Raw genomic sequence first — 69,703 nt, forward strand, 5'->3', positions numbered from 1 at the left:
CCTTTGTGTCTTGGAAGCCTCCCAGGTTCCTGCAGAAGAAGCTGTTTCTGGAGCTAGTGAGCCCTATGACATCATCGACAGCAGTAACTTGAAGAAGAGCAGACATGGAAGAGAAATCTGCTTTTCACTTTATATTTTTGCCTGTCTTTTAAAAGTTACAGCTGTGTGTGCTTTACATATTCAAAATAAATTGTGTGTGCGTGTGTGTAAATTTTAAGCAGCTAATAGGTTCAAGGCAGAAGTGGCTACAAGTTTATGCCCCAGTAGGAATCAGTTCCAGTGCTCTTCATTAATTGCCAGGCAAAATAGCCATAGTAATGTAGTAACTAGAATAAAATTTAAATTAGGTTAGTTATAAACACCCTATCCATTATCGACTCCCAAAGCTGCTTCATCCATGAATATTTAATATGCCACAAAACTATCAGAGATTGCTAATATATCCCATAATATAATATGAAACCAAAAGATTTTTCAAAAAGCTAAACTTGGGAGAGACTCATAGCAAAATGACATGTAATTCTGAGGTCATCACTGAGTATGGTACTTGAGTCTGTCGCCACATGTGAAAAGCATCTGAATATAATCCAAAAAGCTATTGCAGTCATGGGCTGCAGAATAATGCGGTGGCCAAGAGGCTGTAATACTGTGATATAATAAGATATACATATTTGGCCTTTGATCCCAGTTCCTGGCACAGAGTTCCTAAGGCCCTTGTAATTCCCTGAGCAATAGGGGTGCTAGGAGAGTCTTTTGTTCTAATATTTGGTCTTTGACCAAATATGTCAGTTCCTAACATTGAGCTCTAATCCCTTGGAATTTCCTGGGTAACAGGAGCATCTTTTGTTCTAATGAGGTGACCCTTTGGTAGACCCCTGAATGGGGACTCTGACTAGAAGGACCAAGCCATGATTAGAAGTTTGAAACTTTCAGCTCTACCCTCATCTTCCAGAAAATCGAGAGTGGCTAGACATTGAGTTAATAATCAACTATACCTATTTGATGAAGCCTCCACAAAAATCCCTGAACTACAGAGCTCCAAGAACTTCCAGGCTGGTGCACACACAGAAATGCTGAGAGGGAAGCATGCCCCAGAAGCTCTGTAACCCTTCCCACACACCTTTTCCTGTACATCTCTTCTATTTTGTTGTTCATTTGTATCCTTTGGAATATCCTTTATAATAAACTGGTAAATTGAACTAAAGAGCTTTCATGTATTCTGTGAACTGCTCTAATAAATCATCAAACCCAAGGAGGGGATTGTGGGAACCCCCAATAGGGTTCCCAGTAGGTCAGAAGTTCCAGAAGCTTGGACTTGTGATTGGCATCTGAAGTGGGGAGCAGTCTTATGGGATCCTTTAACCTGTGGGATCTCACTGTATCTCCAGGTGAATAATGTCAGAAGTGAATTGAATTGAATTATAGGACACCAAGTTGGTGTCCACTGAAGAATGTATTGGTCAGTCTGGAAGAAAAACCAACATGTTGGCCGGGCGCGGTGGCTCAGCCCTGTAATCCCAGCACTTTGGGAGGCTGAGGCGGGCGGATCACAAGGTCAGGAGATCAAGACCATCCTGGCTAACAAGGTGAAACCCCGTCTCTACTAAAAATACAAAAAATCAGCCAGGCATGGTGGCAGACGCCTGTAGTCCCAGCTACTCGGGAGGCTGAGGCAGGAGAATGGCATGAACCCAGGAGGCAGAGCTTGCAGTGAGCCGAGATCGCGCTACTGCACTCCAACCTGGGCAACAGAGCAAGACTTCCATCTCAAAAAATAATAAAACAAAACAAAATAAAATAAAATAAAAACCAACATGTTTTGGTGACTAGAAGTGTTGAATGTTGAGAATATAGTAGGAGAAAATGGTCAGTTTGGGGGTTTTCTACAAATACACAGAGCCCTTTCGCATTGCGCAGCATCCAATTTGAATCCTGGACCTGCAAACTCATGCCCAGAATATAGTGCCATATCAAGGGCAGCATTTGCATGTTTCTGGCAGGCTGGACGTTCAGTAGCTGCAGGAGTTAGATCAGTGTTGGTGAGTGAAAGCCATGCTGTTGAACACATACAGACCTGCATCCTGCCACCATAGTTACTGCCTTCATAAGTCCATTTTTACCAGCACTAGGGTGGCCTGTGGAGAAGGCTGCTTAGTGTGAACTGGCCTATAGTCACTGTTTACTTGGTTTAGAAGAGGTTTAGAGCCTCTTCTATTGTGGATGCTTTCTAGTGGGCATTAGCATGTAACACAAAGATATTCACAATTTTCCCAATTTCATAAATAAAAAGATTTCCCATTTTCATAAATCCATCCAAGCGCCTCTTCCTCAAATTTCATTGTTCTTCATCTTCTAAACCTCCTCCTTCCAAGCACTTGACCAACCAACCAAGCCATTTGCCACTGTCCATGTATTCACAAATATTCTTCCATTAGGCCATTATTCTTTCTACACAAAATAGATAATCAGGTGGACTACTCAAAGCTTTGCCCATTGGGAAGATTTACAATTTCTACTGTCTTCCAGAACTACTCTTGAGTGCGGCTATAATGCAGCAGCAGTCCATTTTCAGCTCACACCAATGTGTTGAGCAGATACATCCATGAACCAAGGTCATCTTACTTTTCCTCCATTAGCCAATCATAAAGTACCCCTCCTGCCTTAACAGATTAAAGATGGCTGCAAACTATCGGACAATCATCCCATGAGGAGGGCTATCTATTTCCCCTCCCCTTGAATCTGTGCTAGTCTATGACTGTTTTGACAAAAACAGCATGGCAGAAGTGACACCATGCCAGCTCTGGGGCCAGCCTGTAAGAGAACTGGCTGTTCCTCCTTGCTATCCTGGAGTCCTGAATTTCCAAGTAAAAAGTCTATCATGCTGGGCAGACCATGTAGAAAGACCCTGAGATAGCATGAAGACAGAAAAAATGAGCCCAAACTTACAGTGAACCCACCAAGGAGCCAGGCATGTGAGTGAAGCTGTCTCGGACCCTCTAGAGCAGTCCATCTGCCAGCTGAATACTTCCAAGGGATCCCAGCTGATGCAACATGGAATATAAGGAAACCCAGCCAATTTCGTTCCAAATTCTTGGCCCACAACATGTGAGATACAATAAGGTTTGTGTTCATTTAAGCCATTAAATTTGGGGAGACTTTGTTATGCAGCAATAAATAACTAGAACACTCCCATGAGCCACTGGTATGAGCAAGTTGGGAAGTACCAAGGCCACAGCGTGGAGGACATGGGAATCTGGGCCCCCCACTTCAGCACCTTGCATTTACCCTCCAGTTCTGCCCACGACTGATGCAGAATATACGACTTCTCTCTTACAACTGATGATGTTGCAACCACCAGACCTCATCACTTGATTGATTTGACAGGACCCAGCTCATGATGGACAGTTGTAGCCTAATAGCCATTTGATGTCTCATGATCAGGAGCTCTGTCTCTAGTAAGGCCCAAGAGCAGGCTAGGACTTGTTTCCTAATGGGGTTTACTTTCCTGCAGCAGACAGCATAGATTTCATGAAGAACCCCAGGGATCTATGTTGTGATTTTCCTTTCAAGACTTGCCCAAAATGCCACACTGTATCTTTTCCCACCACTGATACCTTTAGTGCCCCAGAGTCTATTGAGTCACATGACCAAAGCACTACCACACGGCTGATATGACAGCTTAGACAGCTGCGGACCCCAGGTCTGCTCTGGGCTTCAGTCAGTCGCTAGTAAACTGTTCCATGTGGTATTCCCATGAGTGTGGAATATGTTTCCTCTAGATCCTAAATAGGACAACCAAGCATTCTCTACCCTGGAGAAGAGGAAGAAGAAGACCAAGATTCACTGCTGGAAGAAGAAACAGCCTATGAGGCTACAGAAACAGGCAGAAAAGAACGTGGAGAAGAAAACTGACAAATACACACAGTTCTCCTCAAGACCTATGGACTCCTGGTCTGAGCCTAATAAAGACTGTTTATTCCAAAAAACACCTCTGTATTATAAATTCTTCTGTGTAATAGTGTGTTACTGTGCATCTCTTTCCAATTCTGCATTACTGGTGTTAAGTGTGAAATGCAATAATGTGTTCTTACTTTAGAGGGATGTCCTGGCACAAAGTCTAAAAACTTCAAAGATGTGGAGGATGCTGAATCTTCACAGGGTGTATTTCCCACTCTCTGGAGTGCATTTGTCTTACCAGTGCTGCCAATATGCTTGCCCTCATGGCTCATTCTGTTTGGTTAATAAGATATTGTTGATACAGTGGAACGATGTCATGTTTTGTGGAATGTCCAGAAGGTCCACGTCCAGTGGTGTGCTGCATGCAGCTAGCTCATACTGCCTCATGGAGCCAACTGTTAAATTTTCAGAAATTGTGCAAACCAGTTGTTAAACATGACTATTATTTTAAAATAAGTTATTTTAAGGCATAGGTAACAAATCCCTAAGCTCTTCATTTTCTAGGTATTTAACTATCTTACCATATTTTCTATACTCTTCTGGTTATTTATATCTGTTATGTCTATATAATAAAGATACTAAATAATGTTGTCTGTATAATAAAAATATTCTGGATTGGTGATGAGCAACAATGACCATCTTTCGTTTGAGTCTCATGGCCATGAGACCAACCCCATGCACTGCTCTGAGACCTGCCAGCCACTCCCATTCCTGGGGTGCGGTCCTCCTGGTTCGGAAGTGATTTTCCATTAGGCTATCTTTTAATTTAAACATGAACTCTGCTGTGCCCATCACTGTCTGTGTGCAGTCACAGGTAGAGGGAGAGCCTTCAGATGGCACCCTCAGCACTTCCCAACCCTTTCCCTCCCTCTAGGCCAGAAGCTGGTGGTCGTACAATGCGAGAGCATCAACATTTCTGGCAAGTTCTACAGAAACAAGTTGAAGTACCTGGGCTTTCTCCGCAAGCGGATGAACACCTTCTCGAGGCCCTGCCATTTCTCGGCCCTAGCCGCATCTTCTGGTGGATGGTGCAAGGCCCACTGCCCCACAAGACTCACCAAGGCCAGGCCGCCCTCAACCACCTCAAGGTGTCTGACGGCATTCCACCGCCCCATGACAAGAAAAAGCTTTGGTGGTTCCTGCTGCCCTCAAGCTTGTGTGTCTGAAGCCTACAAGAAAATTTGTCCTCCTGGACACCGAGCTCATGAAGTTAGCTGGAAGTACCAGGCAGTGACAGCCACCCTGAAGAAGAGGAAGGAGAAGGCCAAGATCCACTACCAGAAGAAGAAACAGCTTATGAGGCTACAGAAATAGGTGGAAAAGAACATGAAAAAGAAAACTGACAAATACACACAGGTCTCCTCAAGACCCATGGACTTCTGGTCTGAGCCTAATAAAGACTGTTTGTTTATTCCTCAAAAACAAAAAACAAAAACCCTCGTATTATAAATTATTCTGTGTAATGGTGTGTTACCGTACATTTCTCTACAACTCTGCATTTTCAGTAATCTCACATTGACAGTTTAAAATTGGCCATGGTGAGAATATTTACACTGCAGAAATCAGCAAATGATGTAAATCAAGGCTTTTTTGCCTGGACTTGCAGCACATCCATGTCCCATTGGACCCTATTATGACGGGAGAGTTTTAACATGGTACTGAAGCAAAAATGTAAATGTAAATGTACACTTATATCCATACCTGTAAATTCAAACTGCCTTTGGTCTTTCTTCCTGATAGTATTTGAAAAGAACACATTCAGCCAGGCACGGTGGCTCACGTCTGTAATCCCAGCATTTTGGGAGGCTGAGGCAGGCAGATCACGAGGTCAGGAGTTAAAGACCAGTCTGATCAATATGGTGAAACCCTGTCTCTACTAAAAATACAAAAATTAGCCAGGCATGGTGGCGTTCGCCTGTAGTCCCAGCTACTCAGGAGGCTGAGGCAGGAGAATCGCTCGAACCCGGGAGGGGGAGGTTGCAGTGAGCCAAGATCGTGCCATTGCACTCCAGCCTGGGCAACAGTGAGATTCCATCTCAAAAAGAAAAGAAAAGAACACATTATTCACCAGATTAATAGCCATATAACATGGACCTGAAACCGTGCTAATCAGGCACAACAGCTGAAATTACAGCTATTTCTTGGTTGAGTTTGTGCTAGTCTGGTCATCTTTCAAGTTGCATCTGATATTTGTAGTGACCAGACTGGTGAATTAAATGTGAAATATGATAGAAACAAACCCCCGCATCCTTTAAAGGTGGCCTCAATCAGCCATTTCCCTTGAATTGTGATATTGTTCTTGATTCACTGTCTTTGTGGTAAGAGGTGTAGATTCAGGGCTTCCACTTCAATCTGTAGCTCGTACTCCACAGACTAAAGAACTATGTGGGGATTCTGCCAACAGCCAAGCATGTGCATTCCAGTTACAGATTTAGAGACTGCAGAAATGACTACTGGGTAGATCCACGGACCTAGTACATGCCATTTATTAGCTGATCTCATAGGCTCCCTTTCTAATGGAAGAGAAGCATAACGATTCAGTTATATGAAGGTTGGCTAAATGTTCTAAGTACTCTCCAAACCCAGAGCTTTATGATTCTCTGTTACTACAGTGTGCTCCATCTCAGAATAACTAAATAGAAAAGGAGGAAGCTGAGAACCTTAAAAACTGAGGTCCTGAATAGATGAATCATAAGCCTGAGAGGACTATCAGGATGCCCGGGACTCACTGGAGGTGGGAGTAGAGACACTGTCCTTTTTCTTCCTGTTGACAGAAAGAAGCAATGAGTGACCTCTTTTACCTACCACAGTGATGACTATTGTTGGCATATTTCCTATAGATATTCCCCTGCCCCCTTTACCATAATTTGTGGCTAATGAATTGTCTGTGGGCTATGGACCCTAGAGTCTCAGCAGAATTAATGAGCTCTTTCCCTCCGTGGGATCCCTCTCTCTACCACCATACCATGTCAACATTTCTACCTCCAATGCCACTAAAACAGAGGCACACCTCTGCCTAGACTGAGGGGGAAAATTGTTGGCAAAGAACTCAATGGCAAAGAACTCAATGGCAAAGTTGTGACCTTGGCTTCATCCTCCCTGCAGAGATTTGGTGGGCTTTGGTTGGTGCACACCCTCTACAGTTAGCAGATTTGGGTTCAAACATCAGCTCTGGTGCTTACTAACTATACTGCCTTGGGAAAGTTATTTATATTTCTTTGTTTCAACTTCTTCATATTGGAAGGAAGAGAATAATATGTAGAGTTGTGAAGGATAATCAGCAGTGTAGAGTAAATGTTTAATAAACATCTTGGTTGGTGGCAGATGGGGAGAGCCCTAATTTGTAGTGTTTGCCAATGTTCATAGTGTAAATATTCCTGCCATGGCTGTCTGAAGCCACTGATGGTTTAATAACTGTCTCACAAAATTCCTAAAAATTTACTAATCAAGAGATAATCTGAGCCAGCTCCAGCTCATCACACACATGTGTGCTTAGAAAAGTGCCAGATGGTCAGCATTAGCAATCCCTATTGTGACCAGAGATGCAGTTGCCCATTCAAGGATGCCCATTCCTTTTTATTTTTTTGTTTCTTCCTGATGTACAAGTGGAGGCTGGGCACCAATTAAGAGCTCTGTCATGGGGAATTGCTGGTAGCAGAAGAGATTTTTATTTGATTGAAGGTAAGCAGAACCTTTGCTCTTTGGCTGTGAGATATCAGTTTCCACCTATCCTCAACACTGGAGCACCAGATTTGGAGTTAAACGTACTCTAAAATCCTAGTCCTAGCACTTATTGACTAGGTAACCTTCTACAAGTCTCTTGTCCCGTCTGTGACTGTTCACTTTTTGGTAAAATTGAGATAACTTTATCTCTTTGTAGGGTCACTGTGAGAATCAGATGTTCAGGGAGTTATCACCATGCTTTGATGGTAGCTACTAACAGCAAGGGTAGCTCATGGTCACTAGACTATCATAAACCCCTTTCAAAGGACCTCCCAACTCCTTCCCCAGCTCCTAACACAATGCTGGCACTTTGGGGCTCAAGAAAGGAATAAATGCGTAGACCAATGCATGAATATTTCAGAAGGAAAAGGAGTAGGAGAAAAATAATGAGAGTGGAAAAGACAGAGAACAAAGAGGGAAAGGGAAACAAAGAGTCACTAAGAAAGGTGTAATCTAAAGAGATTCAGCGATATAGCAGAGAAAGGAAAGGAATGAAATGCCAAGATAATGACAAAGTTAGAAATGTAGAAAATTAATTAGGATGACACATGATGGATGAATAAGAAACAATTGGCTATTGTTTAAGGTTACATGCAAAGAATTTTATATTACAAAGAAAACAAAGGAGGGGGCGGCAGCCAATGAGCATGAGGTTTCTTTTGGGAGTAATGAAATATTCTGGAAGTAAATGGTGTTGGTTGCACAACTTGTGAATATACTTTAAACCACTAAATTACACACTTCAAAAGGGCAAATTTTATGGTATGTTAAATACATCTCAAAAAATGAAAGCGAAGGCATAATTAAAAATTTAGAGGCTGGGCACGGTGACTCATGCCTGTAATCCCAGCACTTTGGGAGGCCGAGGCAGGCAGATCACCTGAGGTCAGGAGTCTGAGACCAGCCTGGCCAAATGGCGAAACCCCATCTCTACTAAAAATACAAAAATTAGCTAGGCATCGTCTTGAGTGCCTGTAATCCCTGCTACTTGGGAGGCTGAGGCAGGAGAATAGCTTGAGCCCAGGAGGTGGAGGATGCAGTGAGCAGAGATTGTGCCATTGCACTCCAGCCTGGGCTATAAAACGTGACTCTGTCTAAAAAAAAAAAAAAAAATTAGAATGGTGGTGACATCTTGAGGGGTGACAAATTGAGAAAATTGAGAGAGCAGGGAGGGGCACACAGAAGCTTCTAAGATACTTGAAACATTTGCTCAGTTCCTTAACCTAGTTGTTTAAATACGTAACAATATTTGAAAATTAAAAATATATTTTAAGCGAGAAAAGAATAATGGGAGAAAGAGGAAGAAGACAGAGACAACGGCAGAGAGTCCTGGAAAAAAGGGAGATGTGATAGAGCTTAATACAAGATGGGGACCCTGTAAGAGGAAGACACTCCTGCCATCCTCTGAGCTCCATGGCATGTTTGTGGGGTGGCCCACCGTCTCATCTGCTCCCCTCATGGCTTCCTAAGGTCCTGTAAGACCCTGAGTCCTTGTCTCTGACCTGCCAGAGTGGCTTCAGTCTCCCACCCCCAGCCCTCAGCTGACCTTCTATGCCCCAATACATCTCTATTTTAAGGAAAAAGTCCAGTCACCTCCTCTAGGAAGCTTTCCCTGATATACCCAACCAAATTGGTCAGTCATCCTACAGAACCTTTACTCTCATTCACCCCGTACATTGGTGTTACTGGCCTTTAAATTTTGGACTCTCTTTTTGGTGGTGTCTGAAAGACTACAGGATTTAGGGAGAGTGATTCTTGGAGTCTTTCTGATAATGTTCCTGTGAACCCTGGTGATTTTAACATGCTTGTGGCCACTCTTGCCTCCTACTTGTAAGCTACTCATGGCAAGGACGAAGCATGTGGACCAATTTCCACCCCTCCCTGCAAGTCAGTTGGTTCAGAAACTTAGGTTGCTAAAAAGGCCAGGGCAACCAACCTGATCTCTCTATAAGTAGGGATATCTTAAAACAAAACAAAATCTCTCTCATAGATAAAACACTGTCTCTGATAAGCTTACTTGCAAATGAAAAAATACAAAATAAATGGAATGTACAGAGTTCTATAAAATTCATTCAACCAATAGAGCAATAATTGAGCCTACAGAGACAACTTATCAGAAAATTCATTCAATATACCTTACGAGATCATCCAATAAATAAGAGACAACTCTAAACAGCATTCAGAACATAGTGGCACTCAATAAATTTCCCCTGAATGAATGAATTAATGAATTAATGCATATTTTAATCAGCCTCCTTTGCCCTCACCCAGGAAGTCAGAGGCACCAGTGTGAGTATCCATCCGCTGTCCAGTACATTCATGGATTCCTCACTCTCACTAGACAATGTTTGACCAGGAAGAACAGGGAACGAGAAGGAGCTGCTGGATGGTGATGAGCCTTGGAAAGGGAGGCTGGGCGAGCAGAGACAGAAGAGAAACACTCACCTACTGGGACCTCACAAACACCCAGGCTGAGTTTTGATAAGACAGGTTGAATCACACTGGGGTGACAGCCTCATCCCTCCAGGTACAAACAAGAACAGGCCATGGTTAACCAAAGCTCTGCACCAGGCTTCCTCCTTCTGGGCTTCTCTGAACACCCAGGGCTGGAAAGGACTCTCTTCGTGGTTGTCTTCACTTCCTACCTCCTAACCCTAGTGGGCAACACACTCATCATCCTGCTGTCTGTGCTGGACCCCAAGCTCCACTCTCCAATGTACTTTTTCCTCTCCAACCTCTCCTTCTTGGACCTCTGTTTCACCACGAGTTGTGTTCCCCAAATGCTGGTCAACCTCTGGGGTCCAAAGAAGACCATCAGCTTCCTGGGCTGCTCTGTCCAGCTCTTCATCTTCCTGTCCCTGGGGACCACTGAGTGCATCCTCCTGACAGTGATGGCCTTTGACCGATACGTGGCTGTCTGCCAGCCCCTCCACTATGCCACCATCATCCACCCCCGGCTGTGCTGGCAGCTGGCATCTGTGGCCTGGGTCATTGGTCTAGTGGAGTCAGTGGTCCAGACACCATCCACCCTGCGCCTGCCCTTCTGCCCCCATCGGCAGGTGGATGATTTTGTCTGTGAGGTCCCAGCTTTAATTCGACTCTCCTGTGGGGACACCTCCTACAATGAGATCCAGATGGCTGTTGCCAGTGTCTTCATCTTGGTTGTGCCTCTCAGCCTCATCCTTGTCTCTTACGGAGCCATTACCCGGGCAGTGCTGAGGATTAACTCTGCGAAAGGGCGGAGGAAAGCTTTTGGGACCTGCTCCTCCCATCTCACTGTGGTCACCCTCTTCTACAGCTCAGTCATTGCTGTCTACCTCCAGCCCAAAAATCCCTATGCCCAAGAGAGGGGCAAGTTCTTTGGTCTCTTCTATGCAGTGGGCACTCCTTCACTTAACCCTCTCATATACACCCTGAGGAACAAGGAGGTAACCAGGGCATTCAGGAGATTGCTGGAGAAGGAAATGGGGCTCACACAAAGCTGAGGGAGAGCTGCTTAATGTGCTTTAAAAGACAGGAGATTCTATGTGCTTTTATCAGAAAGTTTGAGTTCCCTGCCCCTCTGCCTTCTTCACACCCATTACATTGTGGGAATGGATGAAAGTCACATGTCTGTGTGTGTGCATGTATGTGTACAAGAGACAGCGTCTGAAATGTAGTAAAGGGAGGTATCTTTATGCGAAAAATTATAGGCATCAAGTATATTTTATTTTTTTTCTACTTTAAGTCTTCGCCTCCATAGTCATGTTCCTACCTTCATCACTTCCATTTTTAATTCCCCTCCCTTGCCATATCCCCACTATTCCTTCACCTCCAATTCTAATTCCTACCATATCTTCTTTGCTTCTCCCTCATGTTTTTCCCACTTCACTATATGTCTGCTTTGTATTCTCATTCTATTGTATTCCTCAAATAACAGCAAAAGAGAAGGGGAAGCTGAAGCCCAGGTAAGTTCAGAAACTCACCCAAGAACACACAGTGTCCACAGCATCAGAACTAAAATCCAGGCCCCATAATTTTCAGTCAGGCAACTCTCAAATACACACTGTTGCTTTCACACCATAATCAAATACCCCAGTATTTCAGGCTTGAGCCTTACAAAGGAAACTTAGCTTCTTCAGTCCTATCTCTTCTCTTACAATGCCCACAAATCGCAGGTAAAGGAGCAGCCAAAAAGACTCAAAAATATCTTCATGTTTAGGCTGGCACATTGTGGACCTTGGTGTCATCTACCGGCCAAATATGGTATTGCATGTGACATCCCAGACTTCTGCTCCAGGGTCATCCGAACTGTACTTGGCTCAAAGACATAGATATTGTTATGACACTATAAGCATTTATGTAATTGTTATGTTAACCCAAGTAACACTTAAAGTACAGATGCTCCTTGACTTATGATGATGTTACCTCCCGAAAAACCTATCATATACTGAAAATATTGTAAGTTGAATATGCATTTCATACACCTAACCTACCAAACATCATAGCTTAGCCTAGCCTACCTTAAACATACTCAGAACACTTACATTAGCCTACAGTTCAGCAAAATCCTCAATACAAAGTCTATTTTATAATAAAGTTTTGAATATCTCATGTAATTTACTGAATACTGTACTGAAAGTGAAAAACAGAATGGTTATATTGGTACTCAAAGTACGGTTTCTACTGAATGTATCTCTTTTGCATTATTATAAAGTCAAAAATGGTCAAAGTCAGGAACCCCCTGCAATTTACACATATTGACTTATTTAATCCTTATAACAACACTATGAAGCAGATAATATTATTATCCTTTTTCAGAGGTAAAAACTAAAACACAGAATTTATGTTACCACTTGCAAATGTGCAAGACAGGATTTGAACCCAGGAAAACTGGCTCCAGACTCCTTGCTCTTAACCTTGCCTTTTGGTAAAAATAATGCCTCCCAGGCCCAGGTGAAAAGCTTCAACTTCTCAACAAGCTTTGAGGAAATCATTTCAATCTAAAACTATATCTAAATGATCCCCCAGCCGAAGGGGTTTCACTTCCTTAAAATAAGAGTTTTTCAAATACTTCAAAGCATAAGAAACAACAGAACAATAAAACTTATGGAAAAAGTCGTGTTACAGTTCATTGTGTGTGTGTTTCTGGCTTAGTTCACCCACTAGATTTCAGGCTCTCAGAAGGCAAGGACCAGAATTTTGCATAAAATTGGCACCCAGTTTTATAAATGTGTAAGTGAATGAATGAATGAATGAATGAATCTTACTCTCCAAAGAGAATATATAAAAGGTTCTGGGGTTCCGATCCCACATATGCTGTCTCCCAGCTTTTCCCTGGCAAGGGCAGCAATACCAAATTCCCTTTTGAGTACACGCCGATAAAATAAGAAAAAGGAAAATCTTAGTTTTATTTCTAGTTCCAACATAAAATGATTTTGATTCAACATTTATCCTGGCATCAGCACAGAACAGCAACATTAATTCTATTATAATCCTAATCTTTATCCTAGCCATCCTTGTGTTAATCTTATTGTCTCCTTGACCTCGTTATTAGAGCATATTCTAATCTTAATGTAGAACCCCCATTTTATATTTAATAATCCTAATCAGTCAGGCGCAGTGGCTCACACCTATAATCCCAGCACTTTAGGAGGCCAAGGCGGGCGGATCACGAGGTCAGGAGTTCGAGACCAGCCTGACCAACATGGTGAAACCCCATCTCTACTAAAAACACACAAAAAAACTAGCCGGGCGTGGTGGCGTGCTCCTGTAATCCCAGCTACTTAGGAGGCTAAGGCAGGAGAACCTGGGAGGCGGAGGTTGCAGTGAGCCGAGATCATGCCACTGCACTCCAGCCAGGGCGACACAGTGAGACTCTATCTCAAATAATCATAATCATAATCTCAGCCCTACAGGTAAGGCTAAGCTTAATTCCACTTTTCAAATCACTGTAGTAAGACCTTTTTTTCATGACCCCCTCTATCCGCTTTCTCTTACTGGCACCTAGAAATGTCTACACTTTTCTCCTGTTTATCATCTCCCTACAGCCAGAGGCTGTAATGTTTGTGTATAGTAAAATCGTTTCTAGACTGACTCTAGGGGAAATGCAACAGAGAATTAAATAAAGCAGTCTAAAAGAATATGCTTTGTTGAATAAATGGTTTAACATAGGACTTAGGACTAACATCTCTTATCCTAAATTCATTGTTTCCATGTGACAGTCATCTATTGGATACTCTGTGAGAAAATCCAATATAAAGTTACTCAGTCACAACCCCCACAATGTCCAGTGAAAATAGGGATGGTCAGACACATAGTTCCAGCATACATGACAGTTACACAATTGGAGCAAATAAGAGTATACAGGAATACAGAATTAAAGAATAAAGTGTGTGAGTGCTTGGAGCGGCAGTGATCATGGAAGCCTCTTAGAGGTTTGAACCACAGAAGAGTAAACAAAATAAGAAGTATTTGCTGACTGTGTAGAAATGAGATGATGCAAAGACCCCCTTTTTAGGGGCTTGTGGACTCCCAAGCATGGAAATAAAGCAAAATCCTGAGTTTCTTCAAGGAAAATTCCAGGCACCTAGCTGGCTCTGAGAAATAAGTAGCAACTTGAAAAGCAAGAAGGTAATAGCAGCCTAAGACAATAGCCAAGGACGTTAAGCGTTCTGAATAGGTTTGCTTTCCTCATAGAAACTAAAGATAACCTCTTAACATATGTCTCTGAGTTGTCTCTCAGAAACTCGGAACCCCACCAAATGAATCTGCTGGCATAGACCTCAGAGGACAGGAAAATGACTGAACTTTATAAACATCATTCTTTGTTCTAAGTTTCTTCCTGAGGAGCTTGGAGAAAGTAACACCTCCTAGGCAGTTAACATTTTTCTACTGGACCCCAAAATTTTAAACAAAGGTTCTCTTCCTTAACTAATTGCAAATTTGGGGGTTTTTTTGTTTTTGTTTGAGACAGGCTTTTGCTCTGTTACCTAGGCCAGAATGCAGTTGCAATCGTAGCTCACTGCAGCTCAACCACCCAGGCTCAAGCAATTCTCCTGCCTCAGCCTCTAATTAAAAAAAATTTTGTGTGTGTAGATACAGAGTCTTGTTATGTTTCCCAGGCTGGTCTCAAACTCTTGGCCTTAAGGGATCCTCTCTCCTTGGCCTCCCAAAGCGCTGGGATTACAAGCATGACCCACACCTGGCCAGAAAAATCTTTGAATCTACCTATAACCTGTAAGCCCCTGATTCAAGATATCCCACCCTTTTAGATCAAAACCAATGTGGAGGCTGGGCACGGTGGCTCACGGCTGTAATCCCAGCCCTTTGGGAGACAATGTGGGCGGATCACGAGGTCAGATCAAGACCATCCTGGCTAACACGGTGAAACCCCATCTCTACAAAAAATACAAAAAAAAAAATTAGCCAGGCGTGGTGGTGGGTGCCTATAGTCCTAGCTACTCGGGAGGCTGAGGCAGGAGAATGGCATGATCCTGGAAGGCAGAGCTTGCAGTGAGCCAAGATCACACCACTGCACTCCAGCCTGGGCAACCGAGCAAGACTCCATCTCAAAAAAAAATGCGGAACCCCCATGCACTGATTTCCAATGTTCCTTGTAGCTTCTGCTTTTCTGAAATTTACCCCTGCCTTTTTTTGTTTCCTGTTTTTTGAGACAGGGTATTGCCGTGTTGTCCAGGCTGGAGTGCAGTGGCATAATCATGGCTCAGTGCAGCCTGGACCTCCTGGATTCAAGGGATCCTCTCACCTCAGCCTTCTGAGTGGCTGGGAGTACAGGCATATGCCACCATATTTGGCTAATTTTTTTATTTCTTGTAGAGTTGGGGTCTCACTTTGTTGCCCAGGCTGTTCTTGAACTCCTAGGTTCAAGTGATCTTCCTGCCTCAGCCTCTCAAAGTGCTGGGATTACAGGTGTGAGCCACTGCACACTGCCTTACCCCTGCCTTTAAAAACCCATGTTACAATAGTTAGTCAGACACGAGCAGGGCAGGAAAGGGCCTCCTTCCCCACCAGGAATGTCAGGCAACCATCAGGTGATAGGCGGTTGTTAAGCTGTCTCTCTAAAATAATCACTGGTCACAGCCTGTGCCAGGGAAAAACAGTCTCCCAATAAATAGAAAAACCTGAAACTAAGATCTCAGGAGTTGGGCAAGTGGGCTCATGCATGGGAACTAAGAGGAGAAATGACAGCATTTAACTGGTTTATAACCTTATAGGAACACTCCCTGGTAAGGGAAGAATGCCTCAAGGGAGCATGCGTACTACTCCAGTAAACATACCATGCATGCAGCCCCTCCCAAGCACTAGCAGGCCACTGTACATGCAGACAGCCCACCCCAAGGGAAGATTCAGGGGAGAAGGGACCCTGGAAGCCTGCCAACATATAAAACCCTAAGTCAAGGTCAAAACCACGCACTTGATCTCTCAAGTTGCCTGCTTGGCCCCCTTCCAAGTGGGCTTTACTTTATTTTGTTCCTGCTGTAAAGCTTTTTAATAAACTTTTACTCCTGTTCTAAAATTTGCCTCAGTCTCTTACTCTGCCTTATGCCCCTCAGTCAGATTCTTTCTTCTGAGGAGGCAAAAATTGAGGTTGCTGCAGACCTGTACAGATTCGCAGCTGCTAACATATTTTCATGCCATGTAACTCTGATACATTCTGCCGCTAATACCCTTGCCTGCAAGACATCAGGGAGGCCAGGACTTGAGTGTTTAGCTGCCTGGTCCTCCCTGCGTAGTGTCCTGCAACCGATGCCTTTCTTTCTATTGGTGCAATCCTTGGTGTAAGTATCTGGTTTTATTGCACCAGGTAAGCAGACCCCAGTTTGGTTCTATAACAGAAAAGGCTAAAGACAAAAATAAGCATGGTGTGCATTAAGATAGGGAGATGTGGAGGAAGGAGTTACACCGAGGAGCAAAATGATTAAGGAGGAAGGTAGAGATTATTTCAGAAAGATACAGAAGCTACTGAATTGAATACAACCAGAAAAAAAAAAAAAAAAAAAAAGGATCCCTTACAGATGTTTCAAACCTACATGATTTAGGTCTCCTGAGGGCAGGCACTTAACTATCCATTCTAACACGACATGTGAGTTGGAAGCCTTAAAGGAACATTATTCAAGAACCTCCTCTCTACTAAAAATATGAAGTCTCTAATAAAAATTAAAAAGCCTCTACTAAAAATACAAATAATAATAATAATAGCCAGGGCTGGTGGCAGGTGCCTGTAAACCCCTTGCTTGGGAGGCTGAGGTAGGAGAGCCACTTGAACCCAGGAGGCGGAGGTTTCGGTGAACTGAGATCACGCCACTGCATTCCAGCCTGGGAGTTAGAGTGAGACTCCAACTCAAAAAAATAATAATAAAATAAAATAAACCTCAAACGTCTGAAGGGCTCACTGAATCATGAATAGATGCTTATGTGTAGGGCCTAGCCCTGTCTTATCCTTCTATCTCCCAAGGAAGGGGAAACCTTCTGGCTCCTCCTATGCAGAATTAATTGCTCACCCTTGAAGGGTACTAGTATATGCCACCTCAAACTATCTTTAGCATGTGGATTATTTTGAGCTAACAATTGAAAATTATCAGACTAGGGAATGCTGTAAAACAGGATACAAGTTTTCCTTTTGTAAATAAATTCACATCTGTAAAGGTACAACTCTTACTAATGGAGAAGACATCAGTTTAAATCTACATAACAAACCTTTTCTATCTGTAAAGGTACAACTCTACTAATGGAGAAGACAGTTTAAATCCACATAACAAACCTTACTAAACCACTTTGTTCCATATTTTCCTGGTCACTTTCCCATAACTTGCCGGCCCATCTACCACTCACCCAGAAGCCCCAAACTCCTTTTCCTTTACCAAGCCAAGATGGTATACAGTTGCTAAGAACAACACAATTTGAACTCCATGGATTCACTCACACATGATTTTTTTCAGTAAGTATATTGAAAATTTTTGGAGATTTGTGACAATTTGAAAAAACTCACAGACAAACCACATAGCTTAGAAGCACTGGAAAAATTAATGGGCCAGGTGCTGTGGCACATGCCTGTAATCTCAGAACTTTGGGAGGCCAAGATGGATGCATTGCTTGAGCTCAGGAGTTGGAGACCAGCCTGGGTAACATGGGGAAACCCCATCTCTGCAAAAAAAAAAAAAAAAATTAACTGGGCATGGTGGCACGCACCTGTAGTCCCAGTTACTAGGGAGGCTGAGGTGGGAGGTCTCTTGAGCCCAGGTGGTTGAGGCTGCAGTGAGCTGTGATTGCACCACCTCACTCCAGCCTCAATTAAAAAAATAAATAGGGCTGGGCACAGTGGCTCATGCCTGTAATCCCAGCACTTTGGGAGGCCGAGGCAGGCGGATCACGAGGTCAGGCGATCGAGACCATCCTGGCTAACACGGTGAAACCCCGTCTCTACTTAAAAAATACAAAAAATTAGCCAGGCGTGGTGGCACACACCTGTGATCTCAGCTACTTGGGAGGCTGAGGCAGGAGAATCGCTTAAACTCGGGAGGCGGAGGTTGCAGTGAGCCGAGATGGCGCCACTGCACTCCAGCCTGGGCGACAAAGACTCCATCTCAAATAAATAAATAAATAAAAAGAGAAAAGTATGTCATGTGTAAACCAAAAATAAAATTCTAAGCCCCCTAACTGACAGGAAGTGAGGTAAGACATGCCAGTGATACCCTCCTTCCTCTGGAGTTTAGGGACAACTGACCAGCATTAACATTACAATAGAGATTGTAAGACTGACAAAAGATTCTCTGTAGCAATAAAATAGTCAACTCCAACCTGACTCTGATACAGCATCACATCACAGATAGCAGGCCCTGAAGGAAATCAAAGTATTTTACCCCAAAATATACTTATTTGACATTTTGAAATGACTCTGCAAAGCCATTTCTTGTCATGGGGATTTGCATTTTGTAGAGAATCCCCTTCCCCTTCCAGGTTTTTTTCTGATCCAGGAGGGATTTTACTAATGAGTCTGACATCTTTTAAGGTGCGATAAGAAACATTTACCATCTATTCTTTCTGAGGCCTGGAAGCTTCATCTACATAACAAGAATCTTTGCTTCCACAAACATCTCCCCCAACGCCACCTCCACGCCCCCTTATCTTAACTCAAGCATTTCTTTCTGCTGACTTCAACTCTTTAGGCAGAGCTTAACTTTTTCAACCAATTGGCAATCAGAAAATCTGAATCCCCCTATGACCTGTGAGCTCCCTTGCTTCGAGATGTCCCGCCTTTCTGAGCTGAACCAATGTATACCTTACATGTATTGATTTATGTCTTTGTCAGCAACTTCTGGCTCCCTAAAATGTATGAAACCAAGCTGTAACCCAACCACCTTGGGCACATGTTCTCAGGAACTCCTCAGGCTGTGTCACAGGCCATGGTCACTCATAAATGGCTCAGAATAAACCTCTTCAAATATTTTATAAATTTTACTTTTTTCATCAACATATAAATGTATAAAATATATGTAGATACTACCAAAAAATATACACAAATCTACAAAAAAAACAAAAATTTGGCCAGGCACTTAGGGAGGCTAGGTGGGCAGATTTTTTGAATCCAGGAGTTCATGACCAATCCGAGCAATATGGTAAAACCCCATCTCTACTAAAAATACAATAAATTTGTCCGGCATGGTGGCATGTATCTGCAGTCCCAGCTACCCAGGAGGCTGAGGTAGGAGGATCACCTGAGCCTAGGAGGTTGAGGCTGAAGTGAGCCAAGATCACACCACTGCACTCCAGCCTGGGCAACAGAGTGAGACCATGTCTCAAAAAATAAATAAAACTTATCAAAACTTACGCACACACTTACAGACCACACATAAGCCACTCAAAGTCAAGAGAAAGCTTAACAAAAGATGCAGACTTAAATCATAATGGCATAAAATTAACTGTAGTGTATACTGTTCTACTGTAATTTGATAGCCACCTCTCTTACTATTGCAAAGAGCTCAACTGTTGCAAGTATCTGCCTAAAATGCCAAGTGACACTAATCATCTCTGCATGAGCAGTTCATCTATACAGTAAATTGTGTATAGCAGTAAAGAGTGGTCTCTCAAGATTCTTGCATATATTTCATCATGTCTAGAGCAATACTGTGAACCTTAAATAACACCATAGGACCCATATGAAGTGCCAACAGTGATGCTGGAAGTTCTACCAAGAAGCGAAGTCATGACTCTATAAAAAGTTGAATTGCTTGATATACACCATAGATCAAGGTCTGTTGCTGGGGTTGCTGCCATTTCAGACAGACAATTCATCATGTAAATGATGTAAACTTAAGGCATCAATAAATACGGTATAGTACCCTATATGTATTTTCCTTACAATTTTCTTGATAACATTTCCTTTTCTCTAGCTTACTTTATTATAGGAATACATATATAAGATGTATAGCATACAAAATATGTGTTGATCAACTGTTTACACTACTAGTAAGGCTTTCAGTCAACAGTAAGCTATTAGTAGCTAAGTTTGGAGAGAGTCAACAGTTATGTGCAGATTTTCGTTTGTGTGTGGGGTCAGCAACCCTAAGCCCCAAGTTGTTCAAGGGGCAACTGTATGAGCTCCAAATTCTTTTTTTTTTTTTTTTTTTTGAGTCAGAGTCTCGCTGTCACCCAGGATGGAGTGCAATGGCGCGATCTCTGCTCACTGCAACCTCCGCCTCCCAGGTTCAAGCAATTCTCCTGCCTTACCCTACCGAGTAGCTGGAATTACAGGTGCCTGCCACCACACCCGGCTAATTTTTGTATTTTTAGTAGAGACAGGGTTTCACCATGTTGCCCAGGCTGGTGTCAAACTCTTGACCTGAAGTGATCCCCCAGCTTCAGCCTCCCAGAGTGCTGGCATTACAGGCGTGAGCCACCACGCCCAGCCATGAGCCCAAATTCTAACTGCCCCTTTGCATTGTTCACCACTGGGTACTCCCATGTGTACATGCATGAAGCAAATGTTAATAAACTTCTATTTGTTTTTCTCTCATTAATCTGTCTTATGCCACTCTAATTTACACAGCCGCAGCTGGAGAACCTAAGACAGGAAGAGGAAAAGGATTTTCTTTCCTACACTCCCTACACACACCTGGGGAATGCACTCTGCAGGCCACATGACGTTGCTTCTGCATCTGTCTCCCTAGCTTTGCTGCATCAGTCCCAGTGTCCAGCCCACACAGGCCTCAGTACATGTCCCTATCACAGCTGCTGCTGGTGCTGAACTCACCTTCCAGGAGAGTCTCCAGCATGTCCTTCCACATTCCAGGGAGCCATGTAAGTGGATGCCATACTGGTTAAGTATTTTGAGTAGCATCCCATTTGAGGGAAGCTGTCACTTAACATGAACCCACCATAAGGTGGCTAATGAATAGCACCTTTCTGCCTGCCTTCAAGTGACAGCCTCCCTTAACATGAAGCCTACCTTTTGGTAAGCTTCATGTCAAGTGATAGCTTCCCTCAAGGGCAAAGTCACAGAATCATCTGTTTCAAAAGCCTGAGTGGATAAACAAACTGTTGCCTATCCAGGGTGTCCTAAAACTACCAAGGACTGTGGGAGGAGCAATTGGCAGGACCATCTTCAACACTTCCCATTTTCTGCTGGGGTGAGATCACAGCTGGCCCCCAAGCATCCAGAGGAATCCAGGGCCTGGTAAGAGGCTAGGGTGCTCAGCTCAGAGGGCAAAGAACATGTTAAGGTGAAGTGAACACTGGCTTTGCAGCAGGCAGACCAGATGCAGCAGACTGCTTTTACCAAAGCAGCCTGCAACACACATTTGTCCCATTCCACATGTTCTCTTTACAGTGTGACTTACGCTCATCCCACCAACAGGTGAAGTGTTTCCTCTCCTGAACCTAGGCATGGCCTTGTGACTGCTTGGACCAGTGGAATATCTCAGAAGTGATGCTACATGACTTTCAAGGCTTTGTCAGGGAAAAAAAAAAAATACAGCTTAAACCTGGCTGACTCTCTACAACTGCCTCCACTTGCCTTTGGAACTGACATTAGGTCATGAGGAATACCAGGCCACATGGAAAGGTCATGTGTAGGGGTCTCAGCTGACAGCCAACACCTCCTTTAGATGCTGAGTGAAGGACCTTTTGGACAACAACCCTCAGACTTCAGATCTTCCAGATGCTGTGGAGCAGAGTGAACCCTCCCACTGTACCCTATCTGAATTTCTAGCCCACAAAAACCATGATAGATAATAAATGATTATTGTTGTCTGAAGCCATTTAGGGTAACAGGTTTTGTGGCAATAGATAATAATATATGCAGTTTGAATGCTGGCTTTGCTCCTTAGTTTTGTGACCCCAGAAAATGAACACACAGTCCCCTTGCTTTTAGATTTGTCCTTCACACCAGAGCTAATGGCTGTGAGATGCCCAACACTCCTGGTTGCTCTCTTAAGTGATCTCGTTTATTTGTTTTTCTGCTCACTGGTCATCTTCCCACGTCGAGAAGGTACAACGCTTGAAAGCCATCTTACTCACCATTTTGCCTCAGTCCCAAAAAAAAGCACCTGCCACAGCAACTCACCATCAACACTTGTTGAAGATCACCTAACTAATGTAGCAGCCAAGTGCACACAAAGTGCTCTCTACTGGTAGACAACCAACAGGAGGGCAGGGAGGCAACAGGCTAAGTCAGGGAAAAGCAGGGGACATGGAAGCCTGCAGGCAGTCTACATTCTAGGACATTCCAAAGTTAGAAAGTGATCTGAACCCTACCCAAAGGCAGGTCTGAAAGGCAAAGCCTGCCTCACAGAGCCCAGGGAGCAAGTCCTCCCAGAACTGCCAAGTGGTGGCCTCTCCACCTGGCAACACATCTCCTTTGAGCCCCTTGGGGTACAATTATATATTAATTATATATCATTGTGTGTGTGTATATGTATATATGTGTGTGTGTGTATATATATATATCTCTCATTATAATTATATATAATGTACTAATAATTAGTATTAGTGCTAATCAATGGCACCTTTCACCCTGAAAAGACACTTTCAGAAATGAATACATGAAGTCTCATTGTAGATAAGCATTGACAGATGAACATTTGCAACTGATCTTAATCATCAGGAACATTAACTGTGAACTCAAACAAGTAGTTATCTCAAAATTGTTTTTCTTATTAGTAGGAGGCCTGTATGAAAAATAGTGCTCAGTCATGTTTTAAATTTGGCCAGTAAAAATCTTACAAGTTCTCTTCTAAGTACCTTTTTAATATCCTCAATCTCACTCCTTCCCACCCCTTTGCACTGGGCACTCTGCTAGTCCCACCGTTTGGCTCTCGACTCCCGCACTCCTGCTAGCAGTGTCTGGCTCACCTTTGGCCACAGTAGAACTTTTCACCCTTTGTTTATAATTTACAGCCCACTTAAGTGCAATGCAAGTTTGAGATGATAATTTGGGTCTTTTAGGTTCTACCCAGGGCTGTTCTATAGCTCCTGCTACTGTTGTTTCTTTTTTTTTTCTTTCTTTTTTTTTTTTTTTGAGACAGTCTCACTCTGTCGCCCAGGCTGGAGTGCAGTGGCACAAACTCACTGCAACCTCCATCTCCTGGGTTCAAGCAATTATCTGCCTCAGCCTCCCGAGTAGCTGAGATTACAGGCACCCACTACCACGCCCAGCTAATTTTTGTATTTTTAGTAGAGACAGGGTTTTGCCATCTTGGCCAGGCTGGTCTTGAACTCCTGACCTCGTGATCCACCCACCTCAGCCTCCCAAAGTGCTGGGATTACAGGCGTGAGCCACCACGCCCAGCCTCCTGCTGCTGTTCTGATGCCAACTATTCATTTTCCAAACTGCAGGCTTATCTACTCCATAGACTTCTTCTCTTTTCCTAGCGGATATTTCACTGTGGGAAGAAGAGAGACTCAAATTAAGTCCAACCGGTCCAAGGTGGATAATCACAGTGGAAAGTTTTTCAAGTACTGGTCTAAGATTCAACCAGCCCATGCTTTAGTGGAAGTTCAGAAATTGGCTCTTAACAGGTTAATGAATGACAGGGCCCATCCAACCCTTGCAGCTGTCTTACAAAAATCTGAGAATCACTTTAAAAAGCAGTGCCAAAATAAAAGAAAAGTTGAGCTTCAAAAAAGCACTCTCCAAGATGACACAAAAAATGTTTAAAGTCTCAGGCAAATGTTTTTGCCCTTGTCCATTCAAGATTTTTTTTCATTTTGATAGCAAATTATTTCCAAGATGCTCAGAGTTCCTAAACAAAGATGTTTAAGGTTGGAAGCACTCAGCAGCCATCTCATCCATTACCTTCTAGCAGTCATCATTCTTTTACTCTTCTTAGTTCCTGGGAAGGAGCGTCCCTAGAGGGGATGCTTAGGCACTTGCTCCAGGCTCCCAATACATGCCCACTACTGTCAAGGAACTCATTAAACAGCAGGGACAGAGGCTAACATTCACGCAACATATACCATGGCCTGATGGCCAACCTAGGCACCTGAATGCACAATTTATATAGTCTTTGTACCCAACCTATGGAGGAATGTATTACTGTTATTCTCATTTTCATAAATGAGGACATGGGGAATAGAGACTAAGAAAATGTTTGCATGTGGTTGGATCTGATACCCTGGCAGTCTGACTCCAGAGCCCACACTTTTAACCAGTAGTGTCCTCACTCACTAATCTCAGACTTAATCATGTCCTGCTTCATTCTGCTAAGCCCTCAATGGATCAATAAAACACCTCTTTTCACCCTCCGCTTTAAGGCCTTTTCATGAACTTGGAGTCCTCTGAGCCTCCCTTCTTGGATTGAAGCCCATTCTGTTCACAGGAAGACTGCAAGGTGCCGAGTCACACTGTTCACTGGTTTATTGAGATTCGGGGAGATCCTCCCCCAAGAGACACCACAGTGTGAAAGGGACACCACCTCCCACCCCATAAGTCCATCTGTCTATCCCAACAGTCAAGGGTGCCTTCCTTTCGTCAGGATTCTCATCAACTATCCACTGGAAGCAGCTCTCCAAACCTGCCCCCACTTATTTTTCCTTACTTCCCCTCAAAAAAACACAAAACAAAAGGGAGCAGTCTTGGGAGAAGATGATTGTGAGTGTAGACTGAGGGTAGTACATGAATGCAAGGGAGATGGGGGGAGTCTGAGCAGAAATGGAGATTCTGCGACAAGGAGAGGGTGTGGATGGCCCCACCAAACATGAATTGGGGAAAAGTGCATAACAATGTGCAGGGTAGAGTACATATGGCTCTGTCAGAAGAATACCATGATTTAAGGGAAGAAGGTACACAAGGTACATGGAGGGTACACAGGGAAAGTACATGGATAAACATGGACGTGTGCAAATAGGAAAGACATGACTCAGCATGCTAGACAAATTGCACATGCCTACCCAAACACGCTCAAGGGCAGACCCATGACCATGAGAGGGGCACACGTAGCTGTGAATGCAGGGCGCCCGAGAGCACATGTGACTGAACATGAAGAAAGCATATGGGAAAAGCGCATGTACACATGAGCATGTTCAGTGGGCACACACAGGAGAGGGGAGGATGCATGTGTGCTGAGCGTGAGTGCACAGAGCAGAGGCAAGGAGCATGTGAGCCTTGGCGAAAAGAATGAGCCCCCAAAGGAAGCAAAATTCAGGGGGAGCCACATGTGAGAAAGTATGGAAGGGCAAGTAAGATGGAAAGAGATTATGACAGTGGAGAAAAGGAGAGGCCCCTTTGGGGTGGAAAGAGCACTTGTGGGGAGACCCCTGCTGGACAGGAACAGAGCACAAAGGCAGAGGAGCTGCAGGGGTTGCCGTGGTAACTAGAAGAGGGTGTTGCATGAGAAGAGAAAGATGCAGTGAGGCTGCTGAGGAGGCAGCGTGTGAGCAGTGAGCAGCTTCAAGCCAGGTACGAACTAAATTGTGAAGAGGTGATACAAAATTACATGAAGCAGTAAGAGAGAAAAAGGTCTGTTTCCCAGAGGTATGAGAGACCCAAATCAGCCCAGAACTCACAGGGGGACATGTATTTACAAGAGATGAGATTGGATAGCATGTTCTTCCCAGCTGGGGATGGGGACCCCCTGCTTCCTGAGTCCCCTGCCCTTCCCCTCTCCCTTTCCCTCCCCCTACTGGCCTGTCCTCCCTCACCCTACCCTCACTTATAAAGCAAATGCACTCGACTCCCATCACAGCTAAGCCGGTCGGGGGGCTCAGGGGGTCCCCTGGGCAGGCCCCCAGAGGGTTCTGGGGGTGTCGGTGGGTGGCGCCGGGAGCGGAGCTGCTGCCGAGACTGGAGTTGATGGCGCAGTTCAGAGACACGCTCCTCTTTCTGGAGGAAGAAGCACAATTGGGATAGTAGGAGAAGAGGAGGTGATGAAGGGGTGGGGAGGAGGGAAAGAGAGAAGGGGCACAGGGAAAGAGAGGAAGGGCACGGAAAAATGTAGGGGGAGGACATAGGGTAAGTGGACAGAATAAATTAAAAGGAGAAATCAAAACAGAACAAGAAAAGCCAGAGAACATAAAGGGGATACCAATAGAAAAAATGCGATCAGGGAAATAAGAGAGAATTTAAAAACAAAAGGAAAAAGTGGGGAAGGAGAGAAAAGTCAGTGCACAGAGCTTCCAATAAATCAGAGAGATGTGTCAACCCAGTTGGAACATCCCTCTCTTTGGCATTGCACCAGCCCCTAATGACAGCCTGGGGCACAGTGAACGCCTGCCCAGGTCCTTTATGCTGGGGCTGCATGCTACACCCAGCTGCTGTGAGTGTTGACTACTAGAGGCTCACAGCTGCCTCTCTCCAGTTGTCACCTACAGCCAACAGCCATCCTCTTGCCTTAAGGAGGCTGAGTCAACCACATAGCTCCCACTCCAGAGCCCCTCCACCTGCCAGGCCAACACTGGATTTTGCCTGAGACAGAATCTTGCTCAGCCCTTTCCCCTCCCCTATGCTGCTCCATTCACTCCTTACAGGTTGTCTCCTAGGACCCTCCCTCCATGAGCCAAGAACATCTGACCCTGTATCTCAGGCTTGGCTTCAGACAACCCGAGCTAAGACGCAAGCCTCCTGGACCACTCCAACACCCTACCCTGACACCCACCCCCGCACCTCAGCAATGATCTTTTCCAGTTCACGGTTCTCCTTCTCCAACAGCCGGGACTTCTCCTCCTCGTTGTTGTTGGTCGATGACCCTGTCTTCATGGTGTCCTGCGCCTCCGACTGCCATTCCCCTCGGGTGATCAGCCTGCGCATCTGGGGGCAAATGTTTGGGCGTGGGGTGGCCCAGCAAGGACTGTACTAGTGATTGGCTAATGGAAGGTTGGAGGTGGAAGGAATGCTGATAAGAGAGTTGGGCCCAAAACAAGGGGAGGAGTGAGAGGAGGGTGAACGGAAGGGCAGAGGAACTCAGTAATATAGGAAGGAGGGATGGAGGGGACATGGGAACAAAGAGGGTGGGAGAAAAGCCAGATCCTTACCTTGGGCACGAAGAGCACAACAAGAGTGATATAGGAGGAGAAAACTATGGCAAGAGAGGCAAAGGCAAAGGCTGCATCCTGCTGGCTGGACAGAATCATGGTGACAGGAGCAGTGATGAGGCACAGGACCTAGAGGGAAAGACACGTTGAGGGAGTCTCAGGTCTGCAGGCTCAGACAAGATCCAGAGTTTACTTCCCATGGGAGGGAGTCTATGCAGACAGTTTCCTGGTGAACTTTCCCTTTGAAAAGGATCCAAATTCAGGATCATCCTCAAATATAGATTGAGAAAAATCTCAAATTGTCTCAAACCAGTTTTTACTCTTGGTTAGCCCCTCCCCTCAAGGCAGGAACTCCCAGGATCTCTATGCACACATTCCGGGTCCTCCATAGTCGGTCCCTGGCAGGAAATGTCAATAGAGTCCAGCCCATTAACCACAGACAAGCAATTTAATGTCTCTGTGTTTCTGTTTCCTCACCTATAAAGTGGGGATACTAATATCTACTTCACTGGGTAGTTGCAAGATTAGTGATACAATGTCTGTAAGTGAGCTTTGTAAACTGTAAAGTGCTTTATAGACCTGAAGAATTAACAAACTTTTTAAGACTTCTAAGCAACCGATCCCAGATCTAGCATTGATTCTTCCTAGTCCTCTATATCTGGGCTGCTGTGGTCAGCCTACAGGGTCAATGCCATGGGGTCAGTGCTCACTGCCACATTGTAGATAGCCATGCCCACAGCCCGGTGATCATTGATCTTCTCAGTGGACACACTCTTGGTCTCATAAGCAAGGAAGATTCCCAGCAGCAGCAGCAGCCCCTTGTAACCATAGAAAATGCCTAGGATGGCAGGAGAGAGTCACTTGAGCAACAAGGACCACAATGCTCCTCACTCAATCCCCATCCCCTCTCTGCCCTTCACCTACTCTGCAATGGAAAGGGGGCCCTCCTCTCCAATCCAGCCCCTCTGACCTAGCAAACCTCACCCTGTGTCCCCTCCCTATCCCTTACGTCCACCCAACTTGCCCAGACCACATCACTTTTTCCTGGGATTCACACAGGAAAGCAATGGTGGCAAGCTGCTGTCAGTCAGGCAAGGGCTTGTTGAATATCTAGAAATAGGCCAGTCTGGGCCACACATGCCTCACCCTTACCCTACAGGTGGGAAGGTGGCTTTCCAGGCAGAGGGTAGGTTTGCAATTTGTGACCATGAATCAAACAATGCTAATAAGGCCAAGGGGGATCTAAAAGATAATGTCAAGTCTGGAGGTGGGGTTACCCCCACTTGTTCCTCTGCTGAACACAAGTTCTTCATCTGTGCTTTGGGCCCTAAGCTCCTCATAGCAAAAGAGCAACTCTCCCCTATTCTCAGAAAAGATTAGTGCAATAACAAAGAGTAGGGTGTTCAAACTGGGTTGACAAGCTCTCTACCTCCTCTTCCAAAGACCCCTCTCCCTCCAAGCCCTCTACCCCTGCCTTCCCTCCTGCCTTTGTGCATCCCTGCCCTCCTTTGCCCACATCCCACACACCAAGCCATGTATTCATCTTCCTGGAGCTGCAATGCTCCAGCTGGGGCAGAATAGAGACGTCAATATCTTCCTTTGGTTCCTCCTTGGCAAATGTCTAGGGCAGAAACAAGGTCACAAGAAAGATGGTTGCCAGCCTCCCCTCCTCTCCTCAACGCTTCTCAGTCTCTGGCTTCCAACTGTTTTCCTATGAGACCCTCAATGCTGATGCCAAATCTCATTCTAGGCCTAAGAATGTTTTCCTGAACCCTTGGAGGTGCTTGTTCCCCACTTTCCCTGATGCCTGGAAGTTCTACACACCCTTCCCAGATCCCCACCCCTTCCTTTCTTCAGCTGAATCTGGAGGCCTATGAGGGGCTCCTTCTAGGAAGGAAAGGAAGAGCTTCCAATACGAGGAAGGCACCTCTCCAAGTAGCTTCATCTCTCAAGACCACACACAGCCCCAGGGCCCTGATGGCCACTGAGCCCTGCTCATTCTCCTGACCATAGCACCTCCTCTCCAGTGGTACCTCAATGGTCCGGTGCAGAGGGTCCACGATCTGCCAGATGGCGAGAGTGAGGACATCCATGCCCACCAGCAGGCCCACTGTGGCATACAGCTTCCAGGGTTCCAGAGTCTGGATAAATATGTGGGGAGAACAGGCACGTCAGGGGAAAATGCTCTGTGCCCCAGGAGCCAAGGATCTGGGGGCTGAGGATTGGGCAGCAGCTCACCTTCCTCCACTCCTTCTTTTCTTCCTTCTTTGTGAAGACCGTGTGGACCCACCAAATCTTGGTGAACATGGAACCGTAGCCCAGACTAAAGCCCAGGCCCAGGAGCCAGAGGCGGGCCTAGAAAAGAAGAGAGGGCACAGGCAGAACAGGGTAGGGTAGTAGCCGGGACTGCAGTAAGGATGGGCAGAACCCTAAGGGAGAGTGGGCAGGGAGCACGGGCAGGGAGCTCACGGTGACACAGGGAGGATGGGAAAATGTGAGCAGGACGGGGAGCGGCAGGGGGAGAGCAGTCTCCCCACCTTGAACAATTCCTCCCATCCACCCTCTACTTCCACACCACCAGGGTGATCTTGCTAAAACCTCCTGGCTTTAGTGGTCAAAAACCTCCAACCACTCCCCAGTATCTGTAAGTTATAGCCTGAACACTTCTGGATATGACACAGACCCTTCACAACATGCTCCCATCCACCTGTCCAGCTAGGCTCATCTCCCAGCCCCACACCTACCCCACGCTCCAGCCATGCTGAACTACTCACTTTCTCTTCATCTACTCTCTTTCATGTATTTTCTAGCCACACGATGCTCCCTATGCCCCTGAAGTAGCCTTCCTCTATTTCTCTAGCTGATAAAATCCTATTTGTCCTTCAGTATTCAAATGCCACCTCTTCAGTGAGGTCCACCCAATCACGCCAGCAGTGAGCTGTGTTCCTTTCTTTGCCCCCAAAGCACTTTGTGCAGATCCCTACTCTGGAACCTCTCCTATTGCACTACAGCTAATTGTCTGCTTCTCCAGCTGCACTCTGGCCTCACTGGGAACAGAGGATTCCTGATGAACTGCATGTGCATGTGCATGGAAATGCCATGTGCACAGATGTATGATCAGGACAGCACAGAGCAGAGGAAAAAGAGAGAGCAAGGACAGGCAGGCAGATCAGGAGAAAGAGTGGGTGTTTCCACCAGTGGAAAAGAGAACCACTCAACTATCACTGTTGAAGCTGGCCTCTCCCCACAGCGCTAGAACCTTCCATGTACCAACAGTCCCAGAGCCCCTCCTCCCTGTGTGGCAGTGGTCCCTTCCCCCCAACTCTCTGCTGTGTTTCCATCTCTGCTTCTATCCTTCCAAACCCAACAAAGGCTCCCAAGAAAAGTTCACAGTTCTGATTCTCAGCTCCCATACCACAGACAAGCCACCATTGTTCAGGAGACCTTTGAGCAGATCCCCTTCCTTTGCCTTCAATGGCTCCCTCCTCTTCTCTGCAAGGCCTGCCATGGCAACCTTGGAACTGACAAGTAAACTACAGAATGAAAATGGCCTGCAGGCACAGAAAGAAGGGACAGAGCCAAACACAGACCAGAGGGGTGATGCTAGAAGGAAAGAACAGGGACAAGAGTCAGGGAAAGCTGAGGAGGAAGGGCAGAGAATCATAAATCATGGAAGGTGCTCCTGAGACGGGTGGGAGAGTCACATCCTGTAAGGAATTTGCCCACCACCTCCTCACCTGGCAGACGAAAGGGAACTGGTTCCTCCCAATGTGGTAACCATCGAGCCCCAGGGGGAAGACAGCAGCTAAAGCCAGTGAGCAGCCCACAGCAGTCAGGTTGTTCAGGTTGGGCTGTGAGTTCTGGATATAACTAGGGCAGAGGTGGAGAGGGTGAGAGGGAGAGAGAATTACCCCTCTTCTCCAGGGAGGCTGAGCTCTCCAAATACCATGCAATGGCATGACCCTAATTTCAGGGCCAGGGGCTAAAGGAAGACAGGATTGGAGAAGACAGTGGAGCCTTGAGAGGCAGAGCAATGCAGTCATGGGGCTGAAGATGGAGTTGCAGAGGGCTTCCCAAGCACAGGCCCCCACTAGAATACGGGCTATTTATGTAGAGTCCAAGACTGTGAGACCTGGCCCCAAAGGTTGTTTTTTTCTCTTCTTTTCTTTTTTCTTCCCGTTAGCTACTTTGGAGTAGGAGTGGGGGTTATATCTGGTTTCCCTGTTTTCATTCTCAACAAGTCAGAATGAAAAACTCCATGATACATGGCCATGGGAGTTACACAGGTTTTATTCTCATCCTGTCCAGGAACATGATCAGTATCTCAGAGAGGCAGACAAGGAAAACGTCAGAAGAGAAACTTACCGGACATGTGAGTTGTAGATGTTAAAGGACAGACAGACAACAGCTAGGACAATGCCCAGGCTGGAGAGAACCGAGACGGAGATAAAGAGTTTCTGTGACAGGAAGCGGAATGTCTTGATGACCAGGGTCTGGTCAGCTGGGGGGGACCCTCCTGCATGGCACAGGGGAGGAAGAGGGGAAGGGAAAAGAGAAGGGAAGGAGGACAAAGGAATGAAGACAGGATAGGAGAAAAGGGCAAAGAACTAGATTGCTGATGGACATTCAGTCATTGGCTGGGGACATGAGGCCCTAACTGCACTGGACAGAGGTTACTGCAGGCAGAATGCTCAGTGCCACTGGGGCCGTTAGGAAGCAACCAGAAATGAGATGAGAAGATGGAGTGAATGGTCTATCCATAGGTTGGGAAATGCTGAGGCATGTCACCAAAGTTGTAGTCTTTGTTTTTGTTTGTTCTTTAAGTTTTTCTGTCTTTCTTACAGCAAAGGAAAATGGGAGGAGAAAGAAGGAGATCATTAAAAAATGTTATAAGGTTTCTTATAACCCAAATCAAAGTTTCACATGACAATTATGGAATCATAAAGCTAAAAAGGCCTTGAAGTATCTAGTGTGGACACCTATTCTTAAGACAAACAAAAAAAGAAGGAAAGCTAATCTGAAATTTTAATACTGGCAGGGTAATATTCCCAAATATGTTTTCCAGTTATTATTAGGGGGAAGTTCAAATTTGTCAGAGTTCACCAAAAAAAACTAATTTCAATTTGCTTAGTTTTTTTTTTAAAGAATAATTTAGGCCATGCAGCATTTATAGCAATCCAGAACACTGTCCTAAATTCGAATTGTAAAAAAAAAAAAAAGGGCAAAACTCCAGCAGTGCTGGGAATGACTGGATATCTGCTGGGCAGGGCAGATGGCAGCCATCTTCAATGGTTGGGCCTCCCCTTCATTCTCAAGGAGGCTTTCTTTTATCAGTAGGTCCTTCCTTTTGTCCACCTTCAGTTTCTCTCCTATGTCCTATCATTTAGGCCAAGTACACAAAGAATAACTGCTTGCTTTCTCTCTTTAAAAAGTATATTTTGAGGGATGTAATACTACCTATTAGGTACAAGGTGCACTATTCGGGTGACAGGCGCACTAAACGCCCGGACTTCACCACTATGCAATATATTCATGTAACACAACTGCACGTCTACCTCTAAATTACATAAAAATAGGAAAATTTTTAAAAATACATATAAAAATAAAAAGCACATTTTGGCAGATGACAATTACATGAGGTTTTCCCTCCTCCTCCATAGTTTAAGCAACCGTTTTCCTGACAGAGACAGACAAAGAGACAGCTCTGGGCTTGAAGTAGCTGGTTCAAATATATCAAGACACCAGGACATCTGGGAAACACAAATGGAGTTTCCATTTCCCGCCCTCTGCCCACCCCCTGCCTCTAATCCCCAGTTACCCCAGCAATGCACCATTAAAAATAGTACTAACCACCGCCTATTCCCTCTCCAAATACACCAGTCTCCCCTACCCACGCCTTAGGGGTTGTATTCACTCTCACTTAACCCTTTCTCCTGGCCCAGCTGCCAGCCACATTCCAACCTAACAGTCTCCACCATTCCATCCTCACTCAAAGGCATGACTTTTTCCCTTGACTGTCGAGAGGGGCTGAAGGAAAATACAAACAAGATCCACTCACCAATCCATTTATCTGTTTTGGACCAGGAAAGATCATCCTTGGTGCTGTCATAGTAGCCAATCTTCTTGTAGCTGCCACCTGGGCAGACGACAATAAAAGGAGTGACCACAGGTAGCCAAAGAGCTGATCCTAGGCATTTTCAACTTCCCACTTCCCTAGAGCTTTGCATGGTTGTATCTGATTTTATTTTCACCTGAGGCCCTAAGGATGCTTGGAAGGACCTACGAGACTCTTGAACCAGCAACATGACTTAAAAGCAATATAAGGTGGTTCCCAAGACAACTCAAATAAATAAGAATATCTATGTTTAAAAGTCTTCAGTGAGGAGGCTCCACAACATGTCTGCCACCTATTCCATTCCTCACACCTCTCTCGGCGAGATGTCTCTCACTTTGATTTTGGCTTCTAAAGCTTTACACATATTTCTGCTTATTCTTCCTCTCATGATGGGCAGGCTCTATTTTCCCAGTGGCTTTCATTTTAATTTTAGAACATTCTCTTCTGTTGGCTTGGGTTTTAATTCCTTGGATAAGTTATATCTGCCTCTTAAAGCGCCATTGAGTAAAATTTGGTCATTTCTAAGATTTCTGTTCTAGAACTGTTTCCGTTACCATAAGTCTTCCTTCAAAAGCCAACTCACACTCCTTTCACCATGGCTGAAGTCCATTTCCTCTTGTCCTGGATACAAAGAGGAGCTGAGAGGATGTGGAGGTGGGGAGAAAGGAAGAAAGAAACTTTTCACAGGAGGCCAAGAAATAGCTCTCTTGGCCACGCCGTAAAAGACTGAGAGCCGAGTGGAGCAGAAAAATTAACTCCTAGAAGTTCTGCAAATACCTGTGTGCTAAGTTTCAAGAAAATACAATCTACAAAAGCCAAGCTATACACATTGAAGCTTTACACAGCAAGGAAATTTGGCAGATTCCCTTAAAAAAAAATAGCGGTTCTCCTAGATTCAGCTTTCTTGAGTCTAACTGACAGGTCATCAACCTCTCAACCCAAGCCACTCAAGGGGAAATTCCTGAAATTAATGGAAGCCACTGGGAAAGAGAGTAGCTGTTTTAAATTTGCATGTCTCTTTTCTTTTCTTTTTTCTTTGAGACAGAATCTTACTCTATCACCCAGGCTGGAGTGCAGTGGCGTGATCTCAGCTCACTGCAACCTCTGCCTCCTGGGTTCAAGTGATTCTCCTGCCTCAGCCTCCCAAGTAGCTGGGACTACAGGCGCCTGCCACCACACCCAGCTAATTTTTTTTTTTTTTTTTTTTTTTTTTTTTGTATTTTTGGTAGAGACAGGTTTCACCATGTTGGTCAGGCTGGTCTCAAACTCCTGACCATGATCATGATCTGCCTGCCTTGGCCTCCCAAAAGTGCTGGGATTACAGGGGTGAGCCACCACACCCAGCCTGCACACCTCTTTTCAAGAGCAAAACCAGTGCAACTCAAAGACATCAATCTTCTTGTAGTTAAGCTTATTATTATTATTATTTACAAGCTTGATGAACAGAGTTAAAAGAAAAGGGCAGAAGTTGGGAGGTGCCAGGGCAATCTTGTGATGTCTCTGGCATTCTTCCCCAGGTGGCATCCCAGCCCAGCCCCAGCCTAGCCCCCATGTCCGGTCCCCTCCTGCCCCTGTACTAACCCTGAAGCTGCTCGATAAGCGTCCATGCCATCCGAGAGCCGCTGGCATCAAACACCACATGGCCCTGAGGGAAGGAACATGTGGAGCAAGGCAAAGGAGACAAAAGCAGGAGTGAAAGAGAACATCAGGGACTCTTTAAATCCTTCTGTTTTTGATGTAATTGAGCCTCTGAATGAATGCTATTTATGGCATTTGCCTGCATATAGGACATACCCCAGATGCCCATACCCTAGATTTTAGAAACATCATTCTTTGGAGAAGGAGCTTCACTTATGAGATTTGAATGGGAAAAAATCCCCAGACAGAACACCAGCAGGCTTCTGGTTGTGTGGCCTAAGCAAGTCAGCAAATCTCTCTGGAAACTAATCTTTTCATTTTAAAAGGAATAAGAAGATGACCTTTCAGACTGTTTTGTCTTTCAAAATCCCATAGTTCTCATCTGACTCATGACTACTTGGTCTAGTTTGAAAAGAAATGAGGGGAGGGGTTTAAAAAAATGGAATACATCATTTTTTTTCCTCTAGTCTTTGATGGGTTCTTCTAATTTGAAGGTCCCTACTTCTCTGGTCGGAGACTGATTACTGCAAAGAAGTAACTGAGAAAAACAGAGAATGCATGTTTGTAGAAGGTGCCTCTTGGGAGTCTCTCTCGAGACTGGGAAGACAGGGGAGTATGAAGGAAGTTGTAACTCACAGAGACACCCTCAAAGGACGAGGAGTTCATTGCCCGGTAGATTTGGTCGGTAATGGTCTGGTTGTTGTAGTTGAAGTCCTCCAGGCGCACGCCGGAACGGCCGCCTCCTCCAGATGTCTTGTTCAGGGCCAGTGCCAAGGCCCAGATGGCATCATAGGCCAGCGGTGCCTCCTGGAAGCCTCCTGTCTCCTCAGGGTGTCTTTTCAGTCGCTTGGTTAGTTTCTCCACAAATTCCTGGGATGTCTTGGGAGGAAAAAATCATGAGGAAAGAACTGAAATGTGTGTGGGTGCGGGGGAAGGGGTGCAATCCAATTCTGACTCAAACACTTCTACTTGAATGGATGGTTTGTGTTACTGTTGTCAGATTGGATACATGTACATTCAAAATCTTTAACTATACCCATGTGTCTGCCTTAGATCGGAAGCTACTAGACTAGAGTAGGTATTAGCTGTGTCTGATGGTCTTAGTGTGTACAGTTGCTAGCTCAGAACTGCAAACAGAGAATTTTGACAAACACTCTGGATAATTAGTGGCAAAGGATGGAAGGTAGAGCAGAGTAAAGGAGGAGACATGGATATTCCAATGAAGAGCTGTGACACTGATGTTCTCTGATCCTTCTGACTTTCTTCATAGAGTTAACCCAGGATCTAACAGCTCCTACAATTCCAAAAGATTCTAGAAAAGGTGATAGCAGTCTTCTCACTCTGCTTGCCAGCCAGGAGGATATTTCTTCAGCGTGCTAACTTCTTGCCATTCTTGTGTGCTTTTGGTTCACTGCCTCTTAGAAGGCTTTCAGAAGAATGAAAACTACAGAAATACCCTTCACATTTTTGAAGTCCATTATCAATCCTACCCACACCCCTCCCAACACTCAACCTTCGTTTTCCATGAAAGCTAAAAAGAATGATAGTTCCTTTAACTCTCTCATGAACTGGGTCAAGAGACCTGACTTCATATACCTTGCAGTAACCTTGTTTGGCTAAATAACTGTAAGTAAATTACTTAACCTCTTGGAACTGCATTCTACATACTGGAGAAAATCACATCATTCCTTCCTTACCTCACAGAAACCATACAAGGAAAAGCTTAGCAACTACTTCTTGGGAAACCACAAGTAATACACAGGGGACCATACAAATAATTGTTTGGGTTTGGAATGTTTTAACACAAACGGTAATGAAAGAATAAATAGATGAATGAAGAATAAATAAATAACGTTGTTCCTCATGCCTTGCTCACTTTTCTCTCCAACTTTCTAGAGAGATAGAGAAGTGAGATACGCAAAGGGCACAGGCAAGGTACAGCAGTTGCTACTACACTGAGCTTTGAAGGAGCCTGGGCTTTGAAGATGCAATGGGCCTAGGTTCTACCCTTGAGGACAAGACCAAATCCCATGCCCTCTCTTAATCATCAGCATCTAGCACTGTGCCCAACCATAATGAAGTAACAATAAATGTCCATTGGATTAGGCCAGTGAAAATACTCTGTAAAGTATTTAATAGTAGATACGTGTCATTATACATTTGTCCAAACCCATAGAATATATAACACCAAGGGTGAACTCTAATGTAAACTATGGACTTTGGGTGATTATGATGTATCAATGTAGGTCCATCAGTTGTAACAAATGTACCACTCTGGCGGAGGATGTCGATAACGTAGAAGGCTATGCATGTGGGAAGCATATGGGAAGTTTCTGTACCTTCATCTCAATTCTGCTGGGAAACTAAAACTGCTCAAAAAAAAAAAAAAAAAAAAAAAAAAAAAAAAAAAAGGCCAGGCACCGTGGCTCACACCTTTAATCCTAGCACTTTGGGAGGCCGAGGTAGGCAGACTGCCTGAGCTCAGGAGTTAAAGACCAGCTGGGCAACAGGGTGAAACCCCATCTCTACTAAAATACAAAAAATTAGCTGGGCATGGTGGTGTGCACTTGCAGTCCCAACTACTCGGGAGGCTGAGGGCTGAGGTGAGAAAATCACTTCAACCCAGGAGGTGGAGGTTACAGTGAGCTGAGATGACGCCACTACACTCCAGCCTGGGCGACAGAGCAAGACTCCGTCTCAAAAAAAAAAAAAAAAAAGGCATTATAAAAAACAAGTCAGGCTGGGCACGGTGGCTCACACTTGTAATCTCAGCTCTTTAGGAGGCCAAGGAGGGTGGATCACCTGAGGTCAGGAATTTCAGACAGCCTGGCCAACCTGGTGAAACCCGTCTCTACTAAAAATACAAAAATTAGCTGGGTGTGTTGGTGGGCTCCCGTAATCCAAGCTACTTGGGAAGCTGAGGTAGAAGAATCGCTTGAACTCAAGAGGCAGAGGTTGCAGTGAGCGGAGATCACGCCACTGCACTTCAGCCTGGGCGATGGAGTGAGACTATGCCTTAAAAAAAAAAAAAAAGAAAAAGAAAAAAAAAAAAGGCAGCCAGGCACAGGGGGCTCACGCCTGTAATCCCAACATTTTCATTTTCAGAGGCCAAGGCAGGAGGATTCCTTGAGCCCAGGAGTTTGAGACAAGACTGGGCAAAACAGAGAGGACCCAACTCTACAAAATTTTTTTTTAAATTAGCCAGACTTGGCCCGGGCACGGAGGCTCACATCTGTAATCTCAGGACTTTGGGAGGTCAAGGCGGGCAGATCATGAAGTCAGGAGTTCAAGACCAGCCTGGCCAACATGGTGAAACCCTGTCTCTACGAAAAATACTAAAATTAGCCGGGCACGGTGGCTCACGCCTGTAATCCCAGCACTTTGGGAGGCTGAGGCGGGTGGATCACCTGAGGTCCGGAGTTCGAGACCAGCCTGAGCAACATGGAGAAACCCTGTCTCTACTAAAAATACAAAATTAGCCGGGCGTGGTGGCGCATGCCTGTAATCCCAGCTACTCCGGAGGCTGAGGCAGGAGAATGGCTTGAACCTGGGAGGCGGAGGTTGCTGTGAGCCAAGATCGCGCCATTGCACTCAAGCCTGGGCAATAAGAATGAAACTCCGTCTCAAAAAAAAAAAAAAATACAAAAATTAGCTGGGTGTGATGGTGGGCTCCCGTAATCCCAGCTACTCAGGAGGCTGAGGCAGGAGAATCGCTTGAACCCAGGAGGCGGAGGTTGCAGTGAGCCAAGATCATGCCATTGCACTCCAGCCTGGGCAACAGAGCAAGACTCCATCTCAGGAAAAAAAAAAAATTAGCCGGACTTGGCTCGGATCAGTGGCTCACGCCTGTAATCCCAGCACTTCGGGAGGCTGAGGAGGGTGAATCATGAGGTTAGGTGTTCAAGACCAACCTGACCAACATGGTGAAACCCCATGTCCACTAAAAATACAAAAACTTATCTGGGCATGGTGGCACGCACCTGTAATCCCAGCTATTCAGAAGGCTGAGGCAGGAGAATCACTTGAACCCAGGAGGCAGAGGTTGCAGTGAGCCAAGATCACACCATTGTGATCCAGCCTAGGCAACAGAGCAAGACTCTATCTCGAGAAAAAAAAAAAAAAATTAGCCAGACTAGGTGGCATATGTCTGTGATCCCAGCTTACTTGGGAGGGGCTGAGGTGGGTGGATGGCTTGAGCCCAGGAGGTCAAGGCTGCAGCGATTGCACCACTGCACTCCTGCCTGGGCAACAGAGGGATACTCTACCTCAAAAAAAAAAAAAAAAAAAAAAGGCTGGGCACGGTGGCTCACGCCTGTAATCCCAGCATTTTGGGAGGCCGAGGCGGGCGGATCACGAGGTCAGGAGATCGAGATCATCCTGGCTAACACGGTGAAACCCCGTCTCTACTAAAAAAAAAAAAAAAAAAGTCTGTTGGATAGATAAATGGATGAATTCATATTCTAATCATTTTACCTGCTATGAAATCTCAAACAAGTTATTAAACCTCACTAGTTGGTTATTCAGCTTTAAAATGAGAATAATACTATCTAAAATAGTATGAAATGAAATTAGAACATGTATAAAAATGCTGGGTATGAAGTAAGTTACATTTTCTCTGCGTGAATTTCCTTGACTCTCAACCTCATCTTTATTATTGATACTCAGATCTATAATTTCAGCCCAATATTTCAAGTCCATATTTCTTTTCTTTCTTTCTTATTTATTTATTTTTTTTTTGAGATGGAGTCTTGCTCTGTTGCCAGGCTGGAGTGCAGTAGTGCGATCTTGGCTCACTGCAACCTCTGCCTCCTGGGTTCAAGCGATTCTTGTGTCTCAGCCTCCCGAGTAGCTGGGATTACAGGCACACGACACCACACCCAGCTGATTTGTGTATTTTTAGCAGAGACGGGGTTTCACCATGTTAGCCAGGCTGGTCTTGAACTCCTGACGTTGTGATCCACCTGCCTCAGCCTCCCAAAGTGCTGGGATTATAGGCGTGAGCCACCGCGCCCAGCCTCAAGTCCATATTTCTAACTGACTCTGAGGCATTTTTAATGTATGATGAATAATCTCAAAATCAAAATATCCAAGACGAAGCTCAATTTTTTCTTACTCCCAAACAGCTCCCAGTAAATGAGACTGAAGCCTTGGAATTACATCAGACCCTTTCAAATCACTGAGTCCTCTTAACTCTTTTGTTGAAATGTTTCATTGATATCGATCCCTCCTTACACAGGATGATGATGATAATGATAACGATGATGGTGGCTAACATGTATACAGTCCTTAGTACGTATCGAGCATTCTCCTGAGGAAACTATATCACCTTATTTAATCCTCAAACAATCCAATGAGGTGTTATTATCCCCATTTTAGAGATAAGAAAACTGAGGCACAGAAAAGTTATATAACTTGCCTATAAAAAAGTTATACTATTAATGAGTAGCAGAGCTAATCCATACTCTTACCAGCCACCCTACACAGTCTCTGTACATGAGACTGCCTCTCTCTAAGAGCACCTGCACAAATAGCAGCTAGGCTAATACTTTGAGTAGTCCTTTGGCTTCAAATTGAAAGATTGGTCTATCCAATCTTCAGTTCAAGGTAAATATGGCATCCAAAAAATCACCCAGAAAGAAAGGGATTAATCTGCTCAGCACGATGCGGTCCCCTGCTCAGGTGGTCAGACCCTGTGCTCACGCCAGGTCACTACCACTAACACGCCTAACCACTGGGGGCACCACTGCTCCTGCCACCCCAAGAGTAAAGAAGAGTAGAATGCTTCCCCCTTGAGTCAGTAAAGATACAGTTATAGATTGTCGAAGAGACACTCTACTCTGCAGCTTAAGGAAATCTGAACAATAAAGACCCCTCAACCCACAGCAATTAGTTAATCAACCAAGTGCAAATTTATACCTAATTTTTTTAACAGCCTTGTCTGGCTCTCAAGAATGGATGCTTGACAGTGGGCTAAAATGTATATCTTGAGGTAGCTTTTCAGTTTGTATTGGTCCTAGGTCTGATGGGATCTCTACCCCAATCAAGATTTCCTCACAATCTTATCTCCAGGATGCCACCTCCCACATTCCCCTCTAGCCCACAGCTACATTTCTCTAAAGCCACTCTAACCCACTCTCCATTTCCACATATTGCCCCTAAAGATGTTTTCTCTAAACTAGGGTTTCTCATTCTCTGCACTATTAACATTTTGAGCAAGATAATTCTTTGTTGTCAGGGGCTGTGCTTTGTAGGATATTTAGAATCATCTTTGGCTTCTACACATTAGATATCAGGAGCATGTATCCCTCCCCATCCCCTACCCCCAACTGTAACAACCAAAAATGCCTCAATGGTGTAGCGTCTGAAAGTCTAGGGTAGTAGTTGAAAACCACTACCCTAACTAATAGTTCTCGAGGTGTGATCCCCAGACCAGTACATCTGCATCCCCAGGAACTTGCTAGAAATGTCAGTTCTCAGGCCCTAGCCCAGATCTACTGAATCAGAATTTCCAGGGGAAGAGCCTGATAACCTGTGAACTAACTACCTTTCCAGGTGGTTCTGACGGATGTTAAAGTTTGAGAACTATTGATCTAAACATAAGGCCATCCTTAGGGAATAAAAGCAATTCTGCTTCTTTTCTAAGTCTCCATGGCTCCGGCCCCCTAGGTCCAACCCTTGCTTTGATCCACTTCTATTTGTGCTGTTTGATTCATCTATAATCTCTTTCGCCCCTAACCTGTTGTTAAGACTGCTCTATCCTCTTCAGAAAATATTGGCTTCCCCACTGGCATTTTAGGCTGGTCCCACTGGAAGCCCTATGGCCTCAAAAGCAGGAACCATCTTTCTCTAGACACAAAGTCAGAAAGGGACCTTCCAAGTCTTCCCACCCCAATGCTCAGGTGTCCCTCTATGTCCCTAACCATCTCTCTGTTCCCTCTCTCTCTTTTTGTTTAGAGCTGGGGGTCTCACTATATTGCCCAGGCTGGTCTTGAACTCCTGGGCTCCAGTGATCCTCTGCCTTGGCCTCCCAAGGTGCTGGGGACTACAGGTGTGAGCCACTAGATCCAGCCAAATCCCTGTTTTCTGTCAGCCTCCTCTAGCTCCCTGCTATAAGACAGAAGCAACGATTGGCAAGTCCTGGGCTCAGGGCACCAACAAGTCTTTCTGGCTTTGGTAGCCAGTTCCAATACTTTCCCAGGTTTTATGGATGACTCACCTCTTGGGTACTCTACAGGAAAGTGATCTTCCAAAATTTTTTCATTGTATTTTTCAACTAACATACCTTAAAACATAGAGTCCATTTAGAATGTCCCAAAACAGTGTGTATCATCAGAGTCCATGTGGCAGCAGATCTTTCATCACAACACACCACCAGAGCCAACTTCCTAAATCTTATTTCTCCTTTGCTCAGCAACTGCCAGTAGCTAAACAGTGTTAGCAGATAAAAGTACAAACTTTTTAGTCAGGCTTCATGGTTTTCCATGGGAAGTGATGAGGCAGAGCAGTTTGGAGTCAGATTTAACTAGGATTCAATTCCAGCTGGACTGCTGAGTAGCTGCATGACCTGGGACAAGTCATTAAACCACTCTGAGTCTCATTTTCCTGGTCTACAAAATGTAGATAAGTCCACATCAGAGTTTTGCTGTTAGGATCCCTGAAATCATGAATCTAAGTACCACATAAATGCCACTGTTAGTAAAACTTTTTAAATCAAGCTATTTTGGGGCTTTACAACCATTAACTCACCCCTAACATGCTCTCCAAAGCAGGTACACACTTGGTGTAATAAGCAGACACATAGGTGGCCGTATCGAGCTTACCCAAAATTCCTGTACTCTTTACGATGTAGTGCTGAGCAACAAAGAAGCTTCTTCCCCTACGCCCACACCCACACTCACTTCTGCCCCTCAGCTGCAGGGCTGCCCCAGCCCTCTCAAATCAGAGAATGCGCCTCCTCGCTCCAAGTCTGTCATTAACCAGCTGTCTGGGGCTAAATGATTTCAAAAGCCCCTTCTCCACATAAAATTCTAAAAAAAGAATCATTAAAAAAAGCAACAGGATCCAAGCTAATTGCATATCAATCATGAGTGAATATTAAGCAACTCTAAAATACTAACATAAGTCACCAAGAAAATGAAATGCAATTCTGCCCAGACACAGTGCTCCTGTAAAGGTGTGCTTGCGTATACAAGCATCCATATTATCATTAACGCCGGTTCCTCCTGACTTCTCACCAACTGCTCCTCATCTCCATGGTAACAGCCCTTCCACTCATCAGGAACCTACTGAACATACAACTCTATCGTTTTTTTTTCTCTCTCTACCCAAGGAAGTCAGAGCAAAGGTAGGATCCACAGGAAACATAATGCAGACAAGTTCAGGGTGGGCACAGCCCCCTCTTCTCCTTTATATCCAAATTCCGCACCCTCTCCCTGCCACTCTTTCCCCTGCAAGGCCCCCTCAGTCCTCTCCTCCCTCCCAGGTGCCAGCCTGCAAGTCCCCACACTCTCACCATGTTGGAAATGCTGCGGGTATTGGCAGGATTCAGCATGACAATCTCAGTTGTGATGTGGCCCTCCACCGCCTCAGTCATCTCATCCACTGTGCAGTTGATAGAAGGGTCGTAGATCTTGAACCAATTGTCAGCATACCACCCAATGAGGAACCAGACGTACTTCTTCCCAAAGAGACGCTCCTTGTACACCTGAATACAGAGGAGAATGGCTGAGTTTTTGTTTGCTCATTTGTTTGTTTTTGTCTTATCTCACTTGATACTATTTAGCCTCTTGGGAATCAGGGAAGAGCAGTAGAACTAAAAAGAGAATTCTACAAGTCTTGGGGATAGTAGGAAAGGCTGACAATTCTTCCTTCTAAGTTTCTCCCCAGCCCCTATATTTCTGAGTGGCCTTTTCCAGCCAGTCAGGACAGATGGAATTCATGGGCTTCTCAGGAAACACAAAGCAGTAGAAAAATGAGATCTGAAGAAAGTATCATGTGTGTGCAGACAAGGGATGCAGTCAGAGCCAACAGACAGAGACATCCTATGAATCGTCACCTCAGATCATATGCTATCAACTCAGGCACAGATGCCAAGAGGAGGCCCCACAAGAAAACCAAGGGAAACTCCCACCCAGTGCCCCTCCCTCTTCAGATCCAACTCCACCTCACAAAAAACTTTCCGGGCTTCAGTCTCATAGAAAAGTCCCACGATGATTCGGGCATCCTGGCGCTACAGAACAGAGAAAGAAACAGCTCCTGAGGGATGCCCGGGAATGCCTGAGGGGCTAAGCCAGACGTCTTCACAGCTTTGATTTCCCATCCCAAAGTGCTTAGTGCAGGGTAACGCTCAACGTATAGTGAATAAACATCAACTGGAAGATGGAGCTAAACTTCCCCAGGAGATGCTATTGCCTCAGAGAATCAAAACCTGCCCCCGCCTGGCTTTCCTCTCCAACCAGTCACTGTCCCCCAGCTTGGTCCCTCCGTAAACAGAGCCCACCACTCCCAGCCATCTGACCTTCAGGTTTTTGACGGGCACAGCTGGATCTGAGAAGAAACTCTGGCGGAAAGTAATCTCAATTCCAGCCTCCTTCACTCGTTCCTCCAGGTCGTCCAGAGTCTTGGGTGGGAATAAAAAACAAGTTGGAAAAACACAGGGTGCATGAGGGAATAAAGACCAGAAAGGTTAACTGGGGATTTCAGAGCAATACTCAGATAGAGCAAAGAAGCAGCCATTCTGAACCTTCCTTCAACAGCTTCTGTCCCTGAAGTGAGGAGTTCGGGAAGGCATCTGGTCTTAGGATGTGGATTCCAAGTGGGAAGGTGAATGGTGAGCCCCTGCTGAGGCTCTGTGTGGGGGAAGTCACACCATTCACCCACTCCTACCACTGAAGGCAAAGATGGGGGAAAGAAACATAAAGGAACCAGGAAAAGACAAGGCAAGGACTGGGACAGACAGCATGATGTCAACCTCAAGAGGCAAATGGGCAGACAAAGGATCAGAGAAGAATGGTCTGAATCAGAGTGAAAGCGGGGGAGGATTAAAGGGCCACTGAACACAGTGGATAGAAGACCCAAAGAATAGAATAAAAGGGAGGGAGCAGACTGCCTTCTTCAGATGTAGAGCCTGTATTTCCTCTCTACCTCCCCAAATCTCCCTCTTCCCCCTCAACCTCTCCTTGTCTGTCGGCTTCTCTCTCTTAGTACCAACTACCAGATCCATGCAGCTGTCTTTCTGCCCCTCTCTCTCCTCTCCCTCATTCCTCTCTCTCTCTCTCTTTCCTCTCCCTCTCTCCTCTCTAATCCACTGGCTCCATCCCCTCTGTTCCCATTCGCACCCACCCACCACCCCCCTTGAAAGCCTCTGGAATCTGCTGCCTTCCTGGATTCCTATCTCATCTTCGCTCCCATCTCTTGCCCCCACTTTGGATTGAACCTACTTTAACAGAACTGAGTCATTCTGGGTCTATATGTCTGGGGAACAGGGCATCAAACAGGGGGAAAAAATCATAAAATCATAAAGACAGAGAGGATCCCATAAACTCAACTCATTCTTTCCCCTGGCTACAGAAAGAACTGCACTTAATCCACATGGAATGCATTCTCTTTTAATGAAGAATCAAGTTCTTGCCCCTAAAAGTGACTCTCACGTCACATCTCCTGGCGCTGGAATTTGAGCTTATGTCCCTTTACCCCTTGCCCAACCCCTCCTCACCGAAGTGAAGACCTCAGTGGTCTGCTGGATGGTAGCAATCTTCTTCCAGCCCCACTTTTCAAAGAGTTTCACGCGGGTAGGGTTGTGGAGTGTGGCTGATGGGTGCGTTCGGAAGAAAGTGGGGAAACGCTGCCGGTTTGACAGGGCTGGTGAGCTGGAGCCATAGGAAAGCTGTGGGGCAGGGAGAGTGAGTGCAACAGGGTCTGTTCACTGAGGACACCAAGAGTGGCCAAGAGTTCCTTTAACCCTCTTCCTGCCTTCGGGTTTCTCTTCCTTACTCTCTCCAAACCTCCCCACCTCTGGTCTGTCTAAGGAAAAGAGATTCTCAAAGGCCCACACACCCCTCACAACCGGGATGCTCTTTCACTGATCTAATTTCAATTCCTTCTGAAGAAGGAGGTCAGCTGCAGCACTGTCAGGCCACTGTTGCTAGGAGGCTGCCTAGCTCAGGTCTGCAGAGGACTCTGAATCTTAGTAGCAGGTCCTCCACACTCCTTTTCAATACAAACCCACAATCGCCATCGTCCCTTCAGTAGAGCTCAAAAGGGAATGACCCCATCTTCTGACCTCCATAGCCCTGCTTACCACAATGAGGTTCCACATCCTAGCAGCCTCAGCCACCAGCGTGGAGACAGAGCTGCAGCCAGGCATAAGGATGATCTTGATAGGGTCGTTGTAGAGCAGCTCATATAGGTACTTGGTGGCTTGGCCTGGATCACACTGAAAGACAAGAGGAGATGAGGGCAAGCTCTCCTGGGGCCCCTCCCCTGTCTGCAATTCCTACTCTTATCTTTCTTGAACAAATTAGTTCCTTTCTCAATTACTCACTTTCATCATTAATTACCATTTTCTTCTCCTTTCTGGCATCTCTTCCTGTCAAGTGCCTTTTTTCTCCTCTTTCATTAAACTTCCTTCTCTGTCTTCCATCTGGAGCCTTACCCATCACCTCTCCTGCACACCCCTCCTTTGGTATTAATGAACATACCACCTTACCTCCTTTCAGCTCACCCTCAGACATCCCCCTTCCCTCTGTCACCAAGCCCTTTACCCCATGTTTCTATGCTTCAAACACCAGTGGGTGGAAGAAGAGTCAGTAGGAATATGGTAAACTCTTTCCACATCCCCAGATAGCTTGCTCAAAGCCATATTATGAAAATTCCTTCCTCACCTCTGCAAACCCCTTCTCCCCACCTTCCATTTGTTTCCTCCCTCTTCTCTTTTCAGAGCTAGTGATAAGTAAAGAGAGAACAGGAACAAGACCAGTAGGGGGTCCCGCTCAGTGATCCATCCCTCCTGCTGGGCGCTGACATTTGACAGGTCCATTAGAAAAAAAGACACTGGGGGGTGGAAGTGGGGAAGAATGTAGGATGAGGAAAGAACAGACAGAATGAATAGAATGGAACTCTCAAGAAACCAGACAATTTGAGAGGTGCCTTAAAGAGAGGCTTGGAGCTAGGGAAAGTAAACAAGCAGAAAGCTGGAGAAGAAAGGAAGCTTGGGAGGAGGGGAAATGGGGGAGGAAGAGCCAGCCTTGGGTCTCCCACTGCCTGTTCCCCTCCCACTGATATATGACATTTCAGAAGCTGCTGGAACCCCAATGCATGTGAAGACGAAATGGCAGCCAGTGGGGAGCCAGGGCAGAGGGGACACAGACGGGGGCTCAGGGGACTAAGGAGGGTGAAATGTTGCCGGGAGGGGAGGATAAGTAGAAAGGAAATAAAGAAAGCACTCTGGAGCCTGCTTCCCTCCCACTGAGGCCTGACATTTGGGACACGGTGGGAAGTTGGAGAAGGGGGAGCCAGGGGAAGCTGTTGGAATCTGAAGAACCAGCACTCACTGAGAATTCTCTGTTGCCCACCCTACCCTCACTCTGGCCAAGGGCAGTGCTCAACAACATTGGAAGGTTTTCTCTTTATGCCTCCCACTAGGGCAACTTTGTAAATCTTTACCATTCTCAGGACCCACCTTCCTGCACTCTCCCCACATCTATTACTCCAGATCCTGCTCCCAGCTTCTCCCACAGCCCCTCAGTGCCCCTCCACTTCTCTAAAGACAGGGTTAATAGGAACAATGAGGACATACAAGAACATATAAGATACATATCAACAGGGCAAGGCATGCCCCCCATTTTGTTTCCTGATTTCTTATCTACCTTTTCTTGCAACCCTTTCCCTCTTCCACACACTATTCATCACTGCAGATTCTCTCCACCACGTGATTCTTTCCCCCTCCCCAATAGATTTCCTTAGAGTCTCCTCCCTCTCTTTGCTCTTGCAAGGATCTGGATTTGCAGGCAGGAAACCGACTCATTCCAATTGACACATTCTGGTTCTTCTGCCTTCCCATCCCACCCCACTTGATGCCTCTGATATGTTCTCCAGTTCCCTTCTCCCAGGTCCCGCGTCTGCTCCCCGCCACCTCCAGGGAATCACCTGTCATGGTGGATGAATTTGAGCTCACAGCCAGGCCTCCCCTATCTCCTGTGATCCCCTATCATAAAGCCTGCACCCATCTCTCCCTGTCATTTTCTTCACACTCCACTCCCCAAAACCAATGATCTCTCTGACTGTCCCAAGTCTGACCCTCTACCAGATCCGATCCTCTACTTCTCTTCCTGCCTCCCGTACCCTAATACCTATTATTTTCCTGTACCCTGCTGCTCTTCCCATAGGCATTCTGGGGTTAGCTTACAGCTCAGGAATCCACCAAGATAGGATGTCTATTAGTAAAAATACAGATAAATACTTGGGATTCATCCCTGACCAAGGAGCTAGAATCTGTATTTTTAACAAACTCCTCTGGTGATTCTTATGTACACTGAAGGCTGAGAACCACGAGAAAGTAACAGTCAAAAAGGATTTTAAGTTCTCTCGCCAAGCTCCTGATAATCCTTGTGCTCTCTTCTCTTCAAGCACCCTACCTTCAACCTCACTTCTGTCCCCTCACACACCTATCCCAGACACACACCTATTTCTAGGTGTATAGTGATGTTCTAAAAATGAATATAAATCCTTGGATCACCCCAAGGTTGATATTTGGTAAGATCACCAAATTCTCACCTTGTGTACTCTATTTCACCCTAACCCAATTCCTTAAGTCTCTGGGGCCACATGTCAGTGAAGATAAATTTGAGATCTTAAATCTCCTTCCCTGTGTCACATCCTTCCCCGCACCCCCAATTATTCATGTAGGGGAGAGGGGTGGGAAAAAAAACCTCATTATAAGCTATCCCCTAATACCCCTGGACCCAAATTTGCTTACCTTCTCTCTCTCCCTCAACTCACCTCCCTAATCCCTACATCCCATTTCCCTTCTCACATCCTAGAGGCCACAATGCTATAAGGGAAGGGAAGGTCAGGACCCAAGTTCCATAAGGTGCCCCAAGATCTCTCATTATCCCCACGCTACCTCCTTGCCCCTCTCCCCCACTGCCATTCTTTTCTGTTCTCTTCTCCCTGTATATTGACTCTTCTTCATCCCCATGCTATTGTGGGGGTTCCCATGTGGATCCCCGATCCAATTCATTTTCCCAGTGCCTCTGCCCACCTCTTGATCATTAGCCTTCCCCAATCACCATATGCCATCTATCCCACAGTCTGGGAATGCTCAACAGGGTTGGGAATAGAAGGATGAGAAGGAGTCAGGTAGGGCTCACCACTACCTTGCTGTTTTGTTACGATAAATAAACTAGAGCTCTCAAGTCTCTCAAAATTTTCCTCATTCTGTCCCTATTCCTCCCAGCTCCAACCTACGCCAAGATTTTACCTTGTTACCATGGTAAATGTAAACCCCCAATCCAGCTCCCCACCTCTGACATTCCCTCCACCCCCAACCCATTCCAGGGTTAGTTTACTCCCTCAGAGGATCAGTGTCTCCTAATACCTTAAATCCACCACCAGTTTCTCCAAACCCCGACACTTCTGCGAGACTCCCGCAGCGGGGCAGAAGGGTCTGCCTTGCAGCATGCTTAACCATCTTGAGCCCCTAGACCCTCATCTTGGACCTCCAGCCCCTGCGACTCTCCCCAAGCTCCTGCACCCCCAGCCCATCTCCTGCCAGTCACACAAGGGAGGGGTCTGCCTCGCATTCCCAGAGACGACTCAGACAGATGGGGGCGCGTGCAGCTGGCTGGCCCCCTGCCCCGCAAGCCCCCACCTCCCACCCACCCCCATGTCCAGGGCTACCTTGCTGTCGTGGTGGATGAGCTTGAGCTCATAGTCCGGCAGGATGTCCCTGCGGCTATTCACGTCCTCCAGCGCCATCTCCACCGCGGGCTGGCAGGCCTGGCCCCCTGGCCAGCCCCCGCTCATGGGAAACAGTGCCCCGATGTACACTGCGCGCCGTTCTGAGGAGGGGTGCGGGGGGACCCGCGGGTGAGGCCGCGGGAGATGGGGGGAGTGGGAGGCCCACACCGGAGCCACCCCTGCCGCCATCACAACCAGAAGCGGCAGTGGCCACCCCACCCGGGCAAAAGGGGCCCCGGGCCCCATGGCGTGGGGGGCAGGGGTAGCTGTTGGGGAGCGTTAGGAGCTCAGGGGGGACACTTTTCCTGGGGAGGGCTGCTGAGAGGGTGCCGGAGAGGCGCCTCCATCCCTGGTTTTGTGGGGAGGAGGGGGCGAGGGCCCCGGAGAAGCAGGGAAGGTTGGCTTCCTACGGCCCCCGCGGCTCTCGCCACCGTCGCCGCCACCGCGGACTCTCCTCGCGGACTGACTGACCGACGGAGGGGAGGAGGAGGAGCAGGAGGGAGATGTGGGGCTGGGAGGGGGCTCTGACGTCACGGGCGGCGCGCGGCAGCGGGGGGTGGGGGGGCGGGCGGGAGCTGGGGAGGCAGGAAGGGGGCGGGGAGGGAAGCGAGCGCCGAGGTGGGAGCGACAGTCGGAGGGGCGGGGAGGGGAGGGGAGGGGAGGAGGGGATGCAACCTCGAGGAGGAAAGGAACGAAAGAGGAAGGGAGGGATCTCACTTAAGGGGACCCGAGGGGAGGAGAAATGGGGACGGGGCGTGCCAGGAGGGCGGGGTGGGCGGAGGGAGCCGCGGGAGGCTGAAGCACGGAGGAACCAGGGTAGGAAGGGAAGGATGCGAGTGGGACGGGAGAGAAACGGGGCTGGCGCCTGAGGTCTGAAGTGGGAGTATGAGTCGATACAGTGAAGCACTGAGGATGTGGGGGAGAGGAAACGGTTTTGGAGGGAACGAGTTGGGTACGGAAGGGAGGCTGGTTTGAGGGAGTGGTGGGGTCGTGGAAGGGAGCCTGGGGCTGGGTAGACAAAAGCCTAAGAAAGCGAGACAGGACATGGAATTGAGAAAAGACGAGGGAAGGGGTACACGGAAGGAAAAGATGTGGGGAAGAGCGCGAGAGGCCTGGCCAGGGTTGGGATGGGTGGGACAGGCTGAGAAAGTCCATTAGGTGAAATCCTAGGAGGCAGCAGGCTGGAAAAGGTTCCAGCGAAGGTCGCAAGGAACCCCACAGGGGAAAACGTGGTGGGAGCTCAGGGTCTCCCAGCACCCTGCCGCCCTCTGCTGGACTCTGCCTGACGCCGGCGAGGCTCAGTCTGGGAGGAGGTGGAGCCCAGGGAAGTGTAGCCAAGCAGGGACAAGGAGAGACCGCAGCCTCGTGGAAAACCGGGACTGGAGGCAGGAAACAGGTAGGGAGGGAAGGGGGTGGCCGCAAACTGGGGTGGGTTGGGGAAGGTGCGAAAGGACGACCCGTAGCCTAAGGGCAGAATTTCAGGGGGGTGGAGGGTGCAGAGTGAAGGGGAGGGCATTGCAGTGCGCGCGGTAAGGGTTTCTCATCTCACCTGAGTGTGGCGTTCGATTCACTGGCAGCAGGAAAGACGGGGATCAGAGAAGAGTTACCACTGGCGCCCAGCTTCCCTGGCCTGATCCCCAGCCCCCTCCCACACCTGTCCATGCTGAAGACCGGGGAGAGCAGAAGCCTGCGTTTCTGAGGGGAGGGTGCCTGGGGATAAGAACAAGGTGGGTCTGGGGGTAAGGGGGTCAGAACTTATTTTCTTCTTCGATTTTTCATAGGACAACAGAATTTGAGACGGGAATGCCAATAGCTAAGTTTGGGGCAGATCTTGGTTCTGTGGTGCCTGAATATTACAAAATTGGGAGTCTTTAAGAAAAAAATTACACATACAATTGGCTTTAAGCAATTGCTGTTAAAATCTTATTTCTGCAATTTTTACAAAAGCCTGTTACCATATGAACACATGTCCATCGAGCCCTCTATATCATTAGAGCACAGGAAGAGGGCCCTGTAGGTGAGGAACCTTGAAGTCTAAGTTTCAGTAGTGTCATAAGTCCACCCCTGGATGGGACTCTCAATTTCCAGAATAAAATGGTAAACTAGAAGCAGAATAACTGAGTTATGTGAGGAAAGTAAAGCCCAAGGATCTTGAAAGAATCTACCAGGGTAGAGGAAGTATGAGGCATAGAAATGGGATGACTGCATCCCAGGAGAGAAGATGGCAGAGAGTTCGGGTGCCTAGAAAAGGGAGAGTTTGTAAAATTACGTGGCAAAAAAAAAAAAAAAGTAGACAGACACAACACTGATTCCCTTAGGGAATAATGGAGGTTGTCTAGGAAGTACAGAAAAGGACTGTCTTCTTCCCACCCCATCCCTGAGTTGTTCTTCATCTTCTGATAATGCCGCCTCCAATTTTAAGTCTTTTACCCTAATATGTTTCCACCCCCAGAGCTCCCCTTCTCAATTTTTCTTAGTAGAATGTTTGATTTATTTCTGAGTCTTTACAATAAATCAATTATATAAGGAATGGTGAGGGACGAATTCTAGAAGAGGGTGATGCATGGAAATTTCTAAGTTTAGAGAAAGGGAAAATTGGAGTATTTAAACCTGAAGAAGGTGAGAGAGGTGAGATTCATAAAGGAAAAGAGAAAACGTGAGGTCTAAGAATTGGGAGCAGGAAGAAGATTTTTTTAAAAGGTAAAGGAAGGAAGCCCCCAACCTACAGAGGATACCGGGGACTGCAAGAGGAAGTTTGAGGCAGGTGATGGAGGAAAAAGGGACTTTCATCTCCCCTTTCCAATGTCCTCCCCCACATTTTTATAGCTCCCCATTCTTTCCCATTATCCATTCCCACCCCACTCCCATCCTCACACAAGCGTCCTCATCAGCTGCATGCAGGCAGCTGTTCCCCTCACCCTGGCAGTGGGGCTTGGGGGTGCTCCACTGGCCCTGACTACAGATGCTCCGGGAGCTGCCCACCAGATGGAAGTCGGGGTCACACCGGAAATCCACCCGGGCTCCGTCCAGAGCTGGGAGGTCCCCACCCGTCAGGAAAACTTTCCCATTTTCCAGGGTCAAATAAGACTTGGAGCAGATTCGGACTGTGGAGAGATAGGAAAATAAGAAGAGAGGCGAGTTGAAGAAGGCTCTTTCCCTTTAAAGAGCAGGGGACTCAGGTGCAGGTTTGGGTCCACAAGCATCCTGCTCTAAAGAAAATCACATGTGAAAAGGATTTGCCTACCTATCTTCCAATCCTCCCTTACCTCTGCAAGCATCCACACATTCCCAAAAGAAAAAAAAAATTACCATTGTAGGAACCCAAGATGGGGCTATAAGCACACAAAATGGGATCTCTTCAAAGTCAGCTACAGTGGGCGGTTCTCTGGCTTTGAAATATGTAGATGTATATAACTTTGGATGCACAATCAGATTTGCTTTTCTTATTATAGTTGGCTTCTATTAATATTAAACTGGCTTTTGTTTCTTGGGCATATGGTCTCTGGGTTGGTGACAGAGGTATTCAAAAATGTGATGAAATCATTTTAGAATTTTTTTGTCATCATCTGCCACTAATGATCCTCAAAGAGAATAACTGACAAGATGAATTATCAATGTTATAGGCCAATGATCAGTGGCCTAATGAAGGGAGGATGAAATGAACTGTGCAGGCTGCTAGCTCTACTACCTCCAACCGCACAGAGCAAAATTGCTCTTATGTAGTAGTCATTCAATAAATGTATTTGTGAATTTTGGTATACTGTATTTAAAGTGCTGACTTGCAAGCAGTAATGCTAAGTTTGCCGCAGGAAAAGGAATAGTCTTGAAGAGGGGAGGGGCTTCCGAGGCTACTCACCACAGCGGCTGGGTGTGTCCATATCTGTCCAGGAGCCGTTGGCCAGGCACTTGCGGACCTTGGGCCCCACCACCTCGCGCTCCCCCCGGCACACATACTCAATCTCATAGTCCACTGGCAGGAAGTTGATAGCCTTCACCTGGTCCCGAGTCAGGCCCCGGTACCTGATGCCCCCTTCCCAGGGCGGGTGTATGATCTGGCAACCTAAGGGGTGAGTCGGGGAGGCATACAGAGAGGAATGGTGGGAAAGAGGAAAAGGCAGGCTCCCCAGTGGGAGGAAGGGGAGAGTAGGGCGTGGTCTGTGGGCAGGCTGGGGACAGAGGAAGAGGGATGGGGCACTAGAGGGTGGGAGTGGGGACAGGTACAGATCCCCTGGCTAAAGGACAGAGAGTAAAGGGCCAGGGTTAAAGCTGATGAGAGAACCCACAAGTGGGGAGGGAAGGGTGCTGGGTGGAGGTAAGAAAGAAAAGTAATTAAGAAATCATGAAGGGTATGATATGTGGGTGGAGCTTTTCTTTAAAAAAAAAAAAAGGCTAAATGAGGATATTAGAGTTGAATTAGGATAGGAGGATAGGGAGGCTAATAAGATCATCTGGACAGCAAAGTGGGACCAAGAAAAGGGAGTAATTGAGGTAGTAATGTGGGGCTGGGAAAGGGGATTGAGGCGGAGAAAATGCACAGAAAGGTGGTATAGTGTAGCAATGTGGGCAGAGAAAAGAGGTGCTGGATAGTAACGTGGGGTGACAGAAGGAGGTCAGCAGTAGTAAAGTCGGGCCGAGCAGAAGGGGTTGCCAGACCGGGATGATATGTGGGACTGATGGGATAGTGATGAGGACCAGAAATGAGGAGATGCAGGGAAAGGGAAGTGGGGCGAAGGAGGGCCCGAGGTCGTCGAAGAAGGATGCACCTTCTGAGGTGGCGTTGGGGGTCTGCGCCCCGCCCGCGCCCGGGGGGCGGAGGAAGAGTGGCGCCAGTAGCAGCAGCAGCAACATCTAAGTGAGAGGCGGCCATGAGGACTGGACCGAGCCCCGCCGGCGCGGCCCGCACCCGGAGACTACTCGACCTCTTGCCGGTTGCCTCGCAGGCTCCGACCGGGCTCAGCCTGGGGACCAAGAGAGCGCCCCGCGGAGGAGGCGGGGGCGGAGCCCCGCGCGGGGTGGGGGGAGAGGAGGAGAGAAAGCCTGTCCCCACCCTCCTCCTGCCTCCCTCGGCCCCCAACCCTCCCGGGACTCCACCTCTCACCACCTCCTCTCCCCCGGCCCCCGCGGCTCGCAGAAGCCTGGCTTACCCACGCTCCCGGCATCGGCCGCCTCAGCGCTCCCCGATTCCATCCCCGCGGTTCCTCCTCTCCCCCAGCCCCGCTTCCCCCAGCTGGGCCCTGCGCCCACTGCCCCCTCCCCCACCACGCCGCGCGCCCCCTCTCCGAGCCCTGCTAACCCGGGGCCCTGGCTCTTACCTCGGCGCGCGGGCCCGGCTCCCCGGCTCTCCCCGGGCCTCAAGGCCCCAGGCCCGGCCGCTCCTCCCCGCTCCCCCCTCCCTTCTCCTCCACCTTTCTCCTCCTCCCGTCCCTCCTCCCCTCGAATCCAGGCTCCAGCCTGGCCAGGGTCTCTCCCCTCCTCTCTCGCTTCCCCCAAACCCCACCCCTGTCTCTTCTTCCCCGGGGCGGCGGCAGCCACGGGAGCGGGGAGCGGGGAGCCGGGAGGGAAGGAGGCGGCGCCGGGGACCGGGGAGAGCTCCCGGGCGGAGGGAAGAAGGAGGGTGCAAGGGAAGGCAGGGCGGGGGGGAGAGAGGGGAAGACCGGGGAGAGGGCGCCTCCCACAACCCGAGCCCCGGGAGCCGCCCCGGATCCCAGCCCCGCCCTGGACCGCCCACAGCGCGGTGGGGCGGGCGGTGGAGAGGCGCGGGGCTGAGAGGTGGGGGAGAGGGAGGTGCACTGGTGCACACGCACTCGTCGGCGGGCACCGGTCACTGCCGAGGGACCTGCGGGCCAAACAACTGGAAGCTGGGGTGGGGGAGAGGGAACCCGAGCCAAAGGCAGAGGAGCTGGCGCTGAGACAGGGAGTCTGGGATGAAGGTGGAGAAGGACGGCTGCACAAAGAGAAGGCAGCCCTGGATCCGGGTGAGAGGAGAGAGGCAGAGGCAGATGCCCAGGAGAACTGCGACCGGAGGGCGAGAAAGAAGCCTGGGTCAGAAGGAGGTGGGGGAGGGGGACTGAGGACCACCTAAGCGCAAGAAGGGTTGGGTGTAGAAGAGATTTCTGGGAGACTAGAGCAGCTCCATGGTCCAGCAGCATTGCTACTCGCCTGCTCTGCAGGGAACGCGCAGAACGGATTGGAGGCAAAAAACAAAACAGGGAGGGGGACATAAGGAGAGAAATTGAAGTACGAAGGGAGTAAAAGGACAAGAGAAAAAAGAACCTCCGGGTGGTTTAGAAGCCAGTATTACCTGATGTACTCCAGCAGGGCCTAGCAAACAGTATTTCTTGACCAAGGGCAAACTGGAAGCTCTAAAGACAGCAGGTACAGACCTTTTTGACGGCTCCAGAAGCTCTTGGCTATACCTTGAAGTGGAGGGGTGTGTGTGTGTGTGTGTGTGTGTGTGTGTTGTGCTGTTGTTGTTCGCAGGCCTGAGTTTGGGCTGGGAGAGGAAACAGTGGGCTCCTTGTTGGGGGGGGGACAGAAAAAAAAGCTGCTTTCTGGCTGGTCCTGGGGGAAAAATGGTAGGAAGAAACCAAACACTGACAGACTGACTAGAATTGAGATTCTCAACCTCCAACCCTTTTTTACAATAAATATTTTGTAATGACACTTTTACTGTCCTAAATTGAGATTCATAGATGAGGCTCACGCCTGAAATCCCAGAACTTTGGGAGGCCGAGGCGGACCGATCACTTGAGCTCAGGAGTTTGAGACCAGCCTGGCCTGGCCAGCATGGCGAAACCCCATCTCTACTAAAAATAGAAAAATTAGCGTGGTGTGATGGTGTGCGCCTGTAATCCCAGCTGAGACACCAGAATCGCTTGAACCCGGGAGGCGGAGGTTGCAGTGAGCCAAGATCGCACTACTGCACTCCAACCTGGGTGACAGAGCAACACTCCATCTCAAACAAAAAGAAAGGGAAGGAGGGAGAGAAAGTCATAGATGGTATAACCTACCTACATACACAACTTTAAACAGAAAGCAAAATGCTTCCCTTTCTGTAACGTAAAGGGGAAATGAAAGAAAAGTAACTTGCAATAAAATAACATAAACAGTATTTTAATGTGTGAGTGCCAAGGCCCGACTACCCTAGAAGTCCTGATGGAGTAAGCAGATGCTTCCACCTATTCACAGAACCACGGGGATGGAACTGCTACCAACACAGGCTGATCCAGGTGCTGAGTTGGTGACTCAACTACCTCCAGCATGTTGCCATCAATGAAGTGATTTAACAAAATGTTGAACAACTCTTGGTAGCAAAGTTAATTTTCCCTAAATTTACACACAACTATAATTGCATTCCTAGAAAGTTCATTGTATATTTTTAAAAAATTTTAAAAACTGTATTAAGTTCTAGGCTCAGATAATTAAACACAGGTTTTCACTACATGAATGTCCTGGGGGACTTTTGAGAATCTGGGTGAGGAACAATTCTTCAACATGTAGGTAGTGCTTTGAAGAATATCTTACACCTCTGCCCTACCCATAAATGTCAATAGTGCCCCTTCCCTTATCACCTGAGGTTGGGAGTTTGAGACCAGCCTGACCAGCGTGGAGAAGCCCCATCTCTACTAAAAATACAAAATTAGCCAGGCATGGTGGTGCATGCCTGTAATCCTAGCTACTCAGGAGGCTGAGGCAGGAGAATCACTTGAACCCAGGAGGCGGAGGTTGCAGTGAGCCAAGATCATGCCGTGCCATTGCACTTCAGCCTGGGTGACAAGAGTGAAACTCAGTTAAAAAAAAAAAAAAAAAAAACAGCTAAAAGATGCATCAAAATGTTAACAAGGATTGCCTCTGGGCCATTAATTGTTGCATAACTTTTCTTTTTTACTTTTTTTTTTTAAACAAGAAGTTTATTTAAACAACAAGACGCTTGACTTGAAGGGAAAACTATCTAGGATTCTTTTTTGTTTTAGAGTAATTTATCCCTACTTAAAGACAGATTGCTCTACATGTAACAGCTAAGTACAAAAAAGTTATAAAATTGTCCTTGGTTTTACAATGATAAATGAAAAACATTAAAATTCTCCAACTGAACAAGGTATGCAAGGATTTTTATGTTGTTGTTTTTCTGTTGTTGTTGTTAAAACAGTGAGAGCAAAATAACTTACTGGAATATAAAGATAAGAGCTGAATGAGCATGCCACTAATGGAGAAAGGGGGTATTTTCACAGAATCAGTATTTTTCCCCATCCCGTCTCCACTTGATGTCAATCAAAACATACCATTGGCTGTTTAGTTTAAAAAAAAAAAAGTAATATGCTTGTGCACATATACCAGTTACTTTATGTACAATAAAGGAATGGGGAAGGGGGAAATGAAAGAATAGAGAAAACTATACGGTAGTAGTCAGGATGTGGTGGAACCGAATTGCAGTTTTCTAATTGAGAATGTAATCTTGGTCTTTAAAGAACAGAGTTCTGGAGTAAAGAAGCAGGTTCCCTTTTCAGTAGACACCTCCCGTCTGCTGTTGGAACACATCAATTTTATCTTCATCCTCCATTTCCAACTGTGCAGGTGTGTCTGTTTCATTGGTTGCCTGTCGAATCGGAATCTGATCTGCCTCATTGACAATCCCTGTCGTTCACAATAGGCTTTCATTAGTTTACTAAGTGGTGTATGCCTCTTAATCTTAAACTGCACCACAGAACCATCCTGCCCCGCCACCTTCAAATTAATATGATCGTTGTTCTCAGTCTTGACTCCTTCCTTGGGCTTTTCTTCGGCCATGGCGAGCGCCGGAGTCTCCTCAGCTGCCGCTTCACAACAGAGGTACCAGGTCCGCTCCAAACGAGCACACAAGCAGCACCAGGAGCGGCAGAAGAAGGAGGCGGCAGCCGTGGACACGGGGAGAGGGTGCGCGCACGTCGTGCGCTCCCTCCCTCCACCCTCACTTTTCTTTTTTTTCTTTCTTTTTTTTGGGGGGGGGGACGGAGTTTCACTCTTGTCACCCAGGCTGGAGTGCAATGGCGTGATCTCGACTGACGGCGACTTCCGCCTCCCGGATTCAAGCGATTCTCCTGTCTCAGCCTCCCGAGTAGCTGAGACTACAGGTGCACACCACCATGCCTGGCTAAATTTTGTATTTTTAGTAGAGACAGGGTTTCACAATATTGGTCAGGCTGGTCTCGAACTCCTGACCTCAGGTGATCCACCTGCCTCAGCCTCCCAAAGTGCTGGGATTACAGGCATAAGCCACTGTGCGGGGCCTGCACACTTTTCTTTCGTCATATTTGTTGTTCAACTTTTATTCAAATGTTGTACAAGTGTCTCCTCTATAAATCATTTTTAATTGATTTATAAAGGTTTAAAAGAAAACCTTCCTAGCAAGTTGCATCAGTATAGCTAAAATCTGTTACTTGTTTGGGAGGCAGAGGCATTTGAGGGTACAGACAAGGGCTCCAATTATGTTCATTATACAAACCACTCACATTTTTCCACCAGTAGCTACAACTTCCCCCTTTCACATCTTTTCATATTCCAATGTCACTGCCAGGATTCCTGGCCATATTTTTCAGGATATTTGTAGTGGTTCTTTCCAGAACCACTACTTGAGTATCCTAATTTCATCCTCCCCACAATCAGTCTACTTCCTTCTTTTCCTTTTACATCAAGCGCAAAACTTCTTTCCTCTGGAAGGATCCCCAGGCTTGATCCCATCCTTCTCTCACTTCTGTACAATTTGTGCCTTTGGCAATGCCATCTCCTTTTGTAGTTTTTGACGGTTTTTCATAGAGATAGTGGAGTTCCTACTCAGATTACTGGAAAATGACAAATCTTATTCATTTTAGTTCCCATACTTTCTTTTTTTAAAATAATTTTTATTTTTTATTCTTATTTATTTATTTTTATTTTATTTATTTATTTATTTTTTGAGACAGAGTCTCACACTGTCGCCCAGGCTGGAGTGCAGTGGTGCGATCTCGCTCACTGCAACCTCTGCCTCCTGGGTTCAAGCAATTCTCTTGCCTCAGCCTCCTGAGTAGCTGGGAATTACCAGCGCCCCACCACCACGCCCAGCTAATTTTTTGTATTTTTAGTAGAGACGGGGTTTCACCATGTTGGCCAGGCTGGTCTCAAACTCCTGACCTCATGATCTGCCCGCCTCGGCCTCCCAAAGTGCTGTGATTACAGGCATGAGCCACGGGGCCTGGCCTCCCATACTTTCTTTCTACTTCCTTTTCTCTCTTCTGCCTCATCTTCCATCCATCCCTGAGAGCATATAGCCCAGAATTTAACACTCTGGGAGCCCTGAAAACATATTAACCAACGTAGTTCACTTGATTGATGATCAGGTAGATGCTAGGTACATTTTGGGAGTATCTCATTAAATTCTCACCTAACCACACAGAGTGGATATTCATGTTCTATACTGAGCCTAGTAAACTACCATTTAAAGAAAGTAAGAAGCAAATCAGAGGTCACACAGCTATAAAGCTGACAGAGCCAACATTTGAACTTAAGTTCGTTGCCCTATTTTCAAATTCTTTCTACTGCATTGAGAGGCTTAGTTTTGAGGCACTTCTCTCACCCAACTCCCACTCCAAGGCTTTTTCTTTCTTTCTTTCTTTCTTTTTTATTGAGATGGAGTCTTGTTCTTTTGCCCAGGCTGGAGTGCAGTGGCACGATCTCGGCTCACTGCAACCTCCGCCTCCTGGGTTCACACCATTCTCCTGCCTCAGCCTCCCGAGTAGCTGGGACTACAGGCGCCCGCCACCACGCCTGGCTAATTTTTTTGTATTTTTAGTAGAGTCGGGGTTTCACTGTGTTAGCCAGGATGGTCTCGATCTCCTGACCTCGTAATCCGCCCACCTCGGCCTCCCAAAGTGCTAGGATGACAGGTGTGAGCCACCACGCCTGGCTCCAAGGCATTTTCTGTCAAGGGTCAAACTGCAGTTCTATTCTCTCATCTAAAGTAGTGGTGATCACTGGGTGAATGGAAGATGTTCATGTCCTCTTGGGTTAGGATGAAAGACCTGTCTTCTGGCAGAGTTTTCTGTCCTGTAACAGCTCTTGCTGTTTAGAAAAATGTATAGGGCAAAGGTTTATTATTCAAACGTGAAGTTATTTACACTCTGGGATACACTCTGGCTTTTTAGTGAGGTTTTGAATCCTTTCCATCATATTTAATATCACTAAAATAGGATATTTTTGTGAAACTGTTTGATCCTTCCCCTCAGTTTCCATTTGTGTGTTCTCTTTCTTCCCGTCTTGATAGGCACAGGCACTCAGAATCACTGGGCCAGAAAGAAGTAAGAGAGTAGGCCGGGCACGGTGGCTCATGCCTGTAATCCCAGCACTTTGGGAAGCCAAGGCGGGCAGATCACGAGGTTATGAGATCAAGACCATCCTGGCTAACATGGTGAAACACCGTCTCTACTAAAAATACAAAAAAAAAAATTAGCCGGGCGTGATGGTGGGCGCCTGTAATCCCAACTACTTGGGAGGCTGAGGCAGGAGAATGGCGTGACCTGGGAGGCGGAGCTTGCAGTGATCAGAGATCGAGCCACTGCGCTCCAGCCTGGGCGACAAAGTGAAACTCCGTCTCAGGAAAAAAAAAAAAAAAAAGAGAGTAAGGGAACATCTTTCGTTAATAAACCCTCTCTATTGCTCCCCACACACAATCCTAGTTTGGTTGCTGTCTTCGTCTGTTTGGGCTGCCATAACAAAATCTCTTGCACCGGGTAACTTATGAACAACAGAAATGTATTTCTGACAGTTCTGGAGGCCGGGAAATCCAAGATTAAGGCACTGGCAGATTCAGTGTCTGGTGAGGGCTAGCTTCCTCATAGACTGCCATCTGCCATCTGCGATCTAGCTGTGTCTTCACATGGTGGAAGGGCAAACAAGCTCCCTGGGGCCTCTTTTAGAAGGGCACTAATCTCATTTGCAAAAGTCCCCACCACTTAATACCACATTGCATTGGGGATTAGGTTTCAGAACATGAATTTTGGGGGAACACAAACATTCAGACCATAGCAGTTGTACATTCTTGGCAGTTCTGGCCTTGGTTTATTGCGCCAATAAAAGTAAGCTCATGAAGCTATTTCTATCATGTCTTTACAGGCATGTACAGGTGAGCCCAGTTTGGGAGTCACAAAACTTCAGTGAAATTAAAAAGCCACACTATGAGTACCTGCGCTAGCACTTACCACTCTCACACACAAGAATCCCTGAGGCAGTGGGGATCCTACCCCTGTCTCAGGAGTGCACAGAGCCAATAACCAAATTACAACATTGACATTGTGAAGTTGCCTCTAGAAATAATTTCTCAATAAGTACACCTTTATATAATAAGTGAATAAACGCAATGTAATTAAATGCTAGATTAACCTAAGAAACAAAAAGGAAAATAGCTTCTTTGTCCGTTCGTCTACAAGATAATGAGGTCATGTTAAAAGACTTAGAAAAGGTTCAGTTCTCCTGCCGGGCGCCGTGGCTCATGCCTTTAATCCCAGCACTTTGGGAGGCCTAGGCGGGCGGATCACCTGAGATCAGGAGTTTGAGACCAGCCTAACCAACATGGAGAAACCACCCATCTACTAAAAATACAAAATTAGTCGGCCATGATGGTGCATGCCTGTAATCCCACCTACTCGGGAGGCTGAGGCAAGAGAATCGCTTGAACCCAGGAGCTGGAGGTTGCAGTGAGCTGAGATTGTACCATTGCACTCCAGCCTGGGCAACAGGCAAAACTGTCTCCAAAAAAAAAAAAAAAAAGGTTCAGTTCTCATAAACACAAATTTAATGAGCATTTTAAAGATCTCAAAATAAGTATTATATTTAATTAAACATGTGTAATTAAGTATATACTGGTATGAATGTCTACAAATAATTATTCATACTAATCTGAAAAACGTATGCATCATAATGTGTGTATATAATTGGTTGCTAGGGGATTTGTTTGTTCATTTTGCTGCAATAGATTTCTGTCTCTCGTCATATTCTGTTCAAGTACCTAAAATGATTGCTCACTTATTCGAAGCACACTAATGAAATAATACTCAGAGTAAAAGGATATATCACCCAGATTTTTCTATTAGAAGCTACACAATACTCAAAAATCTATCATTTAATATGTGTATGCAGGTCTAAAGCCCATAATAAGCAAAAATATATTTTCACGTTAAATGTATGGCTATTTACACTAGATGAGGTAAAGAAAGACTATAAATAGCTTCACATCTCGTTTTGTCACAGAATGAATGCAAGTCAGGCCAGGCTTTGCCGCCAAATGAGTTACAAAATTTTGGTTTTCAGAGTATTGTGAATTTTGGAATTGCAGAAAAGGATATGTGAAACTGTTTGTAAACATGAGAAGATGTTTACAGATAGATGTTTTAGAAGTCAAATGAACAAATCTGAAGCAACAGACTAGAAATTCTATTCATGGAAATATGATAAAAATGCCAGTAAGAGGGCTGGGCGTGGTGGCTCACACCTATAATCCTAGCACTTTGGGAGGCCGAGGCGGGTGGGTCGCTTGAACTGGAGTCCGAGACCAGCCTGGGCAACATGGCGAAACCCCATCTCTACCAAAAATACAAAACCCCGTCTCTACCAAAAATACAAAAAATCAGTTGGGCATGGTGGCAGGTGCCTGTAATCCCAGCTACGGGGGAGGCTGAGGAAGGAGAATTGCTTGAACCTGGGAGGCAGAGGTTGCAGTGAGCTGAGATCACACCACTGCGTTCCAGCCTGGGCGACAGAGCAAGACTCCATCTCAAAATAAAATAAAATAAAATAAAATAAAATAAATTTTAAAATGCCAGTAAGGATCTCCATAAAGGCTATATATGAAAACCTGATCATGTCACATCCATGACCCTATTACAGCAGGTCAGATTAATCTTACCCGAGTCCAGAGAACCACAGGAACCACTGAGTCCTAGTGGAGGGAAAGCCTGGAACAGATGTGAAGCAAGCTTGGCTTTTAGCAATTGAGAGTAAACAAACACCTGCTGAGTTTACTCTTCCTTGCCTGTCTTTCTAAGCCATCACTCTGAAGACCTAAAAGGCAGACATGACTCATACACACCTTCAGATGCTTTCAGTATTTGTTACACTTAGATCTGTGCAGAAACTGAATACCTTATTGGTGCATAATTTACAAAGAATTCTCACATTAGCTCTTCTAATTCTTTCTGTTGTTTCTATATGATAATATCTCCATTTGTCGGGTAGGAAAACTGAAGCTCAGAAAGTTTGAATGAACTTCATAAGATCACACAGCCAATAAATACCAGAGCTTGGCCTCAAAGTCAAGTCTCAGGTCCTTCTGCCCTTCACTAACAGTGCTCCAGCCATGGTCGTCTGACTGCTGTTCTTTAAACTTCCTTAACTTTCAACTCAGAAACCAAACACACCCAGCTCCCTCTGCCTGGGCATGGTGCTCTGTTCAGCCTCCTCACCCCACACCCATGTTGCTAACAGCTTAAATGGCACCTCCTCAGTAAAGCCTCCCCTGAATTCCCCAGACTTAGAACCCTGTTTCCCCAATCCCACTAGCCACTCTCATATATGGCATACTGTAGTCATTGTTTTGTTTGTTTGTTTTTTAGAAAAAGAGAGAGAGAAAGAAAAGAAGAAAAGAAAAAAAGAAAAGAAAAGAAAATCAAAATCCATGTGGGTGTGGTGGCTCATGCCTGTAATCCCAGCACTTTGGGAGGCCGAGGCAGGCAGATAGCTGAGGTCAGGAGTTCCAGACCAGCCTGACCAATATGGTGAAACCCCGCCTCTACTAAAAATACAAAAATTAGCTGGGGGTGGTGGTGCATGCTAAAGGGAAGGGAAGGGGAAGGGGAAGCGGAAGGGGAAGGGGAAGGGAGAGAGGAAGGAAGGGAGGGAGGAAGGAAGGAAGGAAGGAAGGAAGGAAGGAAGGAAGGAAGGAAGGAAGGAACGAACTTATCTCCGTCTGGGTAACATGGGGAGACCCTGTCTCTACCAAAAATTAAAAATATTAGCCAAGTGTGGTGGCATGAGCCTGTAGTCCCAGCTACTTGGGAGGCTGAGGCAGGAGGATCGATTTAGCCTAGGAAGTCAAGGTCAGTAAGCTGCGATCATGCCAATGCACTCCAGCCTGGGTGACAGAGAGAGACCCTGTCTCAAAATAAAAATAAAACCACAAAACTTATCTCAGTGGTAATTAAGGTAACTGTGGAATCGTGTATTTACATTTGCCTTCCTGACCAGACCATAAACTCCAGGAGGGCAGGGATTTTGACTATGTGGCTCATTTTATCCCACTAAAAGAGCTACATATTTTCTGACTCAGAGATGAGTTTCATTCCATTGTACAGAATGATCACACCAGTTTCCAAGTCTATTAATCTAGCGGTCTCTGTTGTTTGTTGAAGACCTACTAGGTATTGGTAAAATGGGATGCTTTGTTCCATGGGCCATAATAGTGACACATTCTAAACACATTTAAGTCATTCCACCCTATAAGTTACAGGATAATAATAATAATAGCATTTATTTTACTATAACCAGTTTTGGGCTGTGTGTTTTACTTGGATTGTCTCACTTGCTCCTTATAGCATTCTCTGATATAGATATTAGTCTTCCCATTTACAAAATGGGAAAACTGAAACTCAAACATGTTTAATAATCTGCACAGTGTCTCACATGTAACAAGCCAACATGAGATTAGTGATTCCAAAGACCCTGCTCAGCCCAATGACAAGATGTGGAAAGCATCCTCAAGGCACCCAGGGGTCTCTCTCCCTGAGAGTCCTCTGCATATCAGCAATGCTGCTAAGGATTAAATCACTGTGGTTATCACTATGTGAGTAAGATTTCTGTTAGTAGAAGATCCAGAAGATTCACCCTGCCATAGAGCAGGGGGCCTTGGCTGAGCCATAGGCAGAATCACTCTCCAAAAAGACTTACCAGTGTTTATCTGAATATTTTCTTTTAGCTTTACTTACTTGCGTTATTTGTAGGTGCTGCCATTTTGCTGTCCATGATGCTACTATGCTCAGTACCCTTACTGTACTGCCCAGTAGCCCTTACCATTAGCGAACTAAAGCTTCCTCACCAGCATTAGACCTGGCAAGACCTCTGTGCATCCCCCACCACCCATGAGTATTTTGATAGCATTGCAAGTATAATCTCTGGTGCATGCACAAATTCTGCTCCACATAGCAGCGCTAATGGTGGCCCACATCGGGAATAGGAGTAGAGCAAGATGTTACCAGGAAGAGGGCCTTACTTCTCTTCTCTCTCTTCTCGCTGCTTTTTTGTTTGTTTGTTTGGTTTGGTTTGGTTTTTAGATGGAGTCTTGCTCCATTGCCCAGGCGAGTGTAGTGGCGCAATCTCAGTTCACTGCAACCTCTGCCTCCCAGGCCTGTCTCAGCCTCCCGAGTAGCTGGGACTACAGATGCCTGCCACCACGCCTGGCTAATTTTTGTGTTTTTAGTAGAGATGGGGATTCACCTTGTTGGTCGGGCTAATCTCAAACTCCTGACCTCAGGTGATTCACACGCCTTGACCTCTCAAAGTGCTGGGATTATAGGCATGAGCCACTACGTTCAGCCATTCGCTGCTCTTAAGAAAGTACTTTTCCAAAGATCATTCTCCTTGGTCTTATCTTAAGATCCTGCTATGAAATAGGGACACAGGTGGAAAATTTTCACCTGTGCCTGCAGCAAACTTTCATTCTGTCTGAATAATTATAAGTAGGATGGGGGAGGGGAGAAGAAAAAGAAAGAGACCATGATCTGAAGAATCTTAACTGTTCCCCTGTTATCCCTGGTTACTGTCAAGCAGCTAGCAGGCTAGGCTAGGTGGGGTATCTTCTTTAACTCTACTCCTGCATTAGCTGTTCTAAATCCTAGAACTCATGCCCTGTTTGAAATTTCTTTCCCTATGCCCAACTCAAGTGATGCCATCCTATTTTCTATTTTCCACCATGGGAAAAATGGAAAATAGCAGGAGAAATGTATTAAGAAAGCATTCTTGAATTTGAGTTTGTTAACTTTTTTTTTTTTTTTTTTTAACAGTCTTGCTCTGTCACCCAGGCTGGAGTGCAGTGGTGCAAGCTTGGCTCACTGCAATCTCCACCTCCCGGGTTTAAGCAATTCTTGTGCCTCTGCCACCTGAGTAGTTGGGATTATAGGCATGCACCACCACGCACAGCTAATTTTTGTAATTTTAGTAGAGATGGGGTTTCACCATGTTGGCCAGGCTGGTCTTGAACTCCTGACCTCAAGTGATCCTCCCACCTCGGCCTCCCAAAGTGCTGGGATTACAAGCATAAGCCACCACCCCCGGCCTGAATTTGTTAACTTCTTACCAACATTTTACAAAGAAGATTGAAGGTAATGTGGGTTCTAAGACTGAAGAGTACAAGGTAAGCTGGTGGTTAATGGGGAGGAGGGATGATGGATGAACTGGTCAGGGAAGAGGATGAAATGGCTCAAAATAGAGGTACAAATAGAATGGGCTGGGCTCCTCCAACCATTCCTTGTGATTTTATTTTTACTTTTTTTTTTTTTTTTTTTTTTTTGGTGGAGTTTCACTCTTGTTGCCCAGGCTGGAGTGCAATGGTGCGATCTCGGCTCACTGCAACTTCCACCTCCTGGATTCAAGTGATTCTCCTGCCTCAGCCTTCTGAGTAGCTGGGAATGCAGGTGCGATCTCGGCTCACTGCAACTTCCACCTGGGTTCAAGTGATTCTCCTGCCTCAGCCTTCTGAGTAGCTGGGAATGCAGGCGTGTGCCACCACACATGGCTAATTTTTTGTATTTTTAATAGAGATGGGGTTTCGTCATGTTGCCCAGGCTGGTCTTGAGCTCCTGACCTCAGATGATCCGCCCACCTCGGCCTCCCAAAGTGCTGGGATTTCAGGTGTGAGCCACCGCACCTGACCTATTTTTACTTTTTTAAAAGACAGGTCTCACTCTATTGCCCAGGCTGCTCTTGAACTCCCGGCCTCAACCAATTCTTCCTGCTCAGCCTCCTGAGTAGTTGGGACTACAGCACTCACAACTGTGCCTGACCCTTCTCTTAATTTTAACTCCTGAGTGATTTTCTTCTCTGGACCCCAAGGAGTCATGATATCTCTAAATTATATCCTGAAGTTATTTCAACTTTAGAAAATAAAGTTTTAGGCCTGGTTCAGTGGCTGACACCTGTAATCCCAATACTTTGGGAGGCTGAGGCAGGCAGATTGCTTGAGCCCAGGAGTTTGAAGCTAACATGGCAAAACCCCATCTCTATTAAAAAGAAGAAGAAGAAGAAGAAGAAGAAGAAGAAGAAGAAGAAGAAGAGGAAGAGGAAGAGGAAGAGGAAGAAGAAGAAGAAGAAGAAAGGCTAGGCGCGGTGGCTCACACCTGTAATCCCAGCACTTTGGGAGGCTAAGGTGGGCAGATCACGAGGTCAGGAGTTCGAGACCAGCCTGACCAACATAGTGAAACCCTGTCTCTATTAAAAATACTAAAATTAGCCAGGTGTGGTGGTGGACACCTGTAATCCCAGCTACTCAGGAGGCTGAGGCAGGAGAATCACTTGAACCGGAGAGGCAGAGGTTGCAGTAAGCTGAGTTTGCGCCATTGCTCTCCAGCCTGGGTGACAGAGTGAGACACCATCTCAAAAAAAAAAAAAAAGAAAAGAAAAAAAAGATCTTGGAATGCTTTTTTTCTGCCTGTGTATTGATATTATTCTTAAGGGGCTCATAAGAAAACTAAATATATATATTTACATATATATATATATAAAATCACCCAGCTTGGAGTGCAGCGGTGCAATCCCAGCTCACTGCAATATCTGCCTCCAGGGTTCAAGCAATTCTTTTGCCTCAGCCTCCCCAGTAGCTAGGATTTCAGGCATGCACCACCATGCCTGGCTAATTTTTGTATTTGAAGTAGAGACAGGGTTTCACCATGTTGGCCAGGCTGGTTTTGAACTCTGGACATCAAATGACCCTCCTGCCTAAAGTACTGGGATTACAGGGGTGAGCCACCATGCCTGGCCCAGAAAATATTATTGTTATTTAATATCACCTGCCATAACTACCATTAAAAGTAGTACAGGTGTGCAAAAGAAACTTATCTGGCTATGGCTGGGCGCGGTGCTCACGCCTGTAATCCCAGCACTTTGGGAGGCCGAGGCAGACTGATCATGAGGTCAGGAGATCGAGACCATCCTGGCTAACATGGTGAAACCCTCTCTCTACTAAATATACAAGAAAAAATTAACCGGGCATGGTGGCGGGTGCCAGCTACTCGGGAGGCTGAGGCAGGAGAATGGCGTGAACCTGGGAGGCGGAGCTTGCAGTGAGCAGAGATCACGCCACTGCACTCCAGCCTGGGCAAGAGAGCAAGACTCCGTCTCAAAAAAAAAAAAAAAGAAAAGAAAAGAAAACTTACCTGGCTGTAAGATTTTTTTCTCATTTAGTCAATAAATATTTATGGAATAGGGCAGTTTGGGATCACACACATGAGCTAAGCATGATGTCAGCCTTCATAGCTCCTACAATGTGGTATGGTGATTTTTTTTTCTTTTTGAGATGGGAGTCTCACTGTGTCAACCAGCCTCAAACAATCCGTCCATCTCAGCCTCCCAAGTACCTGGGACTACAGGTGCATGCCACCATGCCCAGCTACTTTTTTGTATTTTTGATAGAAACAGGGTTTTGCCATGTTGGCCAGGCTGATCTCAAATTCCTTTCCTCAAGTGATCCGCCTGCCTTGGCCTCCAAGAGTGCTGGGATTACAGGCATGAGCCACTGCACCCAGCCAATGATTTTAAAACTGGAATACAGAAAGAGAAGAAGAAAGTCATGCT

General features: G+C 46.3%; 2 protein-coding genes, 1 non-coding gene and 1 pseudogene across 6 annotated transcripts; 2 read left to right on the forward strand and 2 right to left on the reverse strand.

Moving 5' to 3' along the window:
* The first annotated feature begins 4,568 nt into the window (after positions 1-4,568).
* LOC112209646 (small nucleolar RNA Z195/SNORD33/SNORD32 family) lies at positions 4,569-4,652 on the forward strand. The gene has a single exon (XR_002944469.1). It is a non-coding gene; the product is annotated as a small nucleolar RNA Z195/SNORD33/SNORD32 family (small nucleolar RNA).
* Positions 4,653-7,559: 2,907 nt separating this feature from the next.
* LOC100615382 (olfactory receptor 2H2) lies at positions 7,560-12,779 on the forward strand. The gene has a single exon (XM_016955123.3). The coding sequence runs from the start codon at positions 10,227-10,229 to the stop codon at positions 11,163-11,165; it is 939 nt and encodes a 312-aa protein (XP_016810612.3). The 5' UTR covers positions 7,560-10,226; the 3' UTR covers positions 11,166-12,779.
* Positions 12,780-24,520: 11,741 nt separating this feature from the next.
* GABBR1 (gamma-aminobutyric acid type B receptor subunit 1) lies at positions 24,521-55,504 on the reverse strand. 4 transcript variants are annotated; one of them, XM_016955120.4, is made up of 23 exons: positions 55,171-55,504; positions 54,622-54,706; positions 53,715-53,918; positions 52,777-52,962; positions 51,408-51,428; positions 49,799-49,959; positions 46,200-46,334; positions 45,615-45,785; positions 44,418-44,519; positions 44,064-44,129; positions 43,413-43,604; positions 35,537-35,779; positions 34,844-34,907; positions 33,206-33,283; positions 31,513-31,663; positions 30,885-31,017; positions 29,386-29,502; positions 29,181-29,288; positions 28,675-28,768; positions 27,858-27,985; positions 27,148-27,276; positions 26,780-26,923; positions 24,521-25,999 (listed from the first exon to the last, which is right to left on the reverse strand). In XM_016955120.4, the coding sequence occupies exons 2-23, from the start codon at positions 54,704-54,706 to the stop codon at positions 25,826-25,828; spliced, it is 2,886 nt and encodes a 961-aa protein (XP_016810609.1). In that variant the 5' UTR covers positions 55,171-55,504; the 3' UTR covers positions 24,521-25,825. The 4 variants fall into 4 exon arrangements, with proteins under 4 accessions (XP_016810609.1, XP_016810608.1, XP_016810611.1 ...); XM_016955119.4 differs by lacking the exon at positions 55,171-55,504 and adding an exon at positions 55,003-55,064; XM_016955122.4 differs by lacking the exon at positions 52,777-52,962.
* Positions 55,505-58,178: 2,674 nt separating this feature from the next.
* Positions 58,179-58,754, reverse strand: LOC100608081 (small ubiquitin-related modifier 2-like; annotated as a pseudogene).
* Positions 58,755-69,703: the final 10,949 nt, after the last annotated feature.

This window comes from Pan troglodytes, chromosome 5, assembly GCF_028858775.2.
Source record: "Pan troglodytes isolate AG18354 chromosome 5, NHGRI_mPanTro3-v2.0_pri, whole genome shotgun sequence".
Classification (NCBI taxonomy): Eukaryota; Metazoa; Chordata; class Mammalia; order Primates; family Hominidae; genus Pan; species Pan troglodytes.

Excerpts from the sequence above, each read along its gene's own strand:
- LOC100615382 (XM_016955123.3), top strand. The coding sequence starts at position 10,227 with ATGGTTAACCAAAGCTCTGCACCAGGCTTCCTCCTTCTGGGCTTCTCT.
- GABBR1 (XM_016955119.4), bottom strand. Across the intron at positions 52,963-53,714 it reads GGACACACCCAGCCGCTGTG|TCCGAATCTGCTCCAAGTCT; the intron begins GTGAGTAGCCTC and ends ATCTCTCCACAG. Across the intron at positions 46,335-49,798 it reads TCATCCACCACGACAGCAAG|TGTGATCCAGGCCAAGCCAC; the intron begins GTAGCCCTGGAC and ends CTTGTCTTTCAG.